The sequence below is a fragment of the Camelus dromedarius genome, chromosome 13 (genome assembly GCF_036321535.1).
Source record: "Camelus dromedarius isolate mCamDro1 chromosome 13, mCamDro1.pat, whole genome shotgun sequence".
Lineage (NCBI taxonomy): Eukaryota > Metazoa > Chordata > Mammalia > Artiodactyla > Camelidae > Camelus > Camelus dromedarius.
Genome location: NC_087448.1, coordinates 2,407,072 through 2,478,490, shown reverse-complemented (window position 1 = coordinate 2,478,490; position 71,419 = coordinate 2,407,072). Strand labels below are relative to the sequence as shown.

The 71,419-nt window shown below is 51.2% G+C and overlaps 1 protein-coding gene across 1 annotated transcript; it reads right to left on the bottom strand.

The window, feature by feature from the left end:
• Positions 1-37,907: 37,907 nt before the first annotated feature.
• On the bottom strand, positions 37,908-68,815 carry IRS2 (insulin receptor substrate 2). The gene is made up of 2 exons (XM_031465654.2): positions 64,300-68,815; positions 37,908-40,356 (listed from the first exon to the last, which is right to left on the bottom strand). Exons 1-2 carry the CDS (start codon positions 68,294-68,296, stop codon positions 40,352-40,354), a joined length of 4,002 nt encoding a protein of 1,333 aa, XP_031321514.2. The 5' UTR covers positions 68,297-68,815; the 3' UTR covers positions 37,908-40,351.
• Between the last annotated feature and the right edge of the window lie 2,604 nt (positions 68,816-71,419).

Sequence of the window (71,419 nt, the reverse complement as noted above, 5' to 3'; positions counted from 1 at the left end):
GGCTCTTGAAAATGGGTGGAAATTGGATGTTCGGGGGAAGCAGTGAGGGCCCAGGAAGCAGAGGGGACTCCTTGCTGAGCCAATGTCCAGGTGACAATAATAACAGAAATCACTGTAACAGGAGAGTGAGACTTTTAGTAAGGGTGATGGAGAAATGCAAGTTAGAAAGGCAGATTTAGGTCAGAGCGTGGTCATTCGCAAGTATTAGACTTGAAAGCGTGATCCTGTAGGTAAGAGGGGACAGTGAGTGCTTTGGGAAGAAATATGAACATAAAATAAACCCCGAAAAACATACTATCAGAGCTGGACACGACCTTAGAGGCCAGCCAGCCGCCGCTCCCAGCCCCTCTCGAGGGCCCCGGTGTCTGGAAGGGTGTGTACTTCCCCCGTGCTTCCCACAGCGCCTGCAGAGAGTAGCCACTGGAAATTTAAATACAAATTTAAATTACAAACGGAAGAGGCGGGAATGCGCGGCCCTCAGGCTGATCAGCGACTTGCCGAAGGCCGCGGCGCGGGGCGCGGAGCCTAGCTCCCGCTCGCGCGTGCCCAGGGCCCACTCCCGCCTCAAGGGCTGCCCGCCGCCGACTGCGCGTCCTGGCCGCACGAGCACTGCCGTCTGCGCGCGCGCGCTTCCAGAAAGCGGCCTGCCGGCTCGCTGACGGCTTTCAGATGCACGCCTGAAGTCACTAAGTTTAAGGTTAAAATGCAAGCCTGAAACTTCCCGGAGCCAGGCTTCCCATACTAAGAGGACAAGGGTCCGCAGGCCATACCACACGTAAAACACCTTTAAGAGGAAGAACTAATAAAGCCCCGATCCTGCAAACCTCTCCCCCGAGCCCGCGGCACACAGAGGAACGCGCACGCGCACAACCGCTCACCCCGGGTATCAGCTCGCTGACTCTCCCCTCTTGCAAGCGTCTCGTTTTTCTACTCCGCTCTGGAAGGAGGGAAGCGTGAAGCAAGACGAGTCGTGAGCTTATCTTTGCTGAAACGAGCTGGTCAATATGCGGTGCCTCCTCATACCTCGGCCTCTAGTTTTGCAAATTTTAAAAATTTCTCATTAGAAAATGTTTTTTAAATAAGGGTGAAAAGCATTCATTAGCAAATAAATGTGTTATTCACAATTGGCTTATTGAGCAACATTCTGAAGAAAACAATGAAAACCCGGTAAACAGGACAGGGTTGGAGCGGCTCCCTGGCCGGTGGCCCCGGGGCTCTGGGTGCAGGACTCGAGGCAAGTGCCCCCATAACCTGGGGGGAGACCACCCTAGGCGGGGGAGAAGGCTCTGCGGTACTTTCCATCCTACCGCCCACCTGTCCGCTGAGCAGAGGACGGCTGTGTTGTTTCAGGGTGCGAGCCATTTTTTACCCCCAAACTTAAAAACAGTATTACTATTCAGAAATGATTGAAAGAGTTTCTAGCCATGTTAAGTGTCTGAAAACTAAATTGCTGGGGAGCATTCACCGACTTTACACATCGAGACTCCTGATTTTGTTCCTGCTCGTGCGCCTTAGGAGATCTTTAGACGTGCACAGACATCACGGGGCCACAGATGCCCTCCCTCCTGCTGCCAGCGGCGAGGCGCCCGTGGCGTCTGAAGCCCACGGGACGTGCGCGCGCGAACGGCAACCGGACAGCACTGAGCCACGCTGGGGCGGCTCGCTCTCGTCCTGGCGGCTGCAGGCCTCGACCAATTCGAACAAAACATAGACAGTTGAAACCCTAGCGGCTTTTTCTTTTCTTTTTTAATTTTTAAATGTGTTTTTATCTCACTGGGTGAATTAACTACTCACTTCTTCACCCCTGTGCCCATCCGGGTCGCGGGTGTTTTGGTTGGTACCACATGTAGCTATCGGTATTAACCTTTCTTTGAGTGTATTTTTCTCAATACTTTTTGATTCTTTTTCTTTTTCTTTTTTCTTTTTCTTTTTCTTTTTTCTTTTTTCTTTTTCTTTTTTTTTCTTTTTTTTTTTTTTTTGCTTTTTAACATGTTTTATGTTACTTTTAGAGAAGTTGTAAGGTTTTTATACAGTCGTTGTTGCCTGTCTTTTGCTTTCAGAAAGAGCTTTTTCTTTAAACCTAAAACTGAGCATACCCCTCTGAACTGTGAGCATGGTTATCTGTCTTTCTTTTGTCATTTGCCATTTTTGAAGGAGAAAAATGGAGAAGGGCTGAAATGTGATAAGAGAATCCATCACCACCGAGAGTTCTCTGTACGCATTCCTGGCTGTATGTCTAGTGCTGGCTGACCACAGAAAGAACTCCAGAAATGTTTGCTCTTAAACATAGAGATCATTGTCACTGTAACTCCCACTACATCAGAATACGTTGACACTATTGCCCAATCTATACACATATTAACGCACATGGTTATATATAATATATGTATTGTTCATGCAGACGTGGGCAGAGAAAACCTTAGTGAGTAGCCTGGTACAGTGGATGCTTGATATTTAAGTATGTTCAAATATCTGGGAAAGGAGGGAATCAAATCTGTGATTGCATTTTAAACATAAACTATACCCCTGTACCTGCAAAGCATGAGTAGCCGTAGCGGTACAAGGCCCTGGAAACACCAGCTCTTTCTTTAACAGTGGTGAAGACGGCCTTCAGCAATCGAATGCTTTTAATGTTTCTACCCTGGATGAAATCAGCCACATTCAGCCACAACCCGTAGGGAAGACACAGGCGAGTGAACCAGATTTCAGGCTGAAATGACTGTGATGTGAGGCCTGCAAGGCAGGCAGTGCCTCTCAGAGTCCTTGGCTCTCGGCTCAGAGGGAATTCCACGCAGGAGGGAGCGGGGAGGGGCTCCAGCTGAGGGCGGAGTTAGATGGCCTGGAACTCAACTTACAAGTAAGTGAAAAAATAACAAGTTTCCTCCCCTCTCCGGCTCCTTTAATTGAAGCAATTTCTAGCTTGGAGACCTCCTTTGAAACGCAATACTCCTGGGAGCGGTCACACCTCAAATTATCAGCTAACACTTTGGGAGAGATTAGCAGACAGCCCACAGAGAGAAAGAATGGATTTAGGCAAAGTGCCTGGAGGTGGAGGGAAGGCTCGGCCTGGCCTGCAGGAGAAATGTTAGCCAATCCACACATGCGTTGATTTGTTGATAAACAGACAAATTCTCCAACTCCAGAGCCTTCTGGTCTACAATCCTTGGACCAAAAAGATAAACGATGGTGTGCGTGTTGCTAGATTAGTAATTTCAGCACGATTTCCCTGATTATCTTGGAAGCAATTTGGGGGGTGGGAGGGGGCAAATAAAATAAACCCTAAATACCATAGAAAAGTATTGACTTTTTACTTCAAACATCTTTAAACCATCCCTGAGGGGCATCTGTGCACTTGCAATCAGATTTTAGAAAAGTTATAAATGCATTTTAAGGTAAAGGCGTAGTCAACGGACGAGCAAGAGCTGATAGGTCTACACGCCGATGACTCAGATTCTTCCAGAGCGGCAGCTCAGACCCTCTGCCAGAGCCGAGCGGCTGCAGGTTAGAGACGTGTGTTTCTCTTCTGGTTCAGGAGTCTTTTTTTTTTTTTTAACATAGTTACAAATAGTCCTCGTGATGGAGGACTTTTAAGATTTACTCTGTTAGCAACTTTCAAATATGGAACATAGTATCATTAACTCTAGTCACCATGCTTCGCATTACGTCCCATGTCTAAAAAATCTACTTTTAATTTTCCTTAGCACTCTGGCTCTAGTATTTAAACCTTACCTTCAAATATCTGCCTATATCGATCAACTCACAGCTGGAGCCTCTCACAATGCTTTTTTGGAACCAGACCTCACGGAGAAAATAATGTGATGAGATTTTTTTTTGCCATACTTTTTCCTATGGCCTTCCTAGAAGCAATAGACCTGAACCGCTTTTCCAGGTTTAATTGAGCACCTTGGGCCCACAGCTGCACCGGCAGACCCGGACGGCCTCAGGTACCCCCCTAAGTTGCTGAGTAGGGATTCTGTAAATGTATTTTGTTCGTATTGGCTCTGCTTCTCCACATGCGATCATAGGGGGCATGAACAGCACAGAGAGAAGATGTCAGAAGTACCTACCAACTCCGTTTTCCCTTTCACGCGTGTCCCTGTGGCCGTGGGACCTGCCCCTCAGAACAAGCAGCGAGCAGGCATAGGCGCGCTCCTTCCTCTCGGCCTCAGGCCATCACAGTCACGAGCCCCGGCAGGTCAGAGCCGTCCGCGCTCTCAGACCCGTAGGAAGGCTATCTGAAAGGGGTCGTTGGGACGAGATGTGTGTGCTCTTCACGCTGTGACTTGGCTGGCGGGTGGAGCCCCTCTTGTGCGCCGGGCACTGGGCACAAAACAGCGGAGCGGGTCCAGCCTTTGCCCTTCATGACGGCATCTCGTGACAGCTTGCGCAACTGGGTCAGATTTAGAAGCAACTTGCGACGTTGGAGTTGACTGGAAAAGCCAGCTGACGGTCAGGGAGCTTGGCTCGTACCTCTGTCGCCACTGACGAGGTGTGTGGCCTTGGACAAGTCACAGCGTCTCTTTTATTGGTTTTTCCCCATAAAATTGGACATTTGGCCACAGTGAGACAGTTCTGTTCCGATCCAGAATTGTCTGATTCCCCGGCAAGAGTCAAGTCCATTGAGGGAGAAACCGGGTTCGTGGCTAGAGCATCAGTCGCTGGTCAGGTCGGTGACATCCCCCTCAGTCCCAACCGTATCCTCTCTCTCCAGAAAGACCTCAGTTTATGATCTTGAAGACTGAAAAATTATTGTTTAATAATTAATAATAAATTAATATTGTGTAGACTAATTTGTGAAACCGGCCATATTTTAGGAAAAATGGCTTATTACGTAAAACATTCAACATATGATGCCAGGGAAGGGAGGTGCCTGATAAGGACCAGCACGGCCCTGACACCCCGCGCGCCCTCGGCCTGGTTAGGCCGGGAAGCCCACGGCACTGGCGGGAGCAGCGACCCCGCGGATCTGACCTGCCGGAGGCAGCCACCAGTGAGCGGTCGCCCCTGGCGGTTACAGTTTGAACTTTAAAGAAGTGTAGGGGGCAGTTCTGTTAGTCAGCCGTACAACACTGTGAACCTGCTCTGACCTCCCTGAGTCTTTGTGTGAAAATCTTTGTGTGTAAGGTGGTAGATCTGAGAGAACGTGAGGACCCCGGGCCCCTCGGGCGCCCCGGCAGCCCAGGAGCCGCCAGGGCGCATCCCAGCGCGGGGCGCAGCGCCCTCCTCCCCGAGCGGCTGCCGCCCCGTCAGGCACGAGTGTCCGCGGCCTCTGCGGAGGCTGCCGCCTGGAGCGCGGACTCGGAGGAGGCAGGCCTGTTTGGAGCCAGGTGGCGTGGGCACCAGGCTGCCGGCACCAGGACCACAGAGGCTTCACGGGAGAGAAGGGACTCGATGGACTGCGGGCAATACTTAGGGGATTTTTTTTTTTTTTTTGGTCTCATTTTGTTTGATTTTTTAAAAAATGTTTCTGGTGTACAGCATAGTGATTCATTTATATATATTTTTTATATTCTTTTTCATGATAGGCCATTATTTGAATTTTTTAATACGAGAGAAAATCTGCTTTCCCTAAGAAGTCAGCATGTTATACTACACACCTATTAGCCAACTGCAGTTGAATTGTAACTGAAAAATGAGAAACAAGAGTGTCCTTTTTAAAAATCAGTGGGAAACACATACAAAATCCAATTCAAAATTCCTCATTCAACGTGCTGCCTGTAAATGTGATTGCAAGTAGCCTGTGGTTACTTCTCGTTCCGACAAAGATTGCCTTTCTTTCTCTCTTTCTCTCTTTAAGGAGCTGGGCTGCAGCTCGCGCAGGGAAACAGCTCGCTCACACAGGGGCTCCGACGGACAATGTGGAAGGTTCCAGGCGGAAGAGCTTCAGAAAAAGAGGAAGTGAAAATGGCCGGGGGCGTCAAGGCGACATCAGTCCCAGTAATTTGGCAAAAGAGCCTCAGCGGTGCCTGGAACCTGGTTCGCACTGGACGGTGAATTACAGAGAGGGTGAAGAGATGAAATTCCTTCAAGTGTAATTCCTTAGGGTATGCGAGGGAGCCAGAGACCTTGCGGAGGTGAACACAATTAATGCTTTTTTCCCAAGGAACTCTGAATCAACAGCCTAAATATCTCAATGCATTTTTGTGAGAAAAATGTTCCCTTGAGATGATAAGGTATGTATTTTGCAAAAAAATAGAGAGCATACCCAAAGGACCGAAATATATGTGTAAGGCGTGTGTGTGTGCATGTGCGTGTACACATGCACGCCTATGCATATACCTACTTCTGTTATACACAGACATCTCTATATACGCATATGTACCCTGCACCACATGCACACTCTGTCGATATACACACATTAATAATGACTGTTTATACCAAGTCTATTTCTTAATACGGTGACCCTCCCTCCCAGGCACTACTTAATGGAGAAGTACGATCACTGTGCTAATCACCAGGGGAAAACACCATGATTCACTTAAAGCTCAGCTTTGCACTTAGAATTCACAGCTAGTCTCTCACACACAGTGGGAACTGAGTGTTCAGCAGTTCTCAGAACTTCATAGGAACTAATACAAGAGAACGCTTATTGCTTTTGCAGAAAAAAGAAATTAGTGCTTTGTAGAACATTTATAACAATGTTGATGGAATCGAAAACAAGAATCCGCTTTCAGGAAGAGCAGGTGAATTGGCAATATGTGTGCTAACAGAGGGTTGTTATTCTATTTGAGGACTTTGATAAAGGACCAGTCGGTGGTGGGGGGCGGTGAAGGTCCAGTGATCTCATCAGGAAACATTCAACTCCCACTGCGACGCTGACCCCACGGACCGTGGATCCTCTTCAGGAGAGCTTGGAACTTGCGAGGACTCGGAAGGGCTGCAGGAGGTTCCAACCTGAGAAAATACGCAGCATCGCACCACCTCCCAGACGCCGTCAGTTCTGGCCCCTGGACGCACACAGCCCACAGCAGGGGCCACGTTCTCTGCGAACTGGCAGCAGGCATGGCTGTGGAGTGACTCTGCAGACAGCCCGCTCACCCTCGGCTGGTCAGCTAAAGGATCCATCGTTACTACCTGTTAGAGATGGTGTCTCATGTTTATTCCAAATACCTGAGGCCACTTTTAAAGCCCAAGTGCAGTCACCTGGCCACACTTCCACATCCATCCATCAGTCATTCATGATCAACTCAGTTTGCAATGGGGGCTGTGGAGGAAAGAGACAGACACAGAGTACCCCTCTGCCACTGCTTTCAGTGTAGCCGGTGTGACAGGGACGATACACAAAACTGAAGAAAGGTCACTGGAAGCCCTCTGGGTTTTGTTATCTCATTTTTCAAATCTGAACCTTAAATAGAGCCTCTCTTATCCCCCAAGTTATCAGGTAAAGAGAAAGAGCTGTACGAAGGGACAAGGTGACAGCCCTGGTGGCTCGATCTTGTGGATTTCAGGGGCTGGAAAGGATTGGGGGAGGGGGGTCCCTGAGGAGGAGAGGTCCCCACAGGGTTTGAAGGAGAAGTGGGGTCCATGCAGGCAGAGCCAGAAGGGCGGTCTTTCAGAACATCCCCCTTAAATATTTAAATGAGTCTTTTCCATTTTCTCATCAGTGTTTGTCAGCATCATTTACCCTTAAAATTCTGTGCAAATGAAACACATTAAGGGCAGTTCAGTAATTAAAGGTAATTATTTCAGTGGAAGGGACTTTTCTCCCCCTAATCTCCTCTTTATCTGCAGAGAGCCAGCTCCTGGTTACATCTACCACCTACAGCCTTGGCTCTGTTTACGTTAAAGAATAAGCCACTGTTTGATTTGGTTTCTTGCTTTCAATATGTAAACCTTGGTCTCTCATGTCTCCATTACAGGAAGGAAAAATAAAAGAACAAGGCTCTTTAAATATCAGAGCGATGGCTACTTACAGATCCACACAGCCTCAGTGTGTTACACAACAGTCACTTAGGAAAATGCGTAAGAGTCTCCCGGCCGCAGCCTCGATTTGGCAAGTATACCCCCATGGAGCCAATCCCTTTTTATTTGGCTGTCAGTTCGTTTGGTTTTTCTGGCTGCGTTGCACCAGAGCGTGTATTTATTTCAAAAGGTCATTCACCTATTCCATGGTTCAAAGGGACCATTTTGTTCACTTGAAGTGTCCTCATAATGATACAGGAAGACATAGCTAAGGAAGATGAGTTAGAATTGTGAGCAAAACTAATAGGAAAATCTAGGGGTTTACACCACAAAACACAAAAAAGAAAAATAAAACAGAAACATCATTCTTTCACTACAAAAAACAAGTGGCATAAACAAAAACAACTAAAACATCTCTAGAGCAAACCAAGCTCCGAGTTTTACTCTATCCTAAAATTAATCATTGCAGCTGCTGTAAATACTTCATTGATTTATTTTATTCATATTCTGCATTGGCAGCATATTCTAGTTGCCGCCTCGATTTAACTAATCCAGAGCAAATGAAAAGACAGATTGATATGAAGTTCACTTTGTACCCAGATTGTAATGGTGTCCCTAACTGAACTTCAGCGTCACGCGACTGGGTGAAGTGACATGTGTCTTACCCACCTCCGTGGGTGCCAGGTGAAGTGGGCCTGATGAAACAGTCAGCACGTCCAAGCTCATACTGCTCACCGCACGACAGCCCAACAAATCAGGAGACGTTGGGGCAAGGAACAATGACTTTCTTCAGAAAGATGGTGGACTAGTGTCCCATAGAAGCACTTTCCCTGAATTAGGATTCAAGTTGCTTTTACACTAAAAGGAGAGGGGGTAAAGTCCTGGTTCCAGCCACACTCCCGGCGGGAGGTGCTCATTTCTTCCTTCCTGGTCACTCACAGGTGGGTCTGGTCAGGATGTTCCCTGTGAGCCACACAAAGGTATTTTAGCCTGACGCTCATGACCTGGGAGGCGGGGTTCCCAGAGACGGGTTATTATGTGGAATGCAAGCTTATAGCAACTTCCCTTAGTGGTGAGCTTGTACTAGAACCCAGGGGCTCTTCCCTGTTGTGTGAACAGCCCCCCCAGTCCCACAGGTTAGCCCCCTTCTGGGGAAGAAAAACCAGCCTGTGGCTCCTTCACCTACCTTTTTATACAGGGAAAAAAAGCCATTCCTGTAGCGAGGATGAGGACAAGTGCTTCCCAAAGACCACACGCTTGCTAGCTAGGATCCTGGCTGATGAAACACTGCTTGGCCAGTCACAGGCTGTGTTCACATGACAAGGGTGGCTGTCACTTGAGTGGACTGTATTAAAACACTTGGTTTCCATGAGATTTTTATAATCACACTATGTGGTGTTTATGGATGTCTGGCCCATAAAAACCCTGTATTTAGGGCAGCTACGAGACGAAGCTGAACCACTTGGGAGCCAAAAAGCAACCGAATGAACTCCATCACTCATTGTCACAGGACTTTCAAATCCGCGTCCTTTCTGAGGGGGAGCTTCCTCAAACGTGAGTGCGGGGACACGTGACCTACGGCAGAGCTGGGGTAACTGCTCAGCTCACGCGGATGGAGGCTGAGCACCCCGCCCAGCAGGAGAGGGGCATTCGGACGAGATTCTTCAGCACCCCCACCCCGAAACCTCCGCGTGGCCCTAACAGCAAACAAGCTGAGACAGGGGTGGGCCTGGACCTTCAGCAGGCGTGCTGGGCTGGAACGAGGTCAGGCGTCTGGACGCCTGTGCTGCCCCCCGAGCTGACACCTTCCCTGTCTCTTGTTAGGCTCGCCCAGAAAATCTCAGTCAAGACGCCCCCCCCCCCCCAGGCAGATGCAGCCCCGGGCGCGCGTGCAGGAGTGACGGGGTCGCCACGCCCGTGCTGCCAGTCTTGCTTCTGCTGATATTTACGTGCTCGATGAAGCGGGCCCTGTTCACAAACATGGTATCACCTCCCGGGACCTGCACCAGACGGGACCTCCGACACAGACCAGGGCAAATTGCACTAATTTGCCGGGCCCCGCCCAAGTGGAGCCAAACTCAAAGCTTTTATTTTTGAAACTCCAAGTGGAGAACCACAGTTTCGAAAACACCAAGGCAAAGAGTCAGAGGCGGGAAGCTGTCTGAGAGCCACTTCCGCGTGAAGGTGCTCCGCATTTCCTATTCTGCTTCCTGCAATGGTGAATTTGTTATTAAAGCAGAAACCTAAATAATCAGACTGCCCCTACGTGGAGCCTCGCTTCATCTACCCTAAGATCTCGCCATCAAATGGAGATATGACCGGTGTTACCAATTTAGGGGTTTCTGTGGCATCTACTCTGTGACATGTCAGGTCTATGTCTCTGGGTGAGAAGTGCATTGATTTTTTTTTCATGGCGGGATTTTATTTTTTCAGGTCCGAGGACAGCTGAGGGCTGCAAAACCAAGCTGATGGCCCCATAGGAGAATCTGATTGGTTGATAAGACAGTTTATAAGAAAAATCACTGCACTGCACATCCAGAATAACGGTCAAGTGAGGTCACAAACTCTGTTTGATTGGACCACACCAAAATATTTAATGTAGCGAATTTTCTAGAGTTCACAAGAACTATCTTGCTCGAGACCCGGGCTTAAGCTTAGATGTTTGTGTCAACCCTTCGTCCGCGGCCTGTGGCCGTGTCTGTGGACCCAGCTGCTGCTGTGCTGACCCACAGAGGTCTCTGTAACCGCACCGGAGCGGAAGGCAATTGTTCCAAAACACTGGGAGAGTGCTGGCTGGTCGTTGCCTGAAGATACGGCTCAAGCACTTAACCAAGCCCTGAACCTGATTTTGCCTGAGTAATTCTGTAAATCCTCGGAAAAGGGAAGTGAAGTGTTTAGCAGAGAAAATAGATTCTTCTTACAAAAGAAAGAACATTTTCTTGATCTGAGGAAACAGCAGAACGTCTCCTTGCCACAAAGATGCGCAGGCTCCACTTTGAGGATCAAACTTGTAGGTGAACGAAGATGCCAGAATAAAGCACACCCTCCTTCCTCCAGGCGTGACGCTGTGTTCACATAAGAGCTGTATGAGCCTGATTTATGTGGACTTCTATTAATCAGAAAAATCCAATCCCAAGGTTTCCACCTGTCACCTCCAGGCTTCCTTAAATTCAACACTTGTCAAATGTGATGGATGTCTCCCGTCCTCAGGTGCTACTTCCCAAAAAGAAGAAGAAAAAACACGGGAAATGGAAAGACAAGCATGTTAAACAGGTGGCCAGATGAAATGGTTTGAGCACCAGGAACAGTCATGTCTTGTCTCCCCATGGGGGTTAATAAAACCTCAGCAGATGTGGCCGTCATCTACCTGAGCCCGGGCAGGTCCAGGTAGACCTGCCCTGCCTCCCCCAGGCTCAGAGAACAGCACTAGTTACAGCAGAGCCGTCATAACTCTTCTCAGGCAGGTGACACGCGGTGCCGGGTGTCCCAAGACGTGTGATGACTGCTGTGCTAGGGGAGAACAGCCCTGACTCCACACTGCACCTGTTTCTTGTCCTTTAAACTTTGTAACCTATTTGCTTTTGCTACAAGGTAATCACTAAAGGGATGTTGCTTATAAGCTTAAATGATACACATGGCCCATCTCTGGGCGCCCCGCCTCCCGGGGAATGAGCGTTAAGCTAAAACAACTTTGTGTCGCTCACAGGGAACAGCCTGACCGCGCCCACCTGTGAGTGACCGCAGGAAGGCAGAAGTTAACACTGCCCTTCTGGAGACCAGGAAATGTTTGGCTTTACTCCCTCTACTTTTAGTATCAAAGAAGCCTCACTCCTAACTCTGGGAAGGTGGCTCTTTCAGACACTAGTCCACCATCTTCTCCACCTGCTGGCTTTCTGAATAAAGCTGTCTCTCCTTGTCCCAACACCTCATCTCCCTGTTTATTGGTCTGTTGTGCGGCGAGCAGCACAGCTTGGACCCAGTAACATTTTGTCCATAAACTGTGAGTGCTTTTCAACTAGTCCCAAACTTTTAAGAAGTTCTGATTGGCCCTAAATAATGAATTGCATATTCATCATCATTTTCTTCTCAAATGTTTGATTTCATTAGGTTCGGATCATTCATTCATTCACCCGGTTCAGAGCCTTATACCGGACAGCAGCAGAATTGCAGGGAAGGTATAAAACTATGAATTGACACATGGTAACTGACTATACTTCAACAGATTAAAAAAACCTTTTTAAGAAAGGTATAAAACCATGCAGGGCCCCTAAATTGTGATTATTTTTAACTTTTCTAAACCATTAAAATGCAGCTCAGTACGTAAAGATACCTGCCAAGAAAGGAAGCGGGGGGTGCTGAGCTTTCCGATAGATGAGGACAGGGCCGTGGGACTCCTTGGGACTTCAGGCTCTTCTAAGTCACGCGACCACGCCAATGACACGGGAGCAGGACCCTCGACCCACCGGAAAGGCTCCCATCCGTGAAAGCAGAGCTGGGGTGAGGGAGGGCCAAGAGCGGGCCGCCCACCCCGCAAGCTCCCTACTGGCGGCCACTCCCAAAGAAACCAGAAGGCTCGACCTTTCCTTATGCAACGTCTGAAATTAATCTGGGGCTGAGAATCAGAGGCGGATCAAAGGGTGGATTACCTGAGGCTGCCTCTGTACTAACAAAGGCCTCTTCAGCTGGTGAATCGGTGCGGTGGCCCCGGGCCCAGGGCAGCGATTTGAGAAAATCACCCACGGCAACAACTAGGCCAGGAGTCCTCAGTGGCTGCCAGCAATCGCGCTGAATGTTGGAGGGAGAGAGAACTCATACGTAATCCAAGTTAGAGCAACAACAACTGAATGCTCCCAGTTCTGCTCGGGAGAACCCAGCCCAGGCCTGCAGGGACGCCCAGGGAATCACCAGCCGGGGCGGCGGGCTCACCAGCCCTGCCTCCCGTGTGGCACTGCTGGTCTTCGGGGAAACACTGCTTCTGTAAAGCCTTGGTTTCCTCATCAGTAAAATTGAATATCAGCAAATAACAGCTATTATTACTGTGGTCCTCCAGGTGGCTGTGAGAGATGGGAGGCCACACAGGGGAGCAGAGGACCTGGAGGTAGTTGACTCTCCTCCCCAAAAAAAGAGTACCCTAATTCCCCTAATAGAAGCCCCACAGAGATGCTCTCCACATTGGAGCTCAGAGGGGAGGCCTGAAGAGAGAGCTGCGGAGCTGAGGTTGTCAGCCCCATCAGGAGGGCGGATGTAACCTGTGAACATCCCAAGTCTGGGGGAAAGCATCGTCAGCAAGGAGGAAACAGCAAGAGCCACACAGAAAAGAACATGAGCAGCGGGGGGAGCCCCTCCGGGCCCCAGCATCTCTGACCAGAGGGAGGCAGATCCTGACAGGTATGAATTAGATGAGTGCTGCTTACACAGATGCCTCATTTTCCAACAAAGAACCTCAGCCCACACGTGAATGGATGGAGAAGGTGTGGTCACTGGTCAAGGAGCAAGAGATGGGTGAGGACAAAGGACAGGGCAAGCAACCTCAAAGGGGCCGCACTCTGTCTGCTGCCAGACACCTAAGGAGCCACCCTTGCCGGTAGAGGCAGGGGCCCAGGATGAAGCAATCCGCCCGTAACATCCAGCTCTCTTCTATTCCACGTATGCTGCGTGGCAGGCAACGTGCTGGCTGCTCAAAGAGGGTGATATTTTTCATCCACAATGATCCTGAAAGGTAGTATCACTGAAATCGCGTACTTGCCCAAGATACACTGATACGCACAGCGCATTCCATCATTCGACGTTCCCGCCTTTCAGTAAGATTCTCACTGCAGGTGGGCCGGGGAGCCGCCACTCGGGGTAGACTCCTGGCCCAGGCTGCAGCTGGGCCAGCCCTCAGGGTCCCCAGGTGACTGGTCCGGGAGTGAGCCTGGCACCCTCATGGGGTCAGTCATTTTGAGGGAAATTTGTGTGGATACTGGGAAAATCTCTTTCTGAAATTGCTAACTCTGAAGGGAATGTGGGCTGAAAAGTTTTGAGTTATTTTCATTAAAAAATAAACTTAAAGTCTTTCTGTAAATTGCAAGGAAACAATTATTTCATACTGACAAACTTTTCAACACAGAAGTTCCTCAGGGGCTGTTTTAGTTTTGTTTTGTGTCTGCTCGTGTCTCCTTGAGGCCTGCAAGAGAGAGGCGATGGACTCCCCGCAGACGCAAGCCCTCTCTGACATCGCAAGCGCGAAGCAGTGGAAAGGGCTGCTGGGCACATGGCGTCTGAGCGGCCCGTCCTTCGCACCGGAAGCAGTTAGCAATGTGAGTCTGGGCCACAGAGAAGACAGGGGTGTGGATCTGGCCATTGGATAATACCATAATGAAAAGAGCACAAAACTCTAGTAAAGAAGAGAAAGGTGATAGAAGATGAAATCTTAGAAGGAAAATTTGAAACATTGGAAATGAAACGCATCCTTATTTCTGCTAAATGCATTGAGAAAGAATGGCCCAGAAAGACATCACAGGAGACCAGAGAAGCAGAGTGTGGCCAGTGATTTAAAACACCTCCCAGAGGCCCAAGGCTGTCGGCTTACAAGAGGCCTCCGGATCTGCCAGGGGAGAAGGTTGTTGCGCTGTTTCCCAGCTTAGCTGGAAAGTGAGGCAGGAGACGCCACTGAGCAGTTGTCCTGGGGGTGAGGCGGCCGCCCTGGGGTGCAGGGTGGGGATGGCCGGAGGATGCAGACGTGGAGCCGGAGGAGGGGCGGGGCGGGGGGCGGGGAGGGGCGGGCCGGGGGGCGGGGCCTGCCAGGCGCTTGTGAACCAAGTGGACGAATGAGTGCAAAGCAACGGAAAAGGGAGGCGATGTGGAATCTCCTACGAGGCAACATCCTTGAAAAAGTGGGGAGGCTCATGGGTGCAGGTGTGGGGGCAGAGAGGCATCACACTCCCCGGGCGGAGGAGGGCGGGGACCCCTGACTTCTGCCCGCTGGGCTCTGCGCCTTCCACCCACAGGTCTGCGCTGGGTCCCCGAGAGAGGAGGCGAGGCAGCTCACTGACCCCGACTGATCAGCAAGGGCAAGAAAGTGCCAGGCTGTTAAGGAAAAAAAGCAAAATAGGTGGTTTCTCCTATTGCCCAGCTGGCACCTTGGTTCCGAGGACACAGCCGCACAACAGGACATTCTATGTCCCGCAACTGCTGCCTCAGTCCCAGGCTCGTCCCCACTGCCTCCTTCTTTCGTTCTCTTTCCCGCCAAAGTTTCTGCTTCAGGGCTGAGCTCCACGGGAGGAAAGAGCCCGTGACCGCGGATGACCGGCCCCACCGGCATGAGGGTGACGCAGCGGAGGCCTCCCGTAGAGGACCCCGCGGTCGATCTGGGGAAGGAGCTGTCACCCACCGGCCACCAGCGGACAGCTCCCCGCCCAAGCGTTTTACCCTTTTTTTTTTTTTTTTTTTTTTTTTTGCTTTATTCCGCCTTCTCTTTCTCTCTGGGCAATAAAACAGCCTTTTTTTTTTCTTTTCCACTTGGTGCCTCTACTGAAAAGTCTTTCTCAATTGGCAGGCAAGGACCCACACGTCTGTGGGGGAGGCCTGCTCACCCGTCTGGTGGGCTTTCCAATTTGAGGTCCCTCTAACTGCTGACATCTCCAGAGCCACCCGTCTATTCATCCAACAAATGCTCAGTGAACACCTCCCCAGGCCAGGCAGTGTGGCCGTGCACGGGGAGGTGCAGCTCCCAGCCGAGGGGGGTGGGACTTGCACAGTGGGGACTGGGGCTCTCACTCCCGGCCTGTGTCTTTTCCAACGCTTCAAGCCACTCCAAATATATATATATTGGATATAAGTTAGAACATGGCACTTGCTATGAAATTCAGCTTCATATTCAGCCCCTCCTGGGGCACCACCTCCCTGCAGTCCTCCCTGTAGAAACCAGGGGCTGCCCCTGCCCGGGAGATCTAGGGATGAGGACACAGAGGACAGAAAGGGAGATCACAGACACCCAAAGTCACGTGAAGGAGGCAGACATTCAGCCAGCATTGAGAAAGCTGTCGGGAGGGCGGGAGGTCCACCCTGGGGGGCTCCAGTGTATTCCTGGGAGGCTCCGAATTCCATCAGAGCAAGGAACTGCCAGAGGGGATGAGAAGGGCCTGAGCAGTGGACAAGTAAGGGCTATCCAGCCAGAGGAGAGCGGGCTTACAGAGGAGCCACGGGCGAACTGGGAGAAGCAGGAGGGCAGAATGAGCAAGTTCAGGAAAACCCACGCCCAAGGTGTCTGGCCCGCCTGGGGCCAGAGAGGAGCCGCACGGGACCTGACTCCGAGCGAGTGCTTGGCCGTTCTTCTAAAGGGCATGGGGAGCCCCGGGGCACGCGAGACACCTGCTAATTCTCAAAGAAGTATGTCCGTATCCAGTTTGAAGATGCTTGGGGTCCAGTGGCTTGGACTGGGTGTCTCACTAGGTGATGAGGGGCTGGAGGAGTAGAACAGGAGTCTTAAGCTTCTGGCTTCTCCTCTCCAGGGAGTCTAAGAGCCAGGCAGCCCGCATCACCCCACTGAGACGGCAGAGCCGGAGGGCACAGGCATCCAGGGGTCGGCAGGTCTTAGCTGCTCGTGGTCTTTAATGGGATTCATTCGTCCCAGCACCGAATGAAGCTGTTTCAGTTCAGTCCAGGGAGGACTTGCCAGCCCTGCTTCTTCCCTGGAGGAGCCACATCTCAGCCAGAGGCCGATGCTCAGCACAGGGACGATGTCAGACACTGCACAGGTGAGGCTTCGGGAGCTCGGCCCAGGAAAGGAGCCAGTCTCAACCCCAGGCAAGTACAGAATGGCTTCCCGAGCCGAGAACGAGGACTTGCTTCACACATTCCAAAGGCAGCCGGCAGCCGGGACAAAGGAAGCGCGCGTGCGCGCACGCACACACACCCGGCCGCGCTTTCTGGCTGGTCCCAAACAATTGTCCGCAGCCACTGGGAGGCCCTCGGTGGCTTCACCAAGTGGAGGGTGCATTGCAAATGAAAACAACAGTCTGCCAGTCAAAGGCGATGTTGTTAAGCACAGGAAGAGGAATGCCACTGGGGGGGGGGGCGGATAAAAGGGCTCCGAGCATCTCTAGAGCGGTTCACACACAAAAGCACCTCTGTGCCTTTAACAGCAGCTCCCCGGTTTCATAACCTGAATGCTGCCCGTAGTGATGTGGTTTGGAAATTAACCTGGCTTTTCTTCCCACTGCTGTTTTACATATTAATTAAAGTGTTTTCCTCAGATCAGGAATGCCTGCAGGCTGGCCGAGCTCTGCAAAGGCATCCTGCCGCCACGCCCTGCCGGGCCCCAGCCGAGGGCCTGCCATTCGAGGAGTCTGCCCCGACCCTGTCCCCTCCCTGGCATCCTGAGACAGACCACACACTAGTATGGCCTTTAAACAGTCATCCATCGCTTCCCTCCCCAGCCCACTTCTTTCTTTTCTTGTTTCCTGTTCCGGTGGTGCTTGGAAAACATGTGCAAACAACTCACATTTTAAGAGTAAGTTGACTTGTTATAGGTTATCACAAGCTATTTACACCAGAAACTAACACAATATTATCAATCAACAATGCTTCAATTTAAAAAAGAGTTAAGTTTTAAATCATCTATTTTTAGGGAATCACGGTGGCTTAAACTTTAAAGACCATGGAGTTCCTGAATCCCCAGCATGCAAAACGGATCAGCCCCTCAGGATCCAACACCTGCCCTGCGGTCAGCCTCCGTATCCCGCTTTGCATCTCGAAGTATCTTTCTTTACAAGTTGAAGATTCATAGCAGTGCTTCAGTTACACAGTAATGCCAGGAGTAATTTTCTAGTTCGGCACATGTGGCTCATACATCTGCTTCCCAGGGTAATGCAATCAAGTCACAGTTACTGCCTTGGGCTCAGGATACTTTAGCCCAATACATCCTTTTCAATTTTGAATTATATTTTGGACTGAATCCATGAACTTCTTGCATTATGTTAAATAAATATGCTTCTTTGTGATTTTAGAAAACTTTGTTCCCCATAAAGTCAAGGGTGAAATGATTTAGACTCAAAAATGCAAAATGCAGGGCTAACTGGTCACCTGTAATGAAGGTAATTCAGTTTATATACCGAAGAGCAGATTATTCCAAAATATATGTCATGGATTTCTACACATGGATGTAGACATCAGTATAAATAAGGAAATCCAGTTGATTTATCGAAAGTAAAATAAAGCTACTCTAGTTCCCTACTTGGCGTTTATTTATAAAATTCAAAAAAGGTGAATGAAAGTCAGATTCAACGTAATGAGCGTCTGGGGGCACCGTGGAGAGGTGACCTCCATGCCAAAGGTCAGCTGCAGAAGACAGATCTCATCACTTTCTTGGAAAGATGTCTACAGTATATCCCCCTGCATAGCGCGCCTGTGCCAGCTCCAGTGACAGAACTGTCTCAAACTACTTTATTAACAAGGAAGTGTAATGGCTCCTCTGGCTGTGAGTCCAGAGGCAGGGCCAGCCTCAGGACCGGAGGGGCCAGGAGCCCCAGCCATCAGCCTTGGGTATCTCCATCCTCCCCTTCCTCCATCCCGCATGAGCCCCGCCCCCAGGGGGCCACCTCTCGGGTCCTGGGCTGATTGCCTGAGAACTTACCTACATTCACGGAGCTAGTCGCTTCCAGAAGATTCTCAGTCGTGCTGGGGAAACCCTTCCAAGAGCCCTAAACTTCCCTCACAAGCTATCCAGCGCCCAGAATCACCCAGCAGCAAGAAGACAGATGGCTGGGTTGCCCCGGAGGTGCAGGAATCCGTCTGGAAATCAGCCTTCTCTTAGGAATGCTTGCAGAATGGAGCAGGGTGCTCTAGCAGGGGACAGGCTGCGCACAGTTGCACGTCCCCATCACAAGAATAACTCAAGGAGAGGGAAACGACTGATTACCTGTCGGGAAGGTCATCCCGGGATTTCTGCCCTGAGAAACAGGACTCAAGCCCACCTGAGGCCTCTTCCAACTCCGAGATCCTGTAATGTGACACCTGTTTGAAAAGAAATGCCCCACTTTGTCACGACAAAAGATTCACAGAGGATTTACTGAATGACTGCTCCAGGCAGGGCGCTCTTCTAGGGTCTGGACAGCAGGAGTGACAAAAGAGACATCACTGCCCCGGGTCACTTACCTTCTGGGAGGAAAGACGGACAATACACAAGATGCATGAATAAAACACGCAGGACCGCAGAGGGGGGTGGGGCGAGCACGAAAAAGTAACAGGGAGGAAAGACACGCGTGAAGTGTGGAGGCAACGGCCGGAGCTTTCATTTTAAATAAGTAGCCAAGGAAGTACTGACTGAGAAAACAGCCATCGTAACTGCACCCCGCCCCCCAACAAAAGGTCCCTGCAGCACGGATTAGGGCTCAAGTCCATCTGGAAGGCAACCCCAGGACGCCTGGAGGTGAGCAAGGGGGCGTGGAGAGACAGCTGGCCCTGGGGCAGCGGCGGCTGGGGAGGCTGAGGAGGGAGCACGGCCCAGGACGTCCCACTGACGGGGACCCGGAGCTGCCCCGCGTGGGTGCCTTCGGGACACACGGCCATGGGGTGTGCTGGGGAAGCCAGCAGGCGGGGAAATGGCAGCTTCGAGGAGAAAGGTTAAAGATGGAGCCGGGAAGCTAACCAGAAAGGTTTTCAGGACACAGTGAGACTTTTACTGCAAGCGAAGAGGGGACACATCTAACCTGCTTTCTTCACAGGGTCACCGTGCTTCTTAATGAACAATCCACCGAAAGGGGGACAAGAGCAAAGCTGGGAGGCCAGTCCGGGAGGGAGCCGGAGGCGGGGCAGGAGGAGTGGGTGGTCCCGAGAGCCACGTGGAGAGGTCAGGAGAGAAGGGTCAGGTGTCCCAGGTCAGATCTACAGGATCCCAACGTCCGCCTGCAGCGAGGGAGCTGGAGACGGGGGTGCGGGAGGGGTGGGGGGGTAGATGGAGAGGGAGGAAAGGAGAGGGAGAGAAGCATGAGCAGAAACACAGACCCTTTTGTCCCCATGTGTGTGTGTTTGTCTCTGTGACACCTAGTCAGGGGTTCCAGTCTTCAATGCAGTCTAAGAACGTGGAACATCCAACTTATGAGAGTGGGGGGTTATTTGTATTTGCTGCTGACGGGGTAGGAAGTGCGGGTCTGGGGGACAGTCCTCTTCCATGAAGATACCTCAGCCTCAGGTGGCGGGGGAAGCCGGACCCTGCGGCCCCCGACCCAAACTCTTATTTTATTCCTCGTTATGTTTCCGCATCTTAAAAAAAATTAATGTGTATATTATGGAGTTTAACTGAATTTTCAGTGAATGAGGGAATCCAGGTAGAGGGTTTCACAAAATACCAGTATCAATGGTTAGATCTTCCAAACAAACATCTAGGATTCTTCTTATGAACAGCTTTTTTAAATCCAAGAGACTAAAAACCAATGATCCACACTTAGGATACATTTGCCCGAGTTACACATGACCCTACCCCTCAAGAACAGACCTCCCGAACGAGACACAGCAGAGAGTAGCCAGGTTAGCCAAACTGGCCACAAAAGTCATTTTTCAAAATCCAAGGGTAGTTCCCTACACAGCTGTCTTTTCATAGCAACACACAATTCCACGGCAAACCATCCTGAAGACCTAAACACCCACCTTCTCCAAGAGATTCAGCAGTGCTGTGCGGACACCTGACCAGCGCGAGGCCGGCCCCTCGCTAGGTCTGAGCCCCCGTCCGGCAGTTCGCCCCTTGGCAGCCACGGGGTGAGCCTCTCTGGGCCGCTCTCCTCTCCAGGAACGCTTTCGCGTTTCTAGAAGGATTATCCCTGAGTTGTAAAAACTGTAGTTACCACCATGCTCTTATCTTAACTTTTTATTTTGAGTCAATTTTCTGAACATTTACATCCATGAGAGTCGAGGTTCATGGTCGACCAGTCATCCATCCTTACCCTCAAAGACCATACGCTTCTTGAAGGATAAAACAGGGACCTCAATTCAGGGGCAACCAGGAGACCCCCCAAAGTGCTATGGGTCAGTCATGTGTGCGAGGCGGTCAGGGAAGTCTATGGAGGAGGTAGCAGTGGATAAAAGCCTTCAGGGTTGGGAAAGCTTTTACTGGGCAGAGTTAGGGGACAAGAGGAAGCAGCACCCATGAAGACAGGGCAGGCAAAGGTGCAGGGGGGCCCTGATCCCTTCCCGCGCCTGGGTCACACAGCACAGGAGTTCAGAGATGAGCCGCTGGAGATCCAGGCCTGGAGCTCCAACAGGGAGCGTTGGACTTTGTTCAGTAACAAGAGGGATCTGTTGAGGTTTCGTGCACAGGGCAGTGATGTCACCTGAGCTGAGCTGGACAGGAGATAAGCTGGAACCGGGAGTCCAGCGGAGCAGGCGAAGTAAGCAGCGTGTTGTCGGTGGAGTGGCCAGGACAGGACGGATTCGAGGACATCGCAGACACAGACCTGACTGGATGTGGAGGAGGTAGGGCAGGGGGCTGTCAGAAGTAACTTTCAGCCTCAGTAATTCAGAGAAAATGGTTGGGAGGTGGAACTGGCTTTCAGGGAAGACAATGATCCATTTCCAGACACGCTGAATTTAAGACACCATTAGAGAAGCCACACTAAGCCATCGTGCAGGCAACTGCCAATGAGAGATCGTGGCTTCTGAGATTCGGCGGCAGAGAGATGGGCACAGAAGCCAGGAAGGGGGTCACAGAGGAAGGAAAGGCAGGCCCAGGAGGTGACGGAAGGCTAGTTGGGAGCCAAGGGTGTGGAAAGGGTGGAGCGAGGAGGACAGCAGAGAATGGGGCCCGGGGAGGGCAGGCGCTGCGCGCAGCTGTGGAATCAGACAGACTCCATGTGAGCCCTGATCCTGCCCCTCTGGAAGCGGGGCCAAGTGCTCTCCATCAGCATCCCCTGCAGAAGAGATGCTGTGACCACATGACGCAGATGCGGAGGTGGAGGCAGCCCCTCAGGAGGACCTGTGACCTACTGTTCTGGTGACTCGGAGGCTGTCAGCGTAAACGTGTCACCAGCTGGGGGTGGCCGAAGCCACTGCGGGTCTTCCTTCTCTCCCTGCAAAATTCTTCCTGCCTCCTTCCAAGCTGTAGTGGACAGTTTCTCTCTCGAAAGCACTCCTTAACTCTTCTAAACAGAACTCGTGGCTCCAGCCTCCGGTCTTTTTCTTTACTTGAGGCCCAAGGACGCGGTCACTGTCTTACCCGCGAGCGCTGCGCGGCCCGCCCACCCCGACGGGGCTGAGAGGGACTCAACCAGGAAAGATGTCCTTGTCCTGGAACAGCTCAGATCAAGTACTGGTTGAACGGCTGGTGGACGACAAGGGCGGCGGAAGGGAGGGAGGGCGGGGCGGGGGGGGGTGGAGGCGAGGGAGACTTTGGGGGAGAAGGACGGAGAGGCAGCTCTTCTCGGGGAGCAGGACTGTGTGGAAACTAGGGCGCATGCTGGGTGGCAGGACGGGCAGGGGTGGTGGGAAAACCCGGGGCTTGAGCGCCCTGGGGACTCAATAACAGAGGCGTAACAAAGCACCAGAGACCCGAACTGAGATGAGAAAGTACAGATTTGACTGGGGTGTCACCTGTAAGCGAGCTCAGGAGCGTGGCTCCCCGGGTCACCTGGGGCCAGGAGTATGCAGCCTCTCCTGAGCCTTCCTAGGCTGATTGCTTGACTCTACTGATGTTTGCACATCTGCTTCGGGAGAAATGTGGATGGAAAGGCATATGAAACCACGGAGGCACAGTCCTTCCCCGCTGCCCTGAAGGGCTAGCTCTGTGCGTCAGCTGGGTGACTTCTCATCTGGACCAGGCTCTCGGGCGTGTTTGGGACAACCGGCCAGACGGGTGTCTGCTCTGTGCGGTCTCCCATCAGCCAACAGACGAGCCTGGGCTTGTACCAGGGCAAGGGCAGGACTCTAGGAGAGCAAGCAGAAGCTGCCAGGCTGCAGGAGGACCAGGGGTGGGACGGGTACCCGTCCCTCCCTCCACAGTCTACCGGCCACAGCAAGTCACAGCTGGGCCAGACTCAGGAGTGGAGAAACAGACTCTGCTTCATAGAGAGAGAAGCCTCCAAGTCACGTCTCAGGGGCTGGGTCTGGGGCAGGGCTGGAGAGGGAAGCATGCGGGATCATTTTTGCAAAGAATCTACCCCAGGAGGCTTGAGAAAGAAGAAGGGGACAAAGAAGAATGGTGCAACGGTAGTGTCATCGGGCAGGGAACTTTGGAGTCGGAGATCTTGGCGATGGATCATTTTCAATGCCTGATAAGACCGAACGCTTTGATAAATAAACCTAGTTACCTCCCCGCACCAAAAAAAAAAAAAAAAAAAAAAAACACCGAATGCCTTGCTGGTTGATACTATCATCTGTCAGGAAGAACGTCATTTAGCGAATTGGGTGATGGGTCTTTGGTGTCTCTTATGTGATTTATTCTCATGCTTGTCACTTTATTAGAAAATTCATGACCTTTATGAAAGACCTGTGCCTGAAGCAAGGTTGGTGATTGGTATAGATATTTGCTGAATGAATTTAATTCAATCCCCTGTGAGATAATTCACATATTAGGAAGGTAAGGCTCAGAGAGGTAGAAGAGTCGGCTCAGTGTCACACAGTAGAGTCTTTTCTCCTGAATCCTAGTCAATCCCATCTTCTTTTCATTCTTTATTAATTGACTTTTTTGCAAGTGATAAGAGAAGGAAAAATGACTGAAGACACTAACATTAAGTCACATAATATGCTTTATCATTTTAAATTTGTCTACCCTAGCTCCACCAAAAGCAGTGTGGCCATGATGCTGTATCACCTGGTATGAAATAGGCTAGCCTGTAGTACAAGGAACCAGATTCTGTGCCAACCACCTAACGCCACGGCTTGGCAAATCAAACCCAAGGATGCTGTTCAATTATTTTATCAAACTGTGTTTATTTTAGCCTCAGAATTTCCCAGGACAGCTCATTTCATATTTACTCCAGATCATCTCTTTAGGCCTGGAGAAGTCATTTCTTGAATAACTCAAGAATGTCTTCACTGCAAGAAGATCTTTGGCTTTTTATTCTTAACCTGCTGGTCAGTGTTTCCCTTTGTCAAAAGCAAACAGGGATTCCAGCCTCAGACTGCATGATGTTCCTCAGCGAAGAGTAGCCCCAGGCTCCAGAGGAATGACACTGCAGAAGACAGCGGGGACAAGAGGAAGTCACTCGCGGATGAGGTTCCAGAACAAGCATGTGCCAGGGAAGTCACTGGCAGGCAAGTGGCTGGGCCAGGAAACATCGCAGCAGCAAGCGCAAGGGCTCAGCAAGCGAGAGCTGGGGGTGCGGGGATGCGTCTGCCGGCATCACATTATAGAGGAAATCACTGCATCCTGTTTATCCTATGGAGGATCCTATTTTTTTTTAGTTGAAGTACAGCTGATCGACAATGTTTTGTTAACTTCTGGTGTACAGCACAGTGACTCAGCTGTACACATATATCTTCCTTTTTACGTTCTTTTTCCTTACAGGCCATTACAAGGTATTGAATACAGCTCCCTGCGCTGCCCAGCAGGTCTGTGTTGTTTATCTGTTTTATATATAGTGGTGTGCACCTGCTAGTCCCAGACTTAGAGGGTTCTATTCTTATCCGTGGATTATATAAATATGTACATTGATCATATCTAAAATATCGTGTCTGTGTGAACATTCAGATATGTATCTACGTACATATGTATTTTAAATTCAAGTGAATGGGTAAATACTAAATTTAACAGTAACCAGATAATTATTTTTTCCCTTCCCAGTTTCAATTGCTCCCATAGCACCAAAACATTTAAAGATAAATTAATACGTTGATATCTAGACCTGTACTGGTATAGATGAGTGTAACAAATGGTCAGTCACTTGTCAACCATGGAAAGAAGTGGGGGCCCCACTTCAAGGGTGCTGGAAAGCCCCTGGGGAGCGGTCTGATCTGATCCACGTAGCCTAGCCTCACACAGCTGTATAGAGAATGGGGTGGAATGGATGGGGCGGAAAGGAATGGAACTGAATGGGAGGAAGCTTGTAAGTGGGGAGACCACTTAGGAGGCTGCTGTGTAGCCCAAGCAAAAGATGATGGTGACCTGAACTATGAAGAGAGGTGGTGAGAAGGGGTTAGGTTACGGGCAGCCATACTTCTACGGAGAAGTCACCAGGATTTGCTGAAGAATGGGATGGCGGATGTGAGCTGGAAAAGAAGAATCCAAGATGGCGCCCAGCTTCTTGTTCGGCGTGTTTGGTGGATGGTGGCGCTGTTTATTGAAGTGGGGAAGACCGGTGGGTTGGGTGGGCTGTGTTAAATAAAGAGGTCTTTTTTGATTGTGGTGATTTTGAGGCATATTAGACACCCAGGTGGAGCTGTCAGGTAGATGTGAGTCATTGGCACATAGATGGTATTCGGTGCCCTATGATTCTGTGAGATCACCATTCCCGATTCCAGGCTTTAGAGGGAGGCAGATGGAGAGAATGTTTGGCAAGAAGAGCTGAATGGAGGATACAGGAGGAATGGCAGGTCCAGGCAAGAGCATGATTTGCTTTTTTGATATGTTGAGCAGGAGCGGCCGGTGAGACATACTTGTAAGTTGTCAAGTCGGGAGTTGTTCATGTGAGGTTGAGACTCACGGAAGACAGAGGTGAGGATGCAGCTTGGGGAGTTGAAGTAATGAGGGTGCATGAGGGCATCCAGGGAAGGGTGTCAAGTTGACGAGCAGTGGGACAGGCAGGAACGCTGATTTCCAGGCCAGGGAGAGGCAAATGCACCAACTAAAGAGGCCGCGTCGCACAAATGCCGACCAGGAGAGAGCAGTGCCTGCACACCCGGGTCGGCACTGCTGTGCTTCCTTACCAAGTGCGGGAACCCTGGGCGCCAAGCAGTACAAAAAGAAGAAAAGGGGGTTTGATTTAGTGATCACTCCTAAAGCTCCTTCAGGCAAATCTGCAGAAAGGGAGGGGGAAATTCAATCGGTGGTTACAACGTAGTTGGACCCCAGCGGTTAACAGGGGGAAGAAAAAGCTTTCGCCTTGACTTTGAGTGACTACGCATCACTTTTCCCCAAACTCCAGAAGGCAGCTCCTGCCTGGACCTCTGACACATGGGTAAGGAGATGTTTAGGAAAAAGGCTCTCATCCCAGAGGCTCCTCACCTCTTTCAGGGTGGTTTTGCAGAGACCTTGCCACCACATGTGTCATCAGTGGGATAGCTGATCGCACTAGGGTGCAGGGCATCCTGCCCTGGCGGCTCCCCAGGGGCCCAGGTCCGCAGCCCGTCAGTCTCAGAGGAGAGATGCCCGGACAGCGCACGGTTACAGGGGTCCGAGTACTAGGTCAGGAACTGATCTCCCTTCTCGTGTGCTAACAGGGAAAGGCAGCATTTGACGTGGAAGGGAATGAGGCAGAGAACACGGACTGCTAAGAGTTACCTCCTCTTCTCCATACGCATTTCCCACCCACCCTGTACTTGGCATTATACACCCTCGCTCCCCGAAGTGTGGTCCCGGGACAGACCTGCAGCCGCAGCAGGACCTGGGAGCTGGTTAGAAACGCAGAGGCCCTGCCCCGGGCCCCCTGAGTCAGACTCATCAGAGCTAATGCAGTTCCCAGGGGGCCTGTGTGCGCATTAACGTGTGAGAAGCACTCTTAGATATTATGAAATGGCACTCCACTTCAGCTTTTCCAAAGAAAACCTTCCAAAGAACTGAACAAACCTTGCCCTTTCAGTAAAGGGTGTCACTGAGGTAGCTCAGGTGTGCCCCAGAGCTCCAAAGCAAAGCTGGAGGGCTGCTGATGGCATCAGAGGGGCCAGTGTGGCTTTGACACCTGCAGACACAGGGCTTCACTACCGTCGTGAAGAGGCTTCACGCACGTCCACCGAGTTGCAGGCACAGCAGGGCTAGGAGGGCTCCCGTCTACCGCTGCTGGGAAGGGCTCAGAGCCGTTCACGCGACGCCGTGCGGGGCTCCAGCGAGCGAGGCTTTGGGTGGATACGGCGGGCCCTGTGATGGCTACCTGCAGTCCCCACGGGCTGCCGCCTCCTGGTTTGGGCTTTTACTTGTACTGCATCACCTCAGCCGCTTCCCCGTCCTAGCCCCGGCGGGCAGTTTACGAAGGTCTTTGCCCCTTACTGTAGCACAATCATCGTAAACAGAGCAGCTGAACCTCAGCAGGAATCTACTCACGGCTCCGGAGGCTGGAATTCCGAGGTCAGGTGGCGGCGCGGTCGGGCGCTGGCAAGGACCTCTTCTGAGCTGCCGACTCCTCACTGTGGTGGCTGGGGCTGAGCGGGGCCCCTTGAATGAGGGCACTAATCCTGCCCGTGGCCCAACCGCCACCCACAGGCCTCGCCCACCTCCCAGTGCCGCTACATTTTGGGGGGAGGTTTCAACACATGAATCTGAGAGACACACACACGTTCCATCCACAGCAACAAATAAAGATTAGAAGTTATTTTACAGAAAACAGCATAAAAACTTTTTCCATATATATTTTAGATTTACTCACTTGTTCATCTTGGTGCATTCCAATCTCTTTTTTTTAATTCGAAATCATTAAAAGTCTCACCTTTCTACCCGATCTTGAATGCAAACAAATGGAATTAAACGTTTTCTTTTCTTCCCCAAGATAATAGCTTTGAGAACAGGGAGACAAAACTGCGGATCCAGAAAGAGTGAGGACGGCCACGTGAAACCCCTTCCCAGAGAACTACGCCACGGAAGGGGAGCTCCCGCGGCCGGCCGCGTCACAGCCGGCCGGAGTCACAGGCAGGCGGCTCAGGCCGCCGCGAGCTGAGCCCGCAGGGCTGGGCTCCTCCGCAGCTGCTCACCGCCCGTAGGTGTGGATATTTACTCCCGGGGTTGAGCATATTTTCCGCCACACCTGGATGCCTCCAGGTCACCAGGGAAAACTTTCAGTGGAGGGGAAACGACAGGCCTCTGATGGGAACGTGAGCGCGGAGGAAGGTTACTCACGCTCCTCGCACGGGAGCAGCTTTGCTTCCTGCTGGAAACGTGTGCGAGTAAGACGAGGCAGACGTGCTAAGAGGCTCTCCGGTCGATACCAGAGCGACTCCAGGATTTAGGAGGCCAAGCCCGGGGCTGCTGTCCCGCTAACCAAAGTGGGTGAGAGCGTGACTGAGCCGCACGTGGAGGTACCACTTTAAATATTTTATGTCGCCATGGCCCAAGCTGGACACGCTGCCCTTCGGGGGGAGGCTTCAAAAGTCAAGGAACTTCAGTAAGTAGCCCGGAGGGGAGTGAGGAGAAAGGGGTCCCCCAGCCTCTGTGCGTTTGCAGAGCCAGCGGTCTCGCCCTCCGGGGGCTGCTCTGCCCCCTGGCCGGACGTCCTTGGTCCAGGCCAAGCAGATGAAAGCAGGAAGCAAGCGAGCCAGGAGCTGAATGTTTTCAAAAAATAGACCAGACGGGAAGGAGCAGGGGTTTGCTTTGAGAGCAGCAAGCACAGCCTTGGCTGCCCGCCAGGGAGGAGCTGATGTCTCCAGCAGATCCTGGAAAGCTCAGGGCTGTGGGGGCCTCTCTGGGGCTGTGAATGGGTGGCAGGAGGGCTTCCGGGGTGGGGGTGGGGAGGCCCAGGGCCTAGAGGAGGAGCCCAGCCTGGGTCTGGTGTATGGGATCAACTCCCCGGGGGCTCAACTCCCCGGGGCTCAGCTCCCTAAACAGTGGAGGATGGAGAATAGCCAGGCAGCATCCCACGAGCTCCCCTAGCAGGTGCTCCTGGCCAGACGGGACCTTGCTCACGAGAAGGTTCTGTTACCAGGCAGTTGACAGCTTTGGGGTCCTTAGGGAGGGCCTGGCTGGATCTTAGCCCGAGGCTTCCCCGCCTCCCTTACAAGGAGTCTCAGAGGAGCCTGAACACACCCCCAAGTATAAAACCCTTCGCAAAGACAGACCCTTCCCTGGGTTCTGCCCCTGATGCCCTTCACAATTAACTGGCCTCTCTTGCCTTTTTAGGGGAACCTGTCCCTGCCCACTCAGCACAACACAGTTATCAACCCAATCTTTCATCTTGCAAAGTGGCCGTGGGCGCGACAATTGCTGGGCATCCTCTGGTACCACTGGATGGGGGAGTGAGGTGCCATGTGCAAACACAGTGAGAGACAGCAGCTTTATTAAACCTTTATCCTCAGCCATTTTAACAGGGGTGCCCTCTGCGTGCCCGTAAACGTTCATACCCTGCGAGAATGGGGCTGGGATGTCGGTGTGTTTTGCTCTTTTTGGAGAGCAGGGACATTCAGAGAAGACGTCACTGATGGTGATAATAATGAGATAACGACAATTGTACCAGTGGAGGAAGAAAACACACAGCCTGGTAATTCTGTGATGACACGGACTCATGGAGTGAACTACCTTAAACGTGGGGCGAGGACACCTCACCATCAGGACCTCGTTAGCTCGAGGCCCAGCTCATCTTGCCTGAGGGTTTCATCGGAAGTCCGCACCTGGGGAGCCAGTGAGGACGATGAGGAGCTCAGAGACCAGCCGTGTCACGGCGGGGCACTGGGCCGCAGACTGAGCTTGTCAGCACCTGCTCACGGGCAGGGACTATGCCCCTGGGCCCTGAGGACCTCGGGCCTCCACAGCACATCCCAGGAAGAGGGTCACTATGTGGTCAGCTGGAGTTTCCCCAAGCAGCTCTGTTTGGGTCACTAAGGAAATGCATCACTTGGTTGAAACAGCAAATCGAAGGCAGTTTCCCAAGAAACCTGGGCCTGATCACCTCACTCACAGCCTTTCTGGTGTTCCTGGCCGTCCTGCCCGCCCTCTGCTAGGAGACACGCCAGCCACCATAGCGTCCAGCCCACCCGTGTCCTGCCCCTTCTCATGGAACATACCTGCATCCCAAATGAATAGCCCTTCAAAGCCAAGGGAAGTTCCTGTTTGTTGGCTTAACTCTGTCCTTCCTCCTACCCCATCCATCCTCTGTATGAGGCAGTAAAGCCAAGCTCTGAAGGGTCACACTGAACTGGCAAAGCTTTGATAGACGATTTGTATAACTGATTCTCACTTACAGATGAGGGTTCAAAGTGAACCATAAAACGTGGAATGGTAGACCAGAAAACAGAGTCTTTGGCCTCCTTCTTGTTTATCTAATTTGTCAAGTATGTTCCTGACCCAGGGCCTTTGCACATGCTGGTCCCTAAGCCTTCAGTGCTCTTCCTCTGAATGTCCACACAGAGGGCCACAAGATTAATATCAGACGTAATGCATGTATACAGTGTAACCATTAAAGCAATCAACTCAGGCTGGAACAGTTACAGTGACACATGAGACAAATATTCAACAAACTCAGTCAAAATACTCAACAGGTTTTTGCTGTGGACCTACTATGTATCAGAGGTTGTGTTTGCTCTACCAAAACCTAGTGGGAAAGGGCAGGGATGTGGTCTAAGTGCAGTGAAGTCTGATTCCTTGTTTCTTGGGTGTGTGACCTTGAGCAAGTGACCTCTGCAAGCCTCAGCACCCGGGGCACCACGGAGCCCAGGGGGACCTGTGAACGTAAATGAGGACGGAGGTGAGGGCCTTAGCACAGCGGCACCGCAGTTACAGGAACAGCGCCTTGGTGACTCCTGTCTCTACAGCCTGATCCTGTCCATCAAGGACCTCCCTCCTGGGAGGAACATCCACAAACAGGTAATACATGAAACTCGGGAGATGCTGTAGCAGTGAAGTGAGCGGGGTGCTCCGGAACCCAGAGGAGTGGGTAAGTAGCCGTGCGGAGGTGAGTTGAAAACAGGCTGTGCTGGCATGAAGACTCTTCCCCCAGTAGTTCTGGACTCCTCCTTCTGGCCCCTGGACCTGTGGCTTCCCAAGAGTTCCCTCTGAAGATGCAGCCACGGGATAAGCTTCAGTCAGTGGAAGTGAGCAGAAGCAACAGTCTCACTCCTGAGTGTCAATTTTAAGAATCAGGGGACAACTGGCCTTGTTTCCTACTAACTGTGTGGTGACTGTGGGAGCTAACGATGGTCCCTCCACCAGCCCAGGCCTCTGGTGACCACGGCAATCCAGGGCCTGCTCCTGCGTGCCCACTCACTTTGGAGAATGATGCTTCTGAGGTCTGGTGGCTTCTTGTCACTGTAGCATTACCTAGTCTCTCCCAACTGATCTGACAAATAGTGACAATGTCTGTCTTAAAGACTGAGTGCAGGTGCCCAGGGCAAAGGGAACTTTCTATGCAGAGGCAGAGTCCTAAAAGAATTAACATCTGGTGACGGGTTCAGGGCTCCTGTCACCCACACTGGGAACCCGGGGCAGAAGGCAGAGGCTGACACTAGTTCAGGTGGGCACAGAGCACCTCTAGCCTGCGTAAGGCATCTTTGACAGGGCCAGTTCCCCCAAGGCAATTCAAACTCAGAAGCCATTCAGCAGACTCTCCAGATTCAATAAATTAAGAGTTTAAAAATGGATTAGTAAATGAAAATTAGAAAAAGATGAAAAGGGGGATGCAGTAGTGGAGGAAATGAGTTGAGGACCGAGACAGCACTGACTGGTACAGCATCCATAATGCACATTAGAGGTGAAGGACCAGGGCAGGTATGGCTGGGACCTGAATTACTGACACAGAGAAAACTTTCATCATAGTGAATACAGAACAGATGAAAGAAGACAAAGATATTAAAACACTTAAAAAGAAGCTAAATCATCTACAAAACAGAAGCAGACTCACAGACACAGTAAACAATCTTACGGTTACCGGGGAGAGGGGGTGGGAAGGGATAAATTTGGGAGTTTCAGATTTGCAAATGTTAACCACTATATGTAAAAATAGATATAAAACAAATTTCTTCTGTGTAGTACAGGGAACTATATTCAATATCTTGCAATAACCTTTAATGAAAAAGAATATGAAAATAAATATATGTAAATATATGCCTGACTGGGACATTATGTTGTATACCAGAAATTGACACACTGTAACTGACTATACGTCAATGAAAAATATTTAAAAATAAAATAAATACAAATAAAAACAAGCTAAAGATACAGACATGAAGATGTGTCAAAGCCCACTGAAATAACTGTTTACTCCTAAAGGCGAGAACTCAATGAATGTTTTTCTGAAAGTATTCAAAAGTAAAATACAAGAACACTGTCATGACATAAAGAAAAAACTAGTCTCCCAAGGAAAAAAAATGAAGCAAAAATAAACAAATGGGACCCAATTTTACTGAAAAGCTTTTGCATAGCAAAGGAAATCATAAACAAGATGAAAAAACCTATGGAATGGGAGAAAATATTCTCAAATGATGCAACTGACAAGGGCTTAATTTCCAAAATATACAAACAGCTTAATATTAAAAAAATAAAGAAAATCAACCCAATTTAAAAATGGGAAGAAGATCTAAACAGACAGTTCTCCAATGACGACATCCAGATGGCCAACAGGCACAGGAAAGGATGCTCAGTATCACTAATCATTAGAGAAATGCAGATCAAAACCACAGTGAAGTTTCCCCTCGCAGCAGTCAGCATGGACCTCATCAAAAAGTCCACAAACGATAAATTCTGGAGAGGGTGTGGAGAAAAAGGAGCCCTCCTACACTGCTGGTGGGAATGTAAATTGGTGCAGCCGCTGTGGAGAACTGTACGGAGGGTCCTTAAAAAACTAAAAACAGACTTACCATGTCCAGCAAGTCTACCCGTAGGCACACATACGAAAAAGACAAATCTCTAATTCAAAAAGATACATGCTCCCCAAAGTTCATAGCAGCACTATTTATAATAGCCAAGACATGGAAGCAACCTGAATGTCCACCAACAGACAATTACATAAAGAAAATTTGTCACACACACACACACACACACACACACACACACACACTAGAATACTACTCAGCCACGAAAAAGAGTGAAATAATGCCATTTGCAGCAACATGGATGGACCTAGAGATTGTCATACTAAGTGAAGTAAATCAGACAGAGAAAGACAAATATCATATGATATCACTTATATGTGATTTACAAATGAACTTATTTACAAAACAGACTCACAGAGATAAAGAACAGACTTATGGTTACCAAAGGGAGAAGGAGTGGGGAGCAATAAATTAGGAGGTTGGGATTAATGGAAACACACTAAAAAAGGAAAGAAAACTCTGTACCTGCAAACGCAATGCATTCACAGAATCACCGAAATTATTTGAAATAAAATGCCCAGCACTGAGGCATGTCCTGGTTAAGCTCCTGAACTTCAAGGATCAAGGCAGAACTTTTCAGAAGTGTAAACAGAACAGAGAAAACACTGTAAGAGCGAGAAATCAAGTTGGGTGGGATCTCTATACCCCGAATCCCAGCACCAGTAGGCAGTGGGGAGATGTCTACGTAACGTTCTTGAGAAAAAGACCGTATGACCAAGGACATTCCACCCAACCAACCCGTGGCTCATCTATAAAAGCCACAGGAAAATATTCTCAGATATGAGAGGACTCAGGCAACAAAGCAAACATAACGTTTCTTGAAAAACATTTTGAGTTTTCTGCTTGTTTTTAGGAACAAAATTGGGACCATTTTCAGAAGGGTCAGAAAGTAAGCCTGTTCAAAACCAGTGTCAGGAAATAAATCAACTTAAATAGACGTTGGATAGTTGAAAATCATGTGAATTATATTATAGACGAGATATTTTTTCTTAACCTGGGCAGTGCCAAATGAATCATGTAACTCACAAAATACAAGCGGGGGTAAGAGGAGAGGGCAGGAGAGGAGGGTGGGGAGGGTGTGAGGGAACAACCGGTAACGTTTAAATGCATATTTTCAAAGGTGCTTCCAACCTCTAATGTTTTGTGTTAACTTCTCCCAAGGGATCTTTTAGAAAATGGGGTCTCTACCCAGAGACACAGGTATTTGTTTCCAGTTCAGCCATTCTTTCCAGGTTCATTCTGTTTTCTTCTGTCCCCCAGTGGGGTACAAGTCGCATAACTTGGTAAGGTTTCCAGTGGAACTCAGGGGGAGAACCATGAAGACAAGCTAGAAGGAGGAGGCAGAAGCCAGGTCATAAAATGCTCTGTGTCCATGAGGCCAAGGAGGTTGGCTTCCCCTGTGAGATAACGGTTTCATTGAGATACACAATCACGTGTGCATTTTTATAAAGGTCACCCTGTCACTTCGGCTGCACCGTGTTTTACCATCCCCTGAAGGGACGTGAATTAGAGATGATCTCTCAGCATCATTTTATAGCTAATGGTCCAGATTGATCTAACAGCCTTCTCTTCCATTCAAATTTTTAGCTCTTTCCTTCAAATTCCTAAATATGACTCTGGTACATAGTTTTACCATGAAGTAAAGTAGGTCAAAGTTGCCATGTTACTGCAAATGGCAATATTACATTCCTTTTTGTGGCTGAGTAGTATTCCATCATATAAATATACCACAGCTTCTTTATCCGGTCCTCTGTCAGTGGACATTTAGGTGCTTCCGTGTCTTGGCTGCCAAAACCCAATGCTAAGGAGTGTCCTCACCCCCAGAGAAGCTGGGACAGGAAACAGGACCAGGACACGCCGGCCAGGGCTTCCAGGCCGCGCCCCGAGTGCACGCAAGTGCCGCTGGCCTGGCACCACGGACAGCGGCACCCCCGCCCCTGGGACACCGGGGGGAAGGACCAGCTGAACTTGCGTGGTAGACCTGCCCCTCTTCCATCCGTTCAAAGAAAGACAGGTAACAAAGTCCTATTTTTTAAGGCCTCCAAGGGATGTAATCTAAAATTCTTTTGATGTTAATACTGGTATTTAAATTCTCATTTTCATCAAAGTATTCCTTGTGGAAACAAACATGAATTCTCAGTGTCTTCTGTCCCTTGAAGGTCAGCTGACGAATCTCTCATCATAGCCTCTAATACAACGGATGCGATGAATCACCAGTTTTCCTCTCTCCAACCTAAATGGTCCTCGCTCTTCAACGCACCTTCAGAGGGCCAGCTTTCCGCCTGTGTATGTTGACCTTTCATCAAGCAGCTACCAATGCCTCGTAGAATCAGTAACAAAAACCAACATACGTGAAGAACAGAGTGACAGACTTATGCCCAGGGCCTTGAAAGTAATCATTCCGTAACTACAGGCCAGCATCGCGGTCACGGTTTTGATCACACTAAAGTAATCACTTTATTCCACTTGTACTTTGCTAGAAATCCGTTTTTCAAAATGACTGGAGACTGGGAGCAGGTGCGCCCGAACGGGAATAATGCATTTGAGGTATACACGCATAGGAAAAGGGTTTTGATCAACCGTTCCTTCTTTGCTGCTGCTGAAGGCACCGGTAGCTGCCTCCTGCTTCCCAGCGCTCTGTTCCTGACACACCGCTCCCTTCAGTGCCTCGCAGCCTGGTGCTTCACGGGATGCTGGCGCTTCCCTGCCCGAGGGTGAATGTCTTACAGTGTCAGCCAGCCACAGCGCAGCTCTGCTCCTGGGAACCAGTGTCAACATCCGGCCAGAGCCTGGTCTGGGGCACTGGGGAGGGAGGCAGAGCCGGCGGGGGCGGCTGGTTCTGGGCCCGTCTGCGTCTCTCTAACGGGGCACCCGAGGAAGGGAGACTCTCTGTGGGGCATCATCACGGGAGGATGTGCTGTTGGGAGCCGCTACAACCATCTTATCAATACGGGGCGGATAAGTCTGCAAGGTAGAAGCTAAGATCCCTAGGTTGGCTGAGTAGGAAGATGAAAAGACCCCGGGCCCCTGACGATGCCACGTAGCTGCCTGACTAATCCAGCCGTGAACTCGTTACGTGAGATAGCACATCCCTTTCCTGTTCAGTGGTCCTCAGAGTGTGGTCCCAGACCAGCAGCGTCAGCATCACCTGGGAAATTATTAGAAAAGAAAATTCTTGGGCTTCTCCCCAGAGGTGCTGAAAAGCAGGTCTGGGAGTCAGCACCGGGATCTGGTCTAACGAGGCCTCCACGTGGTGCAGATAGGCCCCGGCGTCCCAGACGCCTGGGACCAGCCGTCCAGCTGCACTCTCTCTGACGTGTGCTAAGCACATCCTAACTAACCCAGCGCTTGTACGTTTGATGTGCCTTCTGTGAAACTCTATCCATCAATTAGGTGTTTTTGTTTTACTTTGGAGTCATCTGGGAATTCAGGGCTGTGGATGGGAAGGTCTGAAAAGGGCCTGGGCCACCCAGGGAGGCTGGCCAAGAGCTGAGGTAGGTTTCTTGAAGTGTAAAAAATTCTGGTCAAAACTTAAGAGCTTTTAGAGTTGAAAAGGGTGAAAGGAGGGGATTCTGAAATACAGAAAAGGAAACGTAGAAGCCACAGCTCAGAGGGTAGGAATTCTAACCGTGTGGTGACAGAAGCCGTGAGCACCTCGAGGGCTCCGAAGGACTCGGGAAGTAGCCCGAGAGGAACCAGATCGTGAAAGAGCGCGAGTCTCAACACGCGCCCGAGCACGGAATCGAGGAGGTGCCGACAGCAAACAGGGAGCCACCAATGGCGAGGCAGGGTCCTTTGGGGTCGTGGAGCAGGAACAGAGACCAAGCTGGAAGAGGCAAAACGCACCGGGAGCGCTTTCAAACTGCCAGTCCTCGCCTGAGACTCTGCAGGGCCATCATCAGAGGTCGGCGCCGACAGGGAGCGTCAGCGTCCTGCTGGCTTAGTTGCGCCAGCCAAAGGAACGTGGAGGCACTGCCCTCCTGGGAGGGGACGCAGAGCAGCACTGCACGTTTCCAAAGAAGCCCTTCCGCCCTTTGTCTTCCAGCCGGCGGCCCTGAAGGGCGGTACGACACAGAGGTCAATGCTGGTGGAGCCGTCGGCTGGGAGTTAGACGCCCAGAGGAGTGGACGGCCTGCCCAAGTCAGCCTGCAGACTTGTGAAGTGACGTTCAGCCTGGCACCCGGGACCAGGTATGAGCCTGCAGGTCCGCTCACAGATGCTGGAGACAGCGCCGAGACAGCCCCAGGACCCAGCGTGCATCTTCCTATGGCTCCTAATGGGTCAGAACCCAACTCCCCCCAAACCAACGCAGTGAGCCTTTCAGCCTTCCTCCCGGTGTATCTGAAGCTGACATTCTCCTCCAAGTCTACACACTGGTTTCCAGTGAGTGTCTCTAGCACCTACAGAGCTTTGAAACAACTCGTCACTTCTTTATTTACAGTCAGCTTTTCTGAGCAAACATGTTCGCGGGTTCCTGCCTCACACGGCTCCCCTGGACAGCCCTTCATCAGTAGTTAACGGATCTCAGGGACACTGAACCTTGCAGATCATACCTCCTCCTCAGCGCCTAAAGGGAGGACGGTCCGTCTGGGCACTGACAGCCACATGCCACCTATGAGGTCCCAAACACCACACAGAGCTTGCCAGTCTTGTGATTTAAAAGCCATCATTTAAAAATCATCTCCCATATTGCTGGGTTTATTTGTTCAAAAGAGATGACACCCGTGTCATTGCATGGCCGTAATGTGAGGGTAAGGCGGATGGAGAGAAAAATTATTTCTAACAGGAGGTAAAACTGTCCTTGATAAATCAAGACAACAATTGTCGTATTTTCTGCCTCCTGAGTGGTACCTCCCGGCTCTGAGGACCTGATGTCTGCGTGGCCCGGTCCTCTGCATCCCGGAGGCAGCAGGCGGTGCCCAGGCGCCCAGGTGCTGGGGCTGTGCTGCAGCGGCCGCTTCCCGGCTCTGCGCGCCCAAGCTACACGCCCCTCACGAGTCCTGGCACCCCCTGTGCCTCCGTCTCCTCACCTGTAGGTCGGGCTGGCGACTCCCACCACCGGAGGCTGCTAGGAGGGAGGGAGGAATTAAGACCTGCCCAGGTCTGGAATGCTCCGTACAGCCCCAGCACGCTCACAGCACTCCTACATCTGGAAAGTGAATGACATGGTTCTGGTTTTGTTTTCTGAACACAGCCCCTTCTGGCAAATTTTGTGATTTGGGGATATTTTCTAGTTTCAGAATAAAACCTTTAAGACGGGACCAAGCGTCTTTAAGGAGCCAAATATTTACCTCTTTAATCCAAAGCACTGAAAGAGTGGGCTTGACGTCAAATTCATCATCCACACAGGAAAAAGCAGCCCCCAGGCTTCCTTCGCTTCATAAATAATGTACTTTATTGTACTGCGTATGGCTATTAAGGGGAGCATCCGTGATGGGAACAGACTACGCACGACACGCTACCGCAGTCCCGCTGAGTCCCGCCTCCGGCGGCGCCACAGCGGCCCGTGTGTACCGCGAGGGCGCGGGAAGACAGAGCGAGAGTCTGCTGTCATGTCACAATAGCAAGAAATATATTTAACATCTTGATATCCAGAAACAATACGTACCCCAAAAGAAAACACTGTTTAATAACTATTAAAGTTTATATAGCAAAAAATATTTTAAATTTAAGGTAAGTCAGGCAAAATGTACAAAGACCCAATATACATCGTGAAGTTTTAACAAACATAACATTTATACATTTTGGTTCCATTCTGTAAACTAAATTAAAAATGTAAATATTGCATATGCCTTTTTTGAAATGTACAGGATAGAAGGAAATTTAGTATAGTGTCAACTTCTTACTTCGCTTGTTTTAAGTTGCAGGAGGAACGCGAACCACTGGGGTGGCGGCTCGGCTACACTGAGGACGGGGAAGCTACTTAACTACAAGGCAGAGGCTGCGCTCAGCTCAGTCCCACCTCCTGGGGGGAGTTTCGTAGCAAGGACCACCCATCCATCCTTAGTCCCAAAACTAAACCAAAACTTTAGGACATTTTATACATTTCAATAAAGTCTTTGTATGTTACACACTGAAGAATGACCTTCCAACTAATGTTGTGTGTGGTCTCCTGTGCACATCTGGGCTGTCTGATTCCAGAGAAGGAAAACCTTAAAAACAGTCAGGGGAGTCACTTTACATTCAACTTTGTCTTGCAATACAATCCTCTGTTCTAAAAGTTCAGCATGGGAGGAAGACTTTTGCATTGCGATTAAATATATTTTTAAGACATTGAATTTTTTGGTCTTCCTCTAGAAAAGCCTCATTTTATTAATGCATTATTCTATAGTGATATATATCTATATATTTATATATATTTTTCTCCAAAAAAACCCACCTCAAATCTCCAATGAATTCGTGTAACCTCTATAGGACTCTCAGAGAAGAGGCACTGGGGACGCACCCCCGGGGGTGGGGGGGGGGAGGCTCTACATGCCCCTCCCCTCCAGTGGCAAGGGAGCAGTGAGATCAGGTGACATTCTGCTGGTCGAGGTCAGCAGTTTTCAGTGACACCTGCCAAGAACTGTCACAATACTGATATTTCTCAGAACACTGAAAACACACAAAACAAGGGCAGCCCTGTCGGGAGTTTTTGTGACAAGTAACGTGTCCTGTGCGATTGTTTTTCTTCTTCGTCGTCTATTAATAACACAGGGGCTATTAATGCCTCCTTCGTCCGTTTCTTTCCTTTTTGTCTTTGTTTTTGGTGTTCTGTTGTTGTTGTTCAGGGTAGCCTTGCCGGCTGACGTGACAGCATCACAGTAAATACAATACATTTTTTTAAAAAATCAGCCAAATCCTTAACCACCCTTGAACCACCCACATGCCTATGTGAATTTTTGGTTAGAGAAATACAAGTTCAAGATTAAGGATAGCAGAGACATTTGAGCTGTAAATAGGATCAAAGGCTTTTGCAATTTAAGTACCTACAGAAACGTCTACATGGAGAAGATTAAACAAGTCTGTTAAAGGTAAAAAGAGATATTGACCCCTGTCCCAGACCCTCCCCTCCCACCCCCCACTACCCAACAGAGTTGATGATTTCCAAAAGTAGGTTTGCTTCAGTTACATATAATAATTATTATTTATTAATCCATCTTCAAAGTCCAATCTCAAATTTCATCTCCGCGGAGAAACGTCAGTCCCACACTGGGCTCTGTCTGTGAGTGAGCACGTAGGTACCTGGACTGGAGTCCACGAGCAGCCGCGTACGGGACCAGCCGGATGAGCCGAGGGCCACTGGGGACCCAGCAGAGGGGCGTGAGGCCCCGCCGGCCCCGACCACGCCGATCGGCTTCACCTGGAACTGAGGTAGGACGGTGGTAGTTTTGAGCGGATGCCAGTAAATTCCAGATTTCACCATGTTAGTGCCTGTGGGTAGAGGCTCCCAGCATGCTGAGGGGAGACCTGCTCTGCCCGGACGAAAGTAAAGAAGAACTCAAGACACCAGCCACCACTGAAAAGGCTCGTGAAGACATCCAATTTTCTTGTGAACCACTTCTTCCGCTAATTTCATCAAAAAACGAAACAGAACACAACAGGAACAGCACGAGGAGGAACACCCCCTGCGGGAACACGGGAGAGAGGCAGGTGGCTCCACGCCTGACAGTGGCAGATGCTTCCACACGTGGTAATTGCTCAGATCCCAAAGAAAACAGTAAGCAGCTTTGGATTAAAAAAAAAAAAAAAAAAAAAAAAAAAAAAAACGCTGAGTGTCCTCTTTTAACGTTTTTCTCTGACGTGTGATGTCGTGGGGACAGAGCCAGACAGATCTTCACTCTGAAAGAGGAGAGAGAAGCGTCAGTGGGACGGCCGTGCACACACAGACGAGGCCCCTCTTCCCCGGCCCCGTCACTTTCAGGAAATGACCCCTTTGGGACGCAAACTCTTACTCACTCCGTTTTCCCGAAATGAGCTCAACGGGTGAATTCCCAGCCAGTTTCCCAAGAGGCAGAGCGACTAGGCTCACGGCGAGTCGCAAGGCCCGTGAAGAGGGGTCCTGTTTTCAGCGCAAGAAAACTGCTCACAATTCTGACCCGACCCTTAGGGGGGGAGCCGGGCGACCTGGCGACAGCCCCCGACCGCCTGGGTCTGGGCTCTTCGTGGGGACAGAGAGGGAGGGACCACTGCCTTCCTGTCAGGGCTTCAGGGAGGACGAAAACCAGGACACGTGTCACAGCGTGCTGTCAATCACACTGACGATGCAAACGTGTGTTACGGTCCGAACGTGGACGAAGTAATCATGGCCACGCTTCTGCCCTCGGAAAACCCTTCCCACCAGATAATCTACCCTGTGCCTAAGGTGACGCACGGTTTCAGAAGCTCCTGTTCTGTGCCGTCTCCCTCCGCCCACGGGCCCCCTTGAGCTGAACTGGCTGCACATGTGCTGGGACCCCCACCAGAACCAGCCATTTCCCTCATTCGGGGCTGAAGGATCCAACTTCCTTAACTTCTTCCTAATTCCCAATGTTTTCAGCATGTTTTTAATCTATGTGTCTATTCCTCTTTTATGGGACATAGCAACTGGAGACATCAATATTTCATAGCATGCTGCCCTTTTTTTTCCCGTTTTTGTTTTTGTTTTTAAAGCTTTTTGGCTTTTTAACAAAAATGCCAAGCTGTTGGTCGCTCCTCATGCTGGTGACTACTCAGTGGCACGCGTGCCCGGGGGGCCACGCCCCGTCGTAAACAGGAATGCTGTCTTCCCTTGCAGTTGGAGTCACTCAACCTGCATCTCTGAAAACGCCTTTAAAATCACTTAGAATTCTGACTCTAGGCTCCCACCACGTCCTGGATTTACATTCTTTGTGAATCTATTGCTTTTCTGTTCATCTTGAGCTCAGAGGACTAATCCCGCCAGACAGAAATTTCCAGCGGGTCCCCAGGCCGAGGGTGAGCCCCTGCCTGCTCTGCAGTCGGGCAGTGCCCCCCAGAACAGGAGCCTCACAGACACGCGCTGTCAGCGTACAACACAAAGACAGTATCTTCCCATGACTTTTTTCAAAAGTCCCCTATGTGTGACACTTTGAGGCAGTGCCACTTCTATTATTTTTCAAAAGGCTGATGTCCTTTAAAATGTTTCATTTAACTGTTCAGCCACTTCTATTATTTTTCAAAAGGCTGATGTCCTTTAAAATGTTTCATTTAACTGTTCAGCCAATGACACTTACTGGAGAGCAGGGCCCCAACATTTCTCTGAAGGAAAAGATGTGTCTCCAGCTACTTTATTCACTCCTGTGGTTTCTGGTCCTAAGAGACTGCGGCGAGAGCCTGCAGGTTTTCGTCCCTTAAATATGAGCATTTGCTAAAATCCACTGGACGGGCGCCTTGCCCCAGATGAGCGCATTTTGTCACGCAGTCCTGTTCATGAGAAGCGCCCCTCACCCCCAGAGGCAGTCAAGACCCCACGAGTCCACTTGCAGGAAGATTTCTGTTGACTTCATTTTTACACTGACGTTTAGCTGAATGCGCCTAAATTGTCTCGTGTTAACCCCAAACCCCATTACCTTGAAAACAGCTAAGCAAGTGAGTTCTTTAATCCTTCAAACTCAAATGCACAGTCATATAAACGAGGGTTACTTATAGCTGAAAACTTCCTTCTCTTTACCCTCTGCAAATTCAGGGACATGTTCACTCTGTTTCTAAGGACGCTTTATTGCTATGAAGTGACTCCTATCATGAGAACGTCATCAACTCTGACCAAGTCGAATGTGTAATTTAATTTTTTTGAAGTTCAACACAACTGTGAAAACCTTCACCTCTGGGCACGAGTGTTATGAAAGAAAACGCAGCTAAAAGGCGAGGAAATCACTGAGTCATGTGTTTATCTGCACACTGAGCTTCCAGCATCATTTTCAATTCTGCGCTGGGGCGGGGTCTCCGCGAGGCACGTGGGCGCGGATGGGGACAATGTTCCCGCCGGCACGGGAGTCACAGGACAACCGATCTCCTGGCAGGGCAGGAAGGCCACGCTCTCAAGTGTGCCCCACGCTCTGAAAACACCTGTCTTCCGAAGGCTGCCCGGCTGCAGTTACCAGGAGAGGGAGAACAAAGCTCCTCCAGGGGCCCAGGAGAAGTGCGGGCTGCTGGCAACCCAGGGATGCAATCCGACATTGGGACAGGGAGGAACGTCATTCCCTAAGATGCTGAGTGGTGGGCCGAGCCGCCCCAGGGCTCCGGGGAGGGGAAGGGGCAGGGACATGCTCTGACACGTGGGCCGGGGGAGCCATGGATGACTGGGGAAGGAGGCCGACCCCACACACGCGGGCACGTGCACACACACACACACACACGTGACGTCACAGGCTAAGGCCCGGGAGACCAGCAAGAAGGCGGCCACCAGCTCAGAGACAGACGTCTGGGCACGAGGAGCGCCGGGCTTCCAGCACATCTTCAAATGTGCAGATGGGCCCTGGCGTCAACACAACAACACACCGTGGATGCAGAGGACGCCAAGACCTGCGAGCCTCCTCCGGGGCCTGGGAACTTCAGTCACCTGCCACTGAAATCCCTGGGGCTCAGCCCTGGCTCACTCGGAGATCCTCCCACACGTGCCTCGGCAAGATCCCTGAGCGAGGACCGCCAGGAGGGGACCAGCTGCAGGAAAGGCGCAGGGGAGCCGCTCGGGAAGATGCCCAGGCTACAGGGCTCGCCTGCCCCGAGCAAGCAGGCTCCCCGCGGTCAGGCAGGCATCCCGGCAGCAAAGCGGGGCTGGCCACCTGGGAACCACACCTCACTCCTCTCCCTGCATTCTGCATCCTGCATCCCGCACCCGTGTCCCAGGATAAGGGGATGAAGGCAGGAGCTAGGAGCTAGGAATGGGAGCACACGTTTGCCTTTTCTTTATTTACTTTCAAAGTAAGTTAAACCATCCCTCCCCCTGAAAATGGTTCCGCCAACTAGGGGGCAAAAAGCCTAACATTCTAGCCTGGTACCTTCACCTGGAAATACTTACGCTTCTGAATGGAGAGATTTCCAGCAAATTTTTATTTATTTCATTATCTAGGTTAATTCTACTAGAGACAAAGAACAAATCATTCATTTTGCGATCTGTCCAGTGAACACCAGTTAGATGGGAGACACTCTCTGAACTGAGGAGGCGCCGCGGCAACGCAGAGAAGAGATGCGGCCAGAACCGTGCGCTGCTCTTGTGGCTGCGGAACTGCACGCCGGGTCTGATCCTGCTCCTGGAGGGACGCCTCTGAAAGCAAACTCACCGATACACCTCGAATGCCATATAACTGCACACTAACATTCCGCAGCTTAGACGCTGCCGTGTAAGGATGGCCAGGCACAGAGACGCCTATCCATACAGTCACTGATTAAAAAGGAAAGCACTATCAGTAAAAGGACCGAAGTTGTTCCATGTGACACGTCACGCAGCCTGGCCGCTCCCCACCTTTTCTTTTCACGCTCTCATTGACAAATGACGTTCATATGTGGATACAGTCCCTTGGGCCAGGGATCATAACCCCCTGGGGACCAGCATTAATTTCACCCCTTTCCTTCCTATTTAAAGGAGGAATCAGAATGCAAACGAGCACGAGTGTTGCCGGCAAAAGGTCCCTCCTCCAATTTGCTCTATTTTACAAAAAAGAAAGAAAGAAAGAAACAAACAAACAAAGAAAAAACAAACCAACCACTAAAAAACCACTAAAATTGTCCTGAAGACAAATGGGAAAGCTGCAGTGCCACAGGCGGCACTGACGTCAGAACACAGACATGTCACACCACTGCTGAGCTGGCCTCCAGGATTTCAAACACGTTAGTGGAAAACACAGTGAGCAATGGATCCAGAAGATTTTAGAAATAAATCAGGTAAATGTACTCTGGTAAACAGACTCGAGCAGCATTCTGGATGTGCGTTCTGACTCATGACTTTTTTATGATTTCTCATGAGAATCTGGGTTTGGATGCAGACCGAGTCTCGTGTGGGCTCACGTGGGACTGGGGCGCGGCACAGCGGAAGGGAACGGGGCCTCCCAGGCCTTTGGTGAGCAATGCTGCACCAAACAGAATCCAAACCCACACAGTAGGTACAAAGACTTCATATTTTCAGGCATATCTGCATGAGGAGCAGTGCAGACACCGACTCGCATGACAAAATGCAATAATATAGTTCTTAACATTAAAAATTGCATTTCTAGTAGCAACTCTGATGAAAAAAAGAAATAAACCCTCTGTGAGCCCAAACACGCCCTTCAAGTCCATTTAGACTTTTTGTTAAACATAGAATTAGAGGAGAAAATAAACTTTTCAGTTACACGAGAAATTCCTAGAAAAGTAAACCTGATAATTCAGTATCTCCCAACTTTACTAAAAGCAAAAAACACTCTCAGAATGTACCAAAAAAAAAAAAAAAGTAAGGCTGGGTGTGATAACAAACTAGCCAGGGATTCTAAGAAAAACGGTCACTTGAAGCCTTCTTTTAAAATAGGAAAAAACAAAACAAAAAAAAAAAACCTTAAAAGGAAAGCGTGGAAGAGCAGACCCCCAGGACAAGAGGGCGCGGCGAGCGCTGTGGCCGCGGCTGCTTGTGCAGGTCTAGAGCCTTCCTGCAAACGAGCTCATCGTTTCCACTGATGGTTAAGCTCGTCTCATCCCGAATGCGTGTGATTAAAGAAATTCCCTAACAGCACGTTGCAACTTGATGTTAATGACACAACATGAAACAGGATGAGACGGCCAAGTTTTCCTCTGACGCTGGGTTAATAAAAGGCATCTCTCCTTCGTTAGCTCTTGATTAATCCTTCACGTAAGACCTTGTTTTAACCACCAAAGACTATGGCAGTCAAGGGTCCCAGACTGTCAGCTACCAGACCTCAGATTCCCTCCGTGTCACCAAAGTTCCACTCGCAGCAGCCTGCGTTAACTCCAGCTGCACAGGGCGCACCGATTTCATGCCGTAACACTTAAGTCTTTGTCTCTTTTCCACTTGTTACTAAAAAGCCTGACGTGTGCATCCGATACGCCACCTTCTGTGGCGAGGGTTTCCCCCAGCACCTGTGACGGTAACGGCCAGGATCAAAAGTGCCCCGAATCTGCTGGTGGAGCCTTCTCTTAATGTTTAAGAGGTCAGACCTTTTCTGGGTAAAAAGCAGGTGAAGCAGCACCGGTGCCTCAGAGCCGGTCAGCAGGCAAGGACGGTCCTTAACTTCTCCCAGAACTTTCCTCTCGGCTGCACTGGAGGCCCTCTCTGTCTGTTTCAGCAAACAAAAGACTGGAGGGCCTGGGGGAGCAGTGAGAGGAGGTCTAACTTCCACTTGGGCCCTGAAGTTCCGACCCTGACATGGTACCATCAGCCATTCATAAACTACCCCAAGACATCAAACCTGCAGACTATGGATGCTGGCTTCATGCGTCCGTCTCCCCTGCTGTCCGGGGCTGGGCCACATCAGACCCAGCATCTGCAGGTGCCTGCGAGGTCCTTCCTGAAGACTCGTTGAGTTAAACTGAAATAAGAACCCACGCGGTTTATGCCATTTCTTCCAGGAAGTAAAGTGGAATCAACTCTTCTAAAGGCGCACAAAACTTTAGGGCGGTCTGAGGCTCCAGAGAAAAGAAAACCCTTCTTACCTCACACGAGAGGGGCACTCTAAGAGGGAGGTCAGCGAAGCATGGCCAAATCTGCTTCTGCAAATAAAGGTTTCCTGGCACACGGCCACGTTCACTCCTCTGGACATGGCTGCATCTCAGAGGAACAACAGAGGTGAGGGGCGGTGGCAGAGGCTGTGCCACCCAGGACTTGAGGAAGACAGTGAGGAGAGGGAGGGGTAAGTCTGAAAATGATAACATAAACTTCCATGTGCATGTTACACCTGAGACTAACGGATGCCGCCTGGAACGTTCCCAGCAAGCTTACTGCCTTCAGGACGCCTCGTCTGCTTACAAGCGCGCCGTCCCACTGTAGACCCTACTGAGAACGAGGAGGCAAGTCACAACGCCAGCTACGAAGCCGCCACACGCTTTTGGAGTTAGTTTTCCTCACTCTTCTGTTCGGTGTTTCATGTATGACACAAAACTGCTGAATAAACCTGATTACTACTAAGTATATCCTCCAGTGTTACTCTTCCAACCTTAACAGAAGGGAAGTCCTGCAATTCAAAAAAAAGTCCAAACCCCTTCTCTTCCTGGGGCCATCTGAGCACGTAACTGTAAGCACTGTGTTTCTGCCCTTCGAAACAGTAAGAATATTGTGGCCACTTGATGTAAAACTTGCATTAAAATCACAAATAGTCTATGAAGGTTGTGATTATTTCCTCAGATTTAACACATTATTATATTTATGATTTTTATACTGGTGTAAAAAATATGCATTTCTGTACATTATAAAAACGTTTATATTGTGTACGTAGGAAGTTCTCAAAACTAAATATTGTTTTCCTATAAAGCGAAGAAAACGGAGAACAACAATTTATTCAAAATATATCCGTTCCCAAATATCCTGTTGTTCTGTATTATTTAAAGTAAACAATTCTTTTCTTCAATTAAATAGTTAAGAGTGCTCCTGGGTTCTTTTTGTTTAGTAATTTGATGCCTTTTTGTTTTTATTATTGAAATTGAAATAAGCATTTCCCGGAAGTCTGAAATTATGCCAAATGCAATTCAAAGCCCCTCTATGATGTCACTGACTGGGAACCGTACTTACGAGTGTAGCTAAAAAGGCGTACCTTCAGGACCCTGAGCTATTCTCTGGTTTCCACATTTAATGCTAATGCAGTAATTTGGAGATGTAGCAGAAGTGCGTGTGGTGGGGCGAGCGCTTAGCGTGCACGAGGTCCTGCGTTCCATCCCCAACACCTCCATTAAAATAAATAACAGTCAGTGTTGTGACATGCTTGCCTGTCATCACAGGAAAAAAATAAAGGAAAAAAAGCAAGAACTAAATGAAAAAGGGGAACCTGTTCCTACCCCCCCACCACGACATCTCCCTGATGCAGGATGCTGGCTCCCTTTCTTGGGGGAAGGAAACACCTCGTCCGCGCGGGCACCTGGCCTCTGGATGCAGGATCTGGCAGCGGAGTCGAGCTGAGAGCCGAGTTCTGTCCCGGAGCAGGCAGACCCCCCGCCCACAGCGGGCGTCTCAGGGGCACGGCCTGGGTCCTCAGGAAGGACCCCAGGCAAGCCGTCCAGACGCCTGAAAACCACCTGCCTTCCCCCAAGCCAACTCTCTGCCACGTGGGTGTGACAGCCACTGTCCCTGCCGGAGTCGGGTCTCGGCCAGAGCCCACAAGCCTATTCCCGCTTCAGAAAGTGGGGACCTTATTCTCCTGCCGTGGATTCCTCCTGGGCCACGGGGAAACTACCAAAAGGGGTGTATGTAGCACCCGTCTGAATAGGTAGTGCAAACACATCGTTTCTTCGTGTATGGAGAAGCGCACGCTGCTGCTGACTGGCACCTCGGGGCCGCATCCCTGCTCCGCGCACCTCCAGTGACAGATACGCGTAACCGCTCGTTCTGCTGTGAGCAAGGCAGACCTGAGGGGGCGGCCGGGGACGCCTGGGCCTCCCACCCCCGCCGCTGGTCTGTGTGGCTGCAGCCGGGCTCCCCGGGCACGTCGGCGGCCACGGGCTCAGAATGACACCCGTGAACGACACCACCCACAACTCATCTTCCAGCAGCAAGTAAACAGCCATGGACGCACAGACACAAGGGCAAACAGCTCCCGGAAAAACAGCAAACTTGCTTTCACTGGACAGGAGCAGAACAGGAGCAGAACTGGTTTTTCCCTTTGGTCGGGGGTGACTCTGGGCCATTGAGCGTTAACAGCTCTCTAGCGCGGCTGGGCACTTCCCCCACGCCCCGCGCGTGGGGCCTGGGGCTCCCCGGGGCAGGATGCTGCCAGCTAGCTGGGCCCCGGGCACAGAGCCTCCGTTCCCGCGGGTTCACGCACAGCGCTGCCCCGAAGCGCACATCAGCATTTAAATTCCTCCATTGCCAATGAGGGCGATTTACAGCCAGACGACCTAGGCTTGATAAAAATTTCAGTAACGATGAAAAGTGGAAGATGCTAAGTTACAGAACCGTCTTTATAAAGTTTACTTACTACAAAATAATATGAAGTAAGATAGAGGTGGCTGATGGCCGCACCTCCCCGGGGAAGTGCAGACAGCGCCCCCGCCGGCCAGGTTAAGCTACCGTGCGCCCCCTCAGCCCAGATGCCGCAACGTCTCTGTGTCATTCAAAACTTGAGTCTCAGCCTTGGCAGAACCTAACCTAGACATTCTTACACGCTCATCGGCTGGGAGAGGCCCTGGATCTGGGATTTTCAAAGGCCCCTCGGGAGAGGCGCAGGAGCTGGAAGGTTGGCAACCATGGCCCCCATCGCCTCCTGGGGGGCCCAGGACAGCCAGCTGTCGCACGCAGGGCTGGGAGGGGGCACCTGCTGCTGCCTCCTGGTGGGAGGCCTTCATGCCCGGTGATGGAGGGCACCCAGCCCTGTCCAGACGGTGACACGGGGCACTGCTGGGACATCCTTGATCATCACCCCACCTCACCCCTCCCTCTTCCCCGGCGAGGAAGAGGCCAAGTGCAGCCACCTAACGAGAGCTTCTCAAACCGCAGCAGGCTTGAAAAAGGGGGAAATGATGAACTCAGCATGAAGACAACATTCCTTGCGGTAAAAGAAGGTTGGATTGTGAGTGCTAACTGGCCTCAACACATTCCCGGGCACCAAAAGCTGGGCAGGGCTTCCTGAAGACATTTAAGAATGGATTTATGCATCCACTGTGGAAAACAGTATGGGGATTCTTTAAAAAACTACAAATGGACTTACCACATGATCCAGCGATCCTACTCCTGGGCACACATCCAAAGGGAACTCTAATTTGAAAAGACACCTGCACCCCAATGTTCACAGCAGCACTATTTACAACAGCCCAGACGTGGAAGCACCTAAGTGTCCCCTGACAGATGACTGGATAAAGGAGATACAGTATTTATTTAAAATGGAATACTACTTGGCCATAGAAAAGACTAAAATAGTGCCATTTGCAGCAACATGGATGGACTTGGAGGTCATCATTCTAAGTGAAGTGAGCCAGAAAGAGAAAGAAAAATACCATATGAGATCGCTCATATGTGGAATTAAAAAAAAAAAGACAAATGAACTTCTTTACAAAACAGAAACAGACTCAGGGACATAGAAAACAAACTTCTGGTCACCGGGGGGACAGAGAGTACAAAGGGATAAACTGGGAGTTCGAGATTTGCAGACACAAAAACTACTACACATAAAACAGACAGACAGCAAGGTCCTACTGCGCAGCACAGGGAACCCTATTCAACATCTTGTAACAGCCTATCGTGAAAAAGAGTATGAAAATGAATATGTGTGTATGTGTGACTGAAACCTCATGCCGACCACCAGAAATGGACACAACGTTGTAAAGTGACTATAATTCAACTAAAAAAATTAAGAACTGATACAAAATGTTTAGAAAAGAATGGGTTTAAGTAAGAGGTGACTTCCTAATCACCTCTTTAGAAGTCGAGACAAACTCCAGGCGGAGCAGACGGACCCTTCACAGACAACGACCGTGCCCTGCGCCCCACAGACACGGCCCACGCCCTCCCAGGAGAGCACCGCACGGACCCACGTGGCCCGTCCCGGGAGACCACTTCCGCCCTTTCACATTTAGCAGCTGCATGAGTTTGCGACACCCTGTATGTATGAATTCATATAAAGTAACATACTTTCCATTCTCTTTGGACAGCAAAGGGCCATTTTACAATTTCTACTTGTTGAACTGAACAGGAATGGGGCACTTTGAAGCCAAAGGGACCTAAACAATGAGAAACCAAGAGAAACAGCCCACGGGCTCATCCTTTACACACTTGGCACCCATATAAGAGTATGCGTGAATCAAGTTATTTACGAATCCATGCTGGCAATCTGCCAGGAGGGCGAGTGTGGCGGACACGGGGCAGGGGTGCAGTCCCCTGCGGCGTGCGTCCTCGCCAAGCCCTGGGTGCTGGTCACAGACCTTCCCGACACGCAGCCCGCTGCCACTCACCGCGCCCTGCCCTGGTTCCTGACACACCAAGTTCCCACAAATTCCTTCATGAACCAGAGAACTCAAGAGACCCGTGTTTCCTACAATAACGCACTTGACAGCGATCACTGACGTGTCATGCTTCCGGCCTGGAAGAGGCAGCAGCAAGCCCTACGGGAAGGAGTAACCACTAACGCAGCTGAGTGAGTCACAAGGAAGGATGCGCTTCTGCAAGACGCTTCACACGTGCATGCTTTTTCACGTCTTTCAGAAAAATTAAGTAAAACTAAGTCAACATTCTAAACAGAGACTTAAACCTATGTCAGGTCCTTAAAATGACACAAGCTACAACTAACCACACACAAGTCCATTTACCAAGTGTGCTTTCCCCACAGACAGGCTAAGAGGAGGAGAGGGTCTCTGACTACTAGTTTTTCTTGACGTCCTTCACCCTGAGCACCAGACGCCCCGTCAGAGCTTTCCTGTTAGGCGCAGTCTCCCCGGGATGCATGGAATGCTGATTAATCTATCATTTTGTTTCCAAATCAGCTGAAGAAAGAAATCAGTTTGTTGCAGAGCCTGAATGTAGTGCTCCTTACAGGAAAGCCCGCTGTGCGGATGCCCTGGGGGTGGGGAGTAGGGAGTAGCTGACCCAGTTTTTTAAAGGAAGGCATGGTGGTACCCGGAAGACACAGAACCAGGTATCAACAAAGGGGCCAGGGCAACGCTCCCTACAGCCCAGCAGAGACCCTGCGAGGCATTCGGAGGGGTGGGGTGCCCACAGCTAGATCCCCTCGCCCTCGGGCTGTTCCTTTAAAAATAAGGATAAGACAGATAAACAACGAGGTCCTACTGTGCAGCACAAGGAACTAGTCAGTAGCTTGTAATAGCCTATAATGGAAAAGAATATGAAAAAGAGTGTGTGTGTGTGTGTGTGTGTATATGACTGAGTCACAACGCTGTACACCAGAAACTAACACAACGTTGTAAATCAACTAAACTTCAATTAAAAGCAAAAAGGTAAGAGCAGGAACCTTCCCCCCAAGGAGGTTCTGAAGATGAAACATCACTTAAACATGTTTTACAAGGCGCTTCCAAATATGTCTGTGTGGCTGAGTGTGTCATTCGACGACTAAATGCTTGTGCTCGGATTCCACTGTTCATCCTCTGAAAACTTCCCACTGCCTTCTGCACCGCAGTGACCTCTCAGACCCTTCCTTCCCCTGGAAAACTTAGGTCTCTTCACCTTTGACACTCTATTTTTGAGAAAGAAAGTCAAGAATGGACATCTACCTCACCAAGTAAAAAAAAGACGCTACAGCAAAATCATATGAAAAGTGTTAAGACACTTTATGTACTGTTCCAAAGAAACATTTTCCTCCTAGGCTGTTAAACATGAACAGAGTGTTTAAGGTGGTTGATTGGGCTCCACACTTCATGGTCAGTTGTTAGTCCTTCACATTATCCACTATCGTCGCCTGCTCCCTTTGTCAGCTACATGGGTCTCCTCCCCACCAGCAGTCTTCTGCCCCAGGGCCTTTGCACGGCTAGTCATTCCCTTTGCTCATCTGGACCACCCCTCTACCAAGTATCTGCAGGACTTGCTTCCTCTCCACCTCCAGGCTGCCGCCTTCCCCCCTCCCCTGCTTTATCTTCATTTCCTGGAGCACCTGCGACGCTACATGTTCTGAACACATGTCAGCATTATGCTTATTTCCCAGATTTCAAAGGCAGGCCTTAAGATTCAGTATCTTTGTTTTGGGTTTGGTTTTTTTTAAGTTTGAAAGCCAAATCTCTTTCTTTCTAGACTGTACCTTAATATTTTTAAAATGGGTGAAATAGTTTTAAAGTATGCAACATGTAACAATTGGCATCTCTGTAATGAAAAAAAAACCGAAAATGTAATGATTTGGTTAAATCTGAAATCTGAGGGGAGACTGAACCTTCTCTGCTGCTGCCCCTCCTGCACCACAGCCCACCTTTCCATCCTCCCAAGAAGCCCTTATGGGAAGTTCCTATCATTTGTTTGTTTGCTTTTTTGGGAAAAAAAAACATTAAAAAAATACACTTTTAAAAAGGACTCAGTGGTGCCTGCACATGGTTGCAAACGTGTCTTGAGAAAACAGAACCCTACGTGGACATTACTAGGACAGCTACAAGCTAAGCAGTTTTGAACCTAAAATATACAGACGTGTGACGTGTTAAATGCCTGTGGACCCTGATGAGAAAAGTATTAACTAGAATCCGAATGTTCTCTTTTCACGGACAGGCACGGGGGTGGGAGGGTGGCTGCACTGAACACATCTCAAGTGTGAGTTTCCACATGTGTGCAGCGGCGATTGCGGAGGGAAAGGTGATGAAAGCAGGGATGCACTCACAGAAAGATTCCGATCACACAGACTAGAGGGGATGCCTCCTTGTAAGCGAGAGTTGAGGGGGAGCAGGGAAGGGGGGCCCGTAACCTAGCACTGTGAAGTTCCTGAATACGAGGGCTGACAGCAAAGACGGGGCACACAAAGAAAGGCTGAGAGTTACGGCGCGAGGCCGCCAAGACCTCAGAAAGGCTGCCATCAGGAGCCGGGGCCCAGCAAAATCAAACCTAGGGTTTCCCAGAGAAGGAAACTGCCATGGAAATTCCACCCCATCAGACGCACCCCCGGCACAGGTGGGGGGCATGAGACGTCTGAGGGGTCCCACCAGAACCTTCCAGCAGGGGCACCGCAGCCCAGGTGGGGACAGCCCGTCTTCTGTCTTCTGTCTTCTGTCCAGAGTGGGCACCTGCTGAGGACTGGTTGCCTGGGAAACAGCTGGTGGGCGTGGCCCCCGGGGACAGGGGCTGTTTCGGGATCCTGAGCCTCCCACCTACTCCTGTGCTGGGACACACTGACCTCGCAATCAACTGGCCGGAAACGTCAGCCACGCTCCAGTTTTAGAAACGGCTGAAGCCCCAGTGGATTCTGAACATTCCAGCTCAATGGCACCGACTCCAGTCAGGAAGATGCGTGCCTGTCACCCCGAGTTATCCTAGAATTTGAATGCTCCGCGCCAGGGAAACGTGGGTATTTTACCGCAGTGGTTATTTCATTTGGCACCAGGACTACGAACAACCAGTACTACCGACAAGTTAGACTGCAAACGACAGTGAGAAGCAAACGGGATTGAGATTAGTTGGTTCTACAGCATCTTGATAATTCTGGCACAACCCTAAGGACCAAAATGACATCACATTTGGAAGCTACATAAACTTTCAACTTCAAAAGAAAGTGTCTATTTTAAAACTTTTTCAAAATAAATAAAATCTAAAGAATGTTGAAAAAGTCATTAATGTTCTTATTGATCGGAGTTTGTCCATGTTTCGTATCTAATGTTTCCAACACCACCGTTCCTTTAAAGCGTAAAGTATTTTGTTTACTCAGAGTCTTCTGAAACTGACTGAAATAAATGGACACTCTTGGTTTTATAATATCCTAAAGGAAGAAGAAATACAGATTTTGCAGTTTTACAACTAACATATTTTGCTAAATATTTTCAACTGAACTACACATTTATTAGAAGTCTGCTTGGTGAAGTAATGAGAGTAGCTTCACCAAACTTATTTGATAAATGTAACCAGAAGAGCTTATGAGGAGCTTATGGGTTTCTGGCTTCATTTGCGTATGAGAAGTGTTATTTTTAGGTCACTTTTATGCTGGAAAACAATTCTAAAAATGCCTACATCATATAAGAATAAGACAGAAGCCTACCACCACCACGAATCACATTAGCAATTTATCTTTTAAAAAATACAGCATAATGATTCAGTTATACATAATACATACATATATATTCATTTTCATTATAGGTTATTACAAGCTATCAGAGCTATTTCCCTGTGCTGTATAGTAGGACCTTGTCGTTTATCTATTCTGTATCCACAAATCCCAAACTCCTAATTTATCCCTCCCCTCTTTTCCCCTTTGGTAACCATAATTTTGTTTCCTATGTCTGGGAGTACTTACTATTGTAAATCAATTATATTAAACTTCAATTTAAAAAAAAATGCATCCAGGCTGTGGTGTAAGACACTGACCCCTGGAGTCCCCCTTTCTAGGAACTCCTGTTGTCTGAGCAGCTCTGGAGCCTCCTGGTGACCACGGCGGACCAGGGTCCTGGAACCTCCACCTCCGATCTCCAGCAAACAAAATCCAGCTTCGTAGCACCCTCTAATCCATGCCCCGCTTAACCCTGCTTATTGCCTGGAGTTCCTCAAGTACTATGTGCATAGCTTTTAAATTTAGCAAGAACATCCTGGTCTGTTTGCCAGACTTCTCCCTCACCTCACAATTCCCCATCCACCCATGCATCCATCCATCCATCCATCCACCAACCGCGGGCTCGGGGAGTCCTGGCGGAGGGACGGGAGGCCTGGCCGGGCAGAGGCGCGTCACTCCCGAGATGGGAGAGGGTGGCTTCCACGGCAGACCTGGGGATCCAGGGGCAGCAGCTGGTCATCAACCTCGGGCTCTGTTTTCGGTGGCTCCCCACCGCCAGCACTGGGTACTGCAGCCAGCGCTCGGGCCCCCGGTCCCCGGAGGAAAGGATGTTTTCACGGTGCAGACCTCGTCCGGGGCAAGGCTGCTGGGCTTCTTCAGGAAGAGCCCCTGCCCAGCACAGAAGCCCCCTCACTCCCCTCCCGACGGGGCGAGTGCCCACAGAGCCAGTGCTGGAAGACGGGGGGCTCTGAACTCTGCTTTCCTCTTAACCCGAGGGGCAGTTCCGGCGCTGCCTTAATTCCTGGGAGGAGGAAGAGCACTCGCGTTCTGTTCATCCCGCGCCGCCGGTGGACAGCAGCGCCGGGCGCGTTACTGGTGCGCGTGGCTCGGAACAGCGGGCGCGTGGCCCTGGGGCTGTCACCGGCCGGGAAGGAAGTCCTCTCTCCTCGGATGCTGGAGAGACTGACAGCTCCTGTAAACACAACCCCGAGTCACTCCCCAGAACACGAGGCCACAGATTCTTGGCTGCATTTTCTCGAACCTGGATAGCTCAGGGATCGTTGTGGTGGCTCACCTCTTCCTCTGTGCCTTTCCAGGGGGGCCGGGGAGGGGTAGGCTCACATCTTAAGGAGGCGGACCCTTCTGAAAAAAATTTCTCAACATGTAAAAAGTAAGCTAAATATATATATATATATATATATATATATATATATATTTTTTTTTTTTTAATTAAAAAACAGGAAGGGCACAGGTGAAATGACCGCCTGCAGGACGGCCACCCCCTGGCAACAACCGACCAGCTGCTTCTCGGTCCTCAGGCAAATTCTCAAGTGGTTAGTTTTCAAGTAAACTCATCATTACACAGGGGGATGACTCATTTCTTCACAAATAGTAAATGGATTTATTAATCATGAGGAGTACGTGGTTTACAGAATAAACGCATCTGAAGGGTCCCTTAAGCAGAGACTGAAAACACAGACAGACCCACAGACGCTGGGTCAGTGGCCCAGGATGAACCACCTACACGGAATGAGGACCTGTATTTCCTCAGATCATGGAGGCCTTTCTATTTAAATTATCTCAAGAATTTTCTTTCTTCTTTTTTTAAACAAGTAAGCACACGACCTTGAACGCTTGCCAAACCTTCACTCTCGGGCAGCATCAGTAAACACTGCCCACACAGTGGCGGGCAGCCTATTTCTCTGACGTGCTAGGGGCTTCCTCACTGGAGGGCCTCCGTGTCCCCTTTCTGTTGCTCAGCATCCCTCGCAGCGCCTGCAGGTGGCAGTCTCCTGAAATGCTCCCCAAGAAAAAGGCCAATATCACTTCTGTGAATAAGAAGTGGTTTAGCTGGAACAGGCCGTGTGCTGGGAGAAAGTTACTCATCGGCACACAAAGGCCATGGAGACAAGAGCAACCCTCTTCTTTTCTGACAATATTTACCAACATCTCCACCAGCTAATTAAATCAGTGACCTTGAAAGGATGCCCACCCTCCCTGGGCCTCCATGCTCACAACCTCCAGATGAATTACATCACGCCGACGCCTGCCAGCCCTTCTCACTCAAAGCGACCCTGTATCTGCTCTCCCGACGGCCCCCACGCTGGGTGGCAGGAGTTTTCGTGTACTTGGTGCTGGCAGGGAGGTATCTTATCAAGTATAATATACAGTTTGATTTACTGAGACAAAGACAGCTGGAGGAATAAAAGTTTCCACTCTGCAGGCCAGTAGATGTCCAGGAAGGGAGCCTCGGGTCCCCCAGAACAGGTGACCTAACCACCATGTGACTCAGCTCTAAAATTCACCAACGGAAAGAGAGTCTGGAAGACAATACGGAATCCCAAGCTCTTCAAACCGGCAAGTATGGAAATGAGTTTTTAAAAAGAATCTGAACTAATATATATATATATATATATATATATATATATATATATATATATATATACAACTGAATCATTTTGCTGCACACATGAAAACTAACATTGTAACTCAACTACACTTCAATAAAAAATAAGAATTTAAAAAAAAATCAGGGAACTCTCCTTCAACATCCAGTCTTCCTGCTTAGCTGTCCCCGTTTCACTCTGAATGAATAATGTGGGGACGAAAAAAGAGAGAAATTAAGTAACTACCACCAAATGAAATGAAAGCCAAACTGTTAACCTGAAAGTTGCCTTGAGACCGGTCTACAGTGAAACCCCAAGGTCACTGCTGTCTAAGACCACCCAGCGCAGACAGCGCAGGGGCCCTGGGGATGACGGAGTTCACTGCAGCAAAGCCCCGGCCGGGGGTCAGGCGCTGAAACAGCCTCTCTGTGTCGTTCACCCACCAGCACTCTTTCTGGCTTAGGGATTCCAGGCCAAGTCGCTGGGATTCTCTAAGCTGCAGGTTCCTTATTCCAAAAATGGGGATCTGGGTGCCCCCGGCTACATCATGGGGTCTTTGGAGTATTATGTAAGATTCTATGTATGAAAATATCTTAACACTGTAAAGTGAAGAAAAACCCCTTTTGAATTTTAACCACTTCTTTTGATTGAAAGGGGGGAGGGACATGCAATTATCTTTCAATATTGATCAGAGTAATGGTTCCATTTTCATCATCTCCACTTCCGCAGAATTTTTTCAAAATCATTCATTGTCCACCAAGTTTCGGGACTGTTGCTTACACTTGTAATTTGGAGGTCAAAGATGGATGGATTTAAGTAACTACGTTTAATTTGCATAAAGCATGACGTTGCATGCATAAATGTTAAAGGTTACTCACTGATTCTGTATGAAAGAAGTCATTCTTAAGATATACATATAGATTTTAAGGTAACTATTAAAATCATTAATATGATGAACTCTACTATAATTTCTAATTTTGTCACATTGAAAAAATTGGAATTTAACACTACACCATAATTCACTCAAGTATTTCTACCAATACCATGTGGGCAGATTAAAGTAATGGTAAAACTACAGTTATACTTACGGTCATAAAGTATTAACATGATTAGAGAACACACAACTACTCAGTGTTGAAGCTTCAGTCACGAAAAAAAATCCACATCCAGCCTCTCGGACCACGACTGGGCGAGATATTATGGTCCTACACACACGTACTCGCCACAAACGCACAGCATCCCAAAACAGTATAATTATTTCTAGAAAATTTGGGACTCTTTAAAATTGACACTAAAAAGCCCAGTATTTATAAAACGCTGTGCATGCAATCATTCATCTCTAAGGTATATTATAGATAAAAATATTTGATCAAATATTTCAAATTTCGGTAAAAGCACAATAAGCAAAGAGCATTTTCTAAATCTCATCTTTGGGCATAACTATCACGTATGGCATGAGAAAACTGGGCCAAGTTTGAAGACACATTTTGCCTGATCAACTTTACAAAGGGCAGGTAGAAGTAACTTCATGCAAATTTAATATTTTCTAGTCCAATCAAGAAGAAATCAGAACGGCTAACTTGACTATCCTACCATTTGTAAATGTGCAGCCTCGAAGATTTAACCTAATTCTATTTCAGCAGAATTCAATGGATACAGTTCTAACACAACGAAGTCAATTAAATGAGACCACCAAGCACAGAGCGTCCTGTATTGTTTGCACCCACAGAGCAACTTGCCAGTATCCAGCACGTGCTCCAACTTTCTCTATTCAAACTTTCCTCTGCGCCTTTCATTTTAACGCAGTTGAAGTCTCTGCAACCATGCAGGAAGAAGTGGAATAATCAGTAGCAATTACTAACCTCAGCACTCCCTCGGTCTTGAGTGATGACTTCCCCAGCTCTCTTCAGAAAAAAACCTACCCCTGAACTCTGTCCACAATAATCGACCTTGAATGACTCAAAATAACCACCGCCATCTTGAAGAGCGCGTGCAAATTAATAAAACTGACACAGCAAGAATGTCCCCGTTTAAACGTGGAAGGCGCTGTTCTCGCAAAACCTACCACCTGGCAAAAGACATGTCTATCACTGCTGATTTGGGAGGTTCTGAAAATGTGTTGTTGATGAAAATGCCAGCATCTTATGAACACTCATTCTCCTCTAACCTGTAGTGGATGAAAGTCTGCAGAGATCACCTATTACAGGGGCCGCACTGAAGAACTGGGTGTGGGGGCGGGGCACCATGGTTTCCTTCCCCGAGTGCCCCCACCGTCTCCGGGGACTTGGCAATGCAGATAAAAGAGTTCAGGTACGTTTTCCCTTAAGTTTCTAAGGTGAAATGGGAACACTTGGTTCTGTGCTAACCGCCCCCCCTCAAAAAAACAACACAAAGAACCTTTCCACCTGCCAAATCTGATACCAAAAGTTCCCCAGCTCTTAGAACTCGGATTCCACAGAAAATGCATTCGTGGGAATTTAACAGAAAACCCATTATCCCCGTGCTGGGAGCGAAACTTTTGCAAGTTCTTTTCAGAGAAAGAAAGAGATTCATTTTAATATTAATCATTCAGAAAAAAAAAAGCAAGCATTCATGATCTAGTAAAACTCCTTCTCTGGGGGAAAGTGGGCCTGTGGCGGAAGAGCAAATCAAACCCTGGAGGTTCTCCCGACCCGGCTTGACAACCAGACAAATCAAAACAGGGCAGGAGTGATCACCCTAATCAACCCCGAAGAGTGAAGCCTCAGGCTGAACAATGGACGATTCAACAGCTGAAAGTTTAAGCTGTTTTTCTTATAAGGCATCGCGTAGCAAGGGCCAGCGCCGCCCCTCTAAAAACCCTGCGCTCTGCTTACCCATTCGCATCCTGGCAGTGTCTCTGAATACACAGCAAATCACAGAAGGTCGTCAGAGTGCAGTCCTGATACGGTTTCAGGATTAGAAGGCTGTTTTCCTTCATCCTTATTTTACTACGTAATTGAAAATGCTACTTCATTACTGCTGATAGTTATGCATGAAAAAATCTCCAGTTAAATTAAGAGGAGGATGAACAGTGGCTCCTGGAGATGGGAGTGGAACCAGTGCTCAAACAGAAAAGGCCTGCAGTTCTTAGGCAGGTACCAGCTCTGTTTTCAGACAGCTATGAGCTTTTTGTTTGGTTTGGTTTGGTTTTGAATCTAAGAACACCCATTTACAGAAGTGTCTTTCCTGGATGTACTCGTGGTTTCAAGGCAATGAGTATCAACAGCATTCCTGGATTTATTTTCCTTTTTAGAAGACCTTAACCGCTCCGGATGCTGACAATCTCCGGGGCCTCCCGGCGGCCCTGGGACCCAGAGGAGCGGGTGCCAACTAGCCCATTCCACAGACAGAGAAAGTGAGAGAGCGACTGGACGGCTTCCCTCTACTCATACACCACTCAGGAAGGTCAGGAGCTAGGAACCTGGTTTCCTGATTCCTGGGTTAGTGTCCCACACGGCATGCTTCCCTCCCCGAAGCACTATTTTTGTAAACGTTTCTCTTTCAATAAAGGAACTAGAACAAGTCACGTGACTTTCATTCACGAAAGCCAGTGTGTTTGCATTAGCACCTTAGTCGTCGGTTCCCGGGAAGGGGCAGGAACAGCGCACACGCCTATCTCCTGATGACAAGAGCCAGCCAAGCCAAGCGGAAACGCAGGCAGGGCAGAAAAAAGAAAGCGTGTGTGGTTTGTCAAGCCATCTCACTGGAGCTCTAAAAATATGCAAGTCCTCTGCTTTAAGACTTCAACAGGCGATGCTTTGAAACATAAACAGTGATTGCGTCCTTCCTTCTGAAACATTTCTCTTATCCCATAATTCTTTCACCCTGGGATGTGACTAAATAGTCCTTTTATCAAACAAATTTAAATACAGATGCTTTCGGGGCAATTCTTATCTAATCTGCCTTGTACATACACATAAACCAATTTTAGAACAAACACCCTACTAAAGAGGAACAGTGAAATAGCACAGTTTATGGTCTACACCACGCTGTAATCCTAACAACCAGATTCATAAAGTTCATTTTAAAAAGCAGTTTTACAAGCTTATGGTCACCAGTGGGGGAAGGGGAGACGGAGGAAGAAATCGGGAGTTTGGCATTAGCAGACACACACCACTATATACAAAATAGATAAACAACAAGGTCCTGCTGTAGAGCACAGGGAACTATATTCAATATCTTATAATAACCTATAATTAAAAAGGACATGAAAGAGAATATATATTTGCATAACTGAATCACTATGCTGTACACCAGAAACTAACCCAACACTGTACATCAACCATACTTCAATTTAAAATGATGGAAAAAAGAGAAAAACACTTTCAGAGCACAGTAAATTCAGAAGCATCGTTCCAGTTTCCAAACAATGACACTTGAACAGATAGGTTAGATTTTTCCACACGCATACTCACAAAATGCACGGCAAGGAAGCTTCTCCTTGCTCTTAAGTGAGATGGATAATTTAGGGTTACATGTTCACCTGCTCTGGACTGCATACAGACACACACACGTATTTGTATGTAAACCTAAGGGGTACTAACTTTTTAATTGGCTCTAGCATTGAAATCCCACCCCCATTGCCAATTCTGCCGAAAACAGCTGTAAACATGGCTGGAACCTTACCTCCTGGTCACTGCTTATCCAAATACCGAACACTACCCAAATGACCCCAAATGATTCTGCTTCAGCATAACTAATGAAGGGTTCCCATGCGGAACCCAAGGAGCTGGATGTGGAAACACATTCCACTTCTGAGAGCCAGGGCAGGGCACCCAATGACCCAGGAAGCCCATTTCCCATTTCATCTTCAAAGAAATGCCTTGCAAGTCTTGCTTCCACTAACCATGCTCCCGGAAGACACTTCTCTCCCGGGAACTTTTTATTTACGGGCACCACAAACCAACGTCGACGCGCATACGTGAGTGACACAGCAGTGAGTGTTCCTTCTGAGCTTCTCAAGGGTCCCTTCCTGGCTCCGCAGAACGCAATTTGGCTGCCACATTAATTAAGATGACATCCTCGTCTCCCCTAGTCTACTGTTCTCTCTGCTCAAATGAGTTTACTAGAAATCCATTTAGCGTGCAGTCCTTTTTTTTCTCTTTAATGTGGTTTTGGCACAATGGATCCATTGTAGTTATCTATTTTGCTTAAAAATAGTCTTTTTCCTTCCTCAGAGGGTATTTGCCATAATGCCCACACAGCTTTGGAAAAACAACAATCAAAAGCCATCACTCCGCTTTGTTCAGTCACCCTGAAACATACAAACCACTGTTTTGATTTCAGAATCCTGAATCCTATAGGTTGAAAGGAATTTTCTCCTGGTGGGAAAATCTGAAACAAAACAAGGCAAATCAGGTCTCTCTCTCAACTCATCTCTTGCGGTTGAAAATTTTCCCTCATCTGAAAAGGGCAATTGTATCGTACACGAATCCCGTTTCTGGACATACCTACTTTATCAGAAAGGCCTCGAATTCTTTTAGGCCTGTAGGCCAAGGGCTAGCTCATGCCTCCTGGCACTGCGAGAACCCACTCCCACGGCCCTCCTCAATCCAGCCCAGGTTTTCACTGCCTACTCCACCAGCAGCAGTACAAGGTGTTATGTTCTCAGGCTGTTTTTCTGATGAGAGTCAGATTTCAGCAGAATGCACTTTCCTGTTCACTGCGGTGCAGATCCGCTCGCCTGTGTGTTGTCACCCCCACTCAGCTGCGACTGTGCTGGGGCGCTTCTCCGGCCTGCGCCTGGGACAGCAGCTAACCATCCTTCAACTCCCAGACACACGAGCCATTCTTCAGATGCACCTGGAATGCGTAACTCCAGCAAAGTGACCTTCCGCTGAGAGTCACCATTCATGAAACACATCCTGACAGCTTCTGATTGACTTAATTAAATGCGGAAGCGCCAAATTCCTGACAATCCTCTGCGACTTTCCATCTTCTGTTCTGTGGTTTTCATAAAAAGGCAAAAAGCTTCTCCCCTATTCTGTTAGAATAACAGGGTATTCCCCCTACAGCTAGAACTTCAAATCCCGTGGGTACCATGAAACATAGGCTGGATTTAGACAGCGTTGGTCAGGTCTGTTTACTTTTGGAACAAAAGGTGTGTGAACCCCAGAGCCGACTCGATCATCACCTTTTAACCCTTGCAGACTGCTGACCTTGGGCCAGCACTGGACACCACTTAGAAGAGTGCTCACTACCACGGGCTTTGTGGCTCCCACGAAGCCTCTATCTTACCCGCAACCCTGCAGGGAAGCAGCTGCAAAATTAAAGAACTCTCCTGAACAGAATGCCCATCCCCGCCCCCCTCTTCCACCTCATCATTCCGAGTCTGACACAGTCAGATGCACCACCAGCTGCAAAGCACAACCTCCTCATGGATATTTGATGAGAACGTTTAGAACAATACTCGGGGCACCATCCCATCCAACCGTTCTGAAAAGATGGGTGCCATCCTCTTCCAACGTCTTCTCTGAAGCACAGATTCACATCACCTGGGCAACCAAAAAATGCTGGTGTCTGGGCCCTGCCCATGGGACACTTGACTTGCGCCCGGGATGACGAAGCCCCAGAGGTCACTTCTCAGCCCTCCACAGGGGATCTAACTGGGGCAGGTGCTCCCAGGATGGTCCCCAACCAGCAGCACCGGCACAACCCGGGGGCCCCTTAAGAACACACGTCCTCGGCCACACCCCAGACCTACTGCATTAGAATCTCGGGCTCATGCAGGTTTGAGGACCATTGCGTGTAAGCTGTGTGTAAGCAGTGCGACCACGTCAGCCCCTCAGGAGAACAAAGTCTGGCGAAAAAGCTCCCCCGGCTGACGTGTAAACTTTAAACGGTTAACTGTTCCCCGCGGCAGAGACCAAAATGGACGTTCACTTCCTAAACAACTTTGGGGCCTGTTTTTATAAACTTTGAGGCTGAGCAAGAATCACCGGGCGCGGCTCCAGGAAAACAAAGAGGAAGGTGAGGGCTGGAGCCCGGGCCTGCGAAACTTCAGGCGCCTTCCTAGCACGTTCCCCGCCTCTCAGAACAAGAAGCCCCCCGTGCCACCTGCTGGGGCGGCCGACCTAGGGGGTCCACCGGGTGCTGACGCTGTGGGAAAGAAGAAAGGGGCTGGGCCAAAGAAAGCAAGGCAAAGTCTCCGGGGCAGGAAGCCTCGCATGCAACCCAAAGACGGCCGAGTGCTCTCGGCAAGGCCTCCGGGGAAAGAGGGCCGACGTGCGGCCAAAAGCAAAACAAAACAGGAAACCTGCGCCCGCTCTCCGGCATCTGGGTCAAGGAACCCAAGGAAAGAGGAGTTGACCCCCGACGCCCCCACCCTCCCACCGCCGCGCAGGCCTCACCTTTCACAACCGTGGCCTCTTTCAGGTGATGCGACAGGAAGTCGATGCTCGCGTAGGTGCTGGCGGAGGGCAGGGCGGCGGGGCCCGGCCCCCCGCACGCCGCGCCGGCGCCGCCGCCCCCCACCGTGCTGATGAGCCCCCCGAGGCCGCGGGCCCGGCCCCAGGCGCTCCTGTCTCCGGTTTGCGGGTGTGGATGCTGCTGCGGGGGCGGCGACCGCTCTGGCTCGTCCCTCACGTCGATGGCGATGTAGTTGAGGCCGTTCTGGAAGCCCGCAGAGGTCTCCCGGCGCATGGGAGAGCCGCTGCCCCCGGGGCAGCTGACCAAGCCCCCGGGCTGACCCGGAGTCCATTGCCGAGCCTGCTGGGGGAGTGGTGGCTGCAGCTGGCGGGGGGACGTGGGGAGGTCCTCGCCCCCACCCAGGACGCCGCTGCCGCCCCCTTCGCTGCTTTTCCTGAGAGAGACGTTTTCCACGGAGGCCGAGTTGTGGCGCTTGGGGTTGTGGGCGAAGGACGGGGACACGGGGGTCACAGTGGTGGTCGAGGAGAAGGTCTCAGAGCTGTGGCGGCGGCGGCCCCCCTGCGGGTCTGCGCGGATGACCTTGGCACCCCGGTGTGGGTCTGGGGCCTGGCTGGCCTGCAGGAAGGCCTCGACCCCCGACACCTGATCCATGAGACTCAGCCTCTTCAAGCCGGCCACGGGGCTGCTCACGCGGCCACCGTCCGGCTTCGGGGGCGCCGCGATGGGTTGTGGCGGGGTGGCAGCCACGCCGAAGGCCATCTCGGTGTAGTCACCATTGTCCCCCGTCTCCGAGGACGAGGAGGAGGCAGCGCTGGGGCCCTGGGAGGTGGGGGCCGGAGGCAGAAGGTATAGCTCCCCGGGCGGCGGAGGCGGAGGCGGGGGTGGCGGCTGCAGGGCAGAGGAGGGGGCGGCCGGGCGCGGGGGCAGCGGCGGGTAGGCGGAGGCCTCGGGGGACAGGAGTGCGTCCAAGGAGCCCACAGGGTCCCCGCCCTGGGGGCCCGGCTGGGGTGACTTGGGCGAGCTGAAGTCGAGGTTCATGTAGTCGGAGAGCGGAGAGCGCTGTCGGCTGTCGCCGCTCGTGCCTGGGGTGCCCGAGCCCAGTGACGAGGCCGGGCTGCTTGCGGACAGCAGCGAGGACGACGAGGCGGCCGAGGCCAGCAGCGGAGGGGCGGGCGGTGACAGGCGCGCGCCCGCCTCGCCGAAGTCAATGTTGATGTACTCGCCGGGGCTCTTGGGCTCGGGCGGCAGGGGGTACTCGTGCATGCTGGGCAGGGTCTGCAGCCCCTCCAGGGACAGGCGCGTGGGTCGAACGGCCCGGCAGCGCTGGCCCAGGAAGCCCTCTGGGCGGCCACTGCCGCTGCCACCCGGCCTCCCGGGCGAAGGCACTGCTGGGTGGGGCGGCTGGGTGTGGCCGCCGCCACTTGCCCCAGCTGCGAAGGCGCTGGCCGACTGTGTGGACCCCGGGCTGGCTGGCGGCTCCAGCCTCTCTTCCTCCAGGATGCGCCCCACGGGGGAGCTCATGAGCACGTACTGGTCGTTGTCCCCTGTACAGGTGTATGGAGCCTTGTAGGAGCGAGGCAAGGAGCTGTAGCAGTAGCCGGGGACGCCCCGCAGCATCTCCCCGCTGCCATGCAGGGCAGCAGAGAAGTCCGGCGGGGTTCCCGCGGTGCCTGCGTCGCTGGGGGACATGTTGAGGTAGTCCCCGTTGGGAAGCAGCTTGCTGTCGGCGTTCTCCATGGACAGCTTGGAGCCACACCACATGCGCATGTACCCACTGTCCTCGGGAGAGCTCTCAGCCGGGGAGCTGGCCTTGTAGTTGCCCCCGTTCCCTGGAAAGGCCCTGCTGACCGCCGAGGTGGGCGTGGGCACTCCAGCTCCCGAGGGGGGCAAGGCCGTCGCGGCAGCGCGTGGCTGCAGAATCTGCTTCGGGGCAGACACGCTAGTGGGGCTCATGGGCATGTAGTCGTCACTCTTGCAGCTCCCGCTGCCACCGCCCATGAGGGCCACGCCAGGGGTCATGGGCATGTAGCCATCGTCCGTGCCCAGGTTGCTGCTGGAGCTCCTGTGGGACCCGATCTCGATGTCACCGTAGTCTTCGGGGTAGGGGTGGTAGGCCACTTTGGGAGAGGAGGCAGGGCAGGAAGGGCAGAGACGGCCCGAGCTGCCAGAGAAAGTGGCCCGCATCAGGGTGTATTCATCCAGGGAGGCGGAGGAGGGCTGGGGCACTGGCCGCTGCCGGGCAGGTGTGGTCAGAGAGTAAGTCCTCTTCCTCAGCCCTCTGTCCAAGTCCTGGGCCCCGTCCCCTGAGACTCTGCGATAGGGACGGCCACAGTGGCTTAGGGGCCGGTCCATGGTCATGTATCCGTACAGCTCGCCCCCGCTGCCGTCCCTGGCCGGGGGGGTCTCGGCGATGGATTCGGGCGTGTTGCTCCTATGGCTGCAGAAGGCTCTCAGGTCCCCGGGGCTAGAGCCATACTCATCCAAGGACATAAAGCCAGGGTCGCTGGGGGAGCCCGAGGCCGAGGCGCTGCCGCTGGAAGGTCGCTGGGGGTGCAGGGGGTGCTGCAGGTGCGGGTGCGGGCCTGGAGGCGGCGGGTAGGAGCCCGAGCCGTGCCCGCTGCTGGACGACAGGCTGCCTGGGCTGGTCGCGGCTGGGGGCGAGTGCGCCACGGGCATGGACATGGAGCGGCTGTGATGCAGGGCGCCCCCTGCCGGCGCCAGCGTCACTTTGCTCGCGCGGCCGCCGCAGCCGCCGCTCAGGGTGTGCGAGCGGCTCAGGGGCGCGCGCACCGGCCCCGGACTCAGGGGGCTCCCCGCCACCGACACCGGCCTGCCGCCCGCCGCCCCGGTCCCGGCGGCCGCGCCGCCGTCGCCCTCGCTGGCCGTGCGCACCCGACACGAGCTGCATTTGGCTGCCGGCGGGGTGGCGGCCAGACTGTCGGTGCGCGAGCGGCGCACCAGGCCCGTCTGGCTGGGGGGCAGGTTGACCAGGTGATGGTGGCGGCGCGCGCCGGGGACGCTGATGGGATGTGTGGCCGACGAGCCTGACGACTGGCTCTTGCTGCGCGGCCGGAACTCGAAGAGCTCCTTGAGCGCCTTCATGGCCTCCAGGATCGTCTCATGGATGTTCTGCGCCACCACCGAGTCGTCGGCCTGCATCCACAGCTCGCCGGGGCCCGTGACGGCAGAGCGGCCCACCTCGATGAAGAAGAAGCTGTCCGAGTGGCCGCAGCGGCGGATGTTCATGAGCTGCAGCGTCACCGACGGCTGCTCGCAGTTGAGCTTCACGAAGCCGATGGTGCGCGCCGACAGGCACAGGCGGTACACGCCCGTCAGGTTCTTGCTCTGGCCCAGGCCCTTGGGCTTCAGGTTCACCTGCCACACCTCGCGGTAGGCGGCCGTGGCGGGCGCCACCAGCCCGTAGCTGTCATCGGCCACGGCGGCGCCGGCCGAGCCGCCCAGGGCGCCGGGCAGGGAGGCGCTGCAGGACCCGGCGGTGGCGGCGGCGGGGGGCGCGTCGCCGGCGCTCGCGCGGCCCTCGCTGACCAGGTCGGTGAGCGCGCGGTACCAGCCCTCCTGCTCCTGCTCGTTCTCGGCCGCCACGGCGAAGTACTCGTCCTTGGTGTAGAGGGCGATCAGGTACTTGTGCTTGGCGTCGGCGCGCTTGTGGATGTTCAGGCAGCAGTCGAGCGCGATGACCCGCTTCGGGGCCCCCGCCTTGCTCCGCCACTTCTTCTCGCTCTCGTAGTACTCGAGCCGCGGCGGCTGCGGCGCCGGCCCCCCGCCCGCTGTCGCCGTCGCCTCGTCGCCGCCCGCGCCGGGCCCGCGCAGCACGAAGAAGCGCTTGTGGCCGTGCTTCTGCTTGCGCAGGTAGCCGCACTTGCGCACGCTGTGGTTGTTGTTGTTGTTGTTGTTGTTGAGGTTGGGGCCGTCGCCGCCCGCCGGCCCGGGGGGCCCGTGGAGCGGCGGGCTCGCCATCGCGGGCGCTTCAGGCCGCGCCGCCCGGCCCGGCTTGGAAGGGCTGGGGGTAGCGGAGGGGGGCGCGGGCGGGGGCGGCTCCCTCCCCCCCTGCTCGCCGGCGTCCCTCGGGCCCAGGAGGTGGGGAAGGTTGGGGGAGGCCCGCGGGGGCCGGCACCGCGCGGTGGCGCAGCGCCCTCCCCGCTCCGGGGCCCCAGAGGATGCCCGGCGCAGGCGGTGGCCGCCCCCTGGCCCGGCTGCCCGCGGCTGCTGCCTCCCGGGCTCTCGGGCGGCGCCTGGGGACTCGCTGGCTGGGCCGAGAGTCGGGGTCCCCGAGCCGCGGGGCCGAGCCTAAGGCGCGCGCGGCCGCACGGGTCTCGCCGCCGCGCCGCGTTCCGGGGTGCCGGGGTGTGCCCGGGTACTCGGGGTCCGCGCTGCCTCTGGGGCTGCTGCTGCTGCTGCTGCTGCCAACGGCGACCCGGGCTCGTCGCGGTCCCCGCCGCACAGTGAGTAACACATCGCGCACCGAGTGACTGAACTAAGAAGAGCAAAACAACATGTGACTCGGCGTTACGCAGGCACACACGGCGCGGCCGCCCCGCCCCGCCGCCCGCATTGGCGCCGTGCCCCCCGACGGACGGCGCGCGCGGCCAATGGGCTCCGGGCGCGGGGGGGGCGGGCCGCGCGCCCCCGCCCCGCCCCCCTTTCTCCCCAGGCCGCGTTTCCCGCCGTCCCCTCCCCCTCCCGCGGAGGCCGGGGCCCAGGCGGGGTGGGGGCCCGCCCGATCCTCATTAATCAGAGGCTCGTTGTGGATGCCGGCGGAGAAGATGCCACCCAGGGCGGGAAAAGGGACGCGCGGGAGGGGCGGGGGCCGGCCGCCGCGCGGAGGGCCCTGCCCTCCCGCCTTTGACTCAATTAATTGGGCTCGGAGCTTCCGCTGGGGAGGGGACCGGGGGAGGGAACACTGCAGGGGGCTGGGGCCGGCGGAGATCAAGGGCGGAGACCGCCAGCCAGGGCTCCATGCAGGGGAGGGGGCGGTTGCACCCCACTCGGGCCCCGCATCGCTCCGCCGCGGCCCACTCGCGAGGGCCTAGAACGGGCAATGAACTTGGCTGCCCTCTGAGAACCCCCTTCCCCCAACACACTTCAGTCTGCAGATCCGGCGCCCAGGCTTGAGAAGGGCGCGCGCCCGCCCGCCTTGGGTTTGCGCCTGGGTGGTTCCCGGGTGACCGGCCCGCGGCTTGTTTACGAGCATCACATTAGTCACCGGTGAGCTCTGGATCGATAGCAGCTTCGTGCCCCTTCCTGGAAGGAGAGCCGGGATGCGGGAGGGAGTGCGGGTGCGGCGCCCCCAACCCCAGGCCGCGCAGGGTCCCACCCGCTCAGGGGCGCCCTTCCCCCGCACCCGGTCGTGGGCCCTTTCCGGGGCGTCATCAGCGCCATTCACTTGTCAGGTTCTCGGGAAGTTGAAATCGTCTGTTGGGGATGTAATGGGAGAAAGAAGGAGGACGAGCAGGAGTAGAAAACTGCAGTTTCCACAGTGGCGGGCAGAGGGCGGGCTCCGGCAAACAGCCCAGGGAGCCGGGTCCCCGCGGCGGCTGCCGTCCTCCCGGCAGACCCTCCGCACCGCGCGGAGGCGCCGGAGCGGGCGGCGGCCGGACCTGCTCGCCCTCAGCCGGCGGTGGTTGCCGCGCGGCAGATGCCCTTGAAGAAGCGCTTCGAATTGTTACACCTACATGGCTTTTGTGACTTTCAATGTCAAATACAAATAGGACCCACCGTACAAGCAATCGCATCTTCTAAACGACAGTGAGGGCTGCCGGTGAGGGTGGGGGTCCCCGAGTTCGGATCTGAGCAGGCTCCGGATCCTGCGGAAACTAGCCCTTGTCTTTTTTTTTTTTTTTTTTTTTTAATGCACCTGTGTCTTCATGAAATAATTTGAAACAATAATGTTGGCTATTTTTTATTAAATCCTGGAAGTTTGTCTTTGAATGTTCTCTATACTTTATAAAAGTCTTTATTTTAAATACAATGAAGTCAAACTTAAGAAAAATAATTTAAGATTGTAATTTTTGAAAGGATGATATATATATTTTAACATGTTTGTAAAAATGTGACAAAATATTACTAGTTAATTTTATGGGCCAAGAGACCCCCACTTACAGTTCCTAACATTTTGTTTCGTTGTGTATGCAAGTTATGATTATTGATGAGTAACAAACAGAATAATCAATGACACAAATAGCATCATAGAATTTGCCTCAAAGAGGTACATTTAAAGTCGAGTCTTCATTTTAAAGCATGCTTTAAAAATTAATACCGCTAGGAGTGCCATTTTAAGTGTGTGTACCTGTGTGTGTTTCTACGTGTGAATGTGGGTGTGTACATGCACGTATGTGTGTGTGTGTGAGATTGTGTGTATGTTGGGGGCACCACCCTTGTGGACACTACCTGGTTTTCTGTCCTTTGTAGCTCTCGTTGCCCTTTTTTATGGTAACAGATGTTGCCTGCTCAGAAAGGAGGGATGAAGGCATTCTCATCTGGAAGCTGGAGCAAACGGAGCCCACTTTCATTAGTCTGTGCTGATTTACAGCAGGGGGACTGCCTCTGTGTTCAGTAACCCTACCTAGCAGAGAACGATGGTGGGGCAACCTCTTTGCAGCATCATGTGACAATCATTTCTTCTGAGAAAGTATCTTTTCTTTTTGATTTTGGCTTTTCCTACACAATTAAGTTTTCAAATGTTCATTGAATATTTACTGTACCCATCGGATGTTAACAGGTCCATCTTGGGTTGTTCTGGTCCTTCCCTCAGAGCTGGTGGGTGTTCAATGCCAGGGTTCAAGTTGAGGTGTTGGAAGCTGTCCGTCAGCAGTTGGCACTATCCCCACTACTACTGCCCCATCACTGGTTGGGGCGGACAAGGTAGGGTGAAGCATTATCACCTGTATGGGAGGTGTTCTTATACAGTAAGGTCACACAGATCTGCAGCAAAACTGCAAACTAATTGTCATTCTGAGGTCCTAGAACCTCTGACTACAAGTGTGGGGGAGTACAGTTTCCATTCTCATTAAGAAGTCAGTCCATGAAGCCAGCAGAAAAGAACTCTGTAATTAGAAGTAGCCCAGTCTTCTTCCTCAACGA

Excerpts from the sequence above, each read along its gene's own strand:
- IRS2 (XM_031465654.2), bottom strand. The coding sequence starts at position 68,296 with ATGGCGAGCCCGCCGCTCCACGGGCCCCCCGGGCCGGCGGGCGGCGAC.